The sequence below is a fragment of the Hordeum vulgare genome, chromosome 5H (assembly GCF_904849725.1).
Source record: "Hordeum vulgare subsp. vulgare chromosome 5H, MorexV3_pseudomolecules_assembly, whole genome shotgun sequence".
NCBI lineage: Eukaryota > Viridiplantae > Streptophyta > Magnoliopsida > Poales > Poaceae > Hordeum > Hordeum vulgare.
In genome coordinates this window covers 356,463,111-356,535,199 of record NC_058522.1, presented here as the reverse complement: position 1 = coordinate 356,535,199, position 72,089 = coordinate 356,463,111, and positions in this window count along the sequence as shown.

Here is a 72,089-nt window from a genome sequence, read left to right as displayed (position 1 = left end):
ATGTGGGTTTATTGGATGCGCAATAAGGAATAATGGACTGACAAAGTCATCCAAGGAAATCCCATGAGGAAAAAGTGGAAAATCCAAAAGAGGTGGGAAATTAAGGAAGGAGTCCTAATCCAAGTGGAGTTGGAGGAGGACTCCTCCCTCCTCCACTTCGGCCAACCCAAGGGAGTCTCCCTTGTGGCGCAAGACCCACCCCTTCGCTCCTCCTATATATACTAGAGGTTTAGGGCTGCTTGAGACACAACTTTGCCACATGTTTCCCTCTCCTCTAGATCGTAGTTCTTCCTCTAGATCGGTTTTCTGCGGAGCTCGGGTGGAGCCCTGCATGAATAGATCACCTACACCACCAGAGCACCGTCACGCTGCCGGGGAACTCAGCTACATCCTTGTATCTCTTGCTGGATCAAGAAGGCAGAGATCGTCATCGAGCTGTACGTGTGCGAAACGCGGAGGTGCCGTCCGTTCGGCACTTGATCGGGACGGATCACGAGACGGTTCGTGGGACGGATCATGGGAAGGTTCGTGGGACGATCGTGAAGACGTACCACTACATCAACCGCGTTTATTAATTCTTCCGCTTAGTGATCTACAACGGTATGAGGATCCAATCTCCCTCTCGTAGATGACGTAGCGACCCGACTCAAGACAAGTCAAGCCTCTGGTGTTTCCGTACCATCCCAAGATCATGCTGGTACACACTCAGTACATAATGTATATATTCAAGAGTTCAATCACACAGCTTTATTAATCGAAATCTCATAATGAGTACTTTATTAAAATAAAGGATTACAATAAAGTGGCTGAAGGCTGTCTCATGAGATATCTAACGAAGACTAGCGGAAGCGTCAGGTAGACGAGTCCATCCGACTCCAGGGCATGTCGCTGAGCGTAGATCGTAGCCTCACTCCTGGTCGGAAAAGTACTCTGCAACATGATATGTTGTAGCCGTGTAGGTCAGCATATGGAATATGCCGGCAAGTCATCAAAGAGAGGGGTAAAATAATAATCAACTATCTCTGCATGCATATTTGGCAGGTGGGGCTATAAATTTTCCATAAAGCCAATTTTATCCTACAACAAGAGGGGCTGGAAGCAAAACATTACTACATTGTTTGTTGTTAACGAGATGGTTCCGCCAACCAATTCTCGTACCCGAATAGTTGTTAACACCCTCATCACTATTAAGTTGTGTCGAGAGTTCAGGGGAATTTCAATGCCTTCGGCTCAAGTTGTCCATGACCGTGGACACGGCTAATCGATTAGGTTGGGCACTCTGCAGAGCTTTGCACACATTCCCCACAAGATTTGATCGCCTCCGTGTATGTCCTCGCACTTCAGGGTGTTTGAAGACCGGATGATCAAAACATGGTCTTTCAACGGGTCCCTCTGAATCCCTGTCGGTGCCCATCCATTCCTACCGTTCTTCTACATCTGCTAGCACCGCCTGTCCAGAGTCGCCGCGTTGTCCAACCAAGCGAGAGCCCATAATGACTTGTGGCTGTGCAGGTAAGCCTTGGGTCTTGAAGTCTCCGTTCGTCCCTTCGAGCCTGGGTGAAGCTTTCCGCAGGATGTCATGGCCTCTCCAGCATCCCGGGTCATCCACTTGGTTCTCCAGGGAGCCGATCAACCGTCCTTCACCCACAGTTGCATTACGTCCGAGGTCTTGAAAATCTTGTCTTAACCGGTCTTGATTATTTAATCAACCTCGCATCACTCTGTTATGCACTCAACTGAAACCCGTCTACTCAAGCATACCAATAAGAAATTTGTCGTCCCGGGGCCAAGTATCGGGGTTGTTGTGTGCCTACCACATGATACTACAAACTATACTAAAATTTCCAAGTACCTAGGAAGCATGCAATTGGGCAAAGAAAGGTGAAACTACCATGCATCGAAAACATAGGAAATAGAATGATCAAAATGACTTGCCTTGATGATAGTTGTCTTGATCGAGCGCTTCTAAGTAACACGCTTCGCACTCCGGGTGATCTACCGATACAAACAAATACACACCATAAGCACTACAATCAAGCAACAAATAAAAATAGCATCACAAGAAAAGGGTTGCTATGGCCTAAGTGAAAGAATTCAATACACGACACTAAGTCATAAACTTGTTTCTGTTAAAAACCCAAGTAAAAATAATTTAAAGATTTGGAAACTTCTACTATAGTAAGATATGATCACTAGGAAGCAGTAGCAAAAAGAATCAACTCAAAATCATTTTTTAAACTCCTGGAATAGGCAAATCAAGGTTTAAACTAAATCTGATCTAAATCATATTTTAAAATTTCAAACATAGACAAATTATACGTTTTTATAAACTACAGAAAAATTGGGATCTACTGGAACAAGAATCAACATCATTGGACTTCGGGATCAAAAGTTATGGTCAAAACAAAACTGAAACTTTGCTGTTTTTGGAACTAAACAGAAAAAGAAAAACAATTGCTAACGGACAGGGGGTACACGTGGCGCTCTGTGAATGGCTGCGGGGGTGTGTGTTGCTAGTGTTAGGAGCAAATGGCCGAAGCCTAACAAGAACCCGCTTCGGCTAAGTAAAGTAAATAAAAACCGAGCAGTTTTGTTAGAAAACCGAAGGGGTATCTAGGAACTAATCTAGCGCATCGGTGAAAGATCCAATGGTTACTGAGGAGGGGTGGGGTGCTCACTGGCCGGATGAACTCCGGCAGGAGCTCGACGGCGGCGGCGGCTCGGGCGCAGCGGGGATGGCGCTGCAGAGGTTCTCCGGCGGCGGCGAGAGCTCCGGAGGGTGCGGGCAAGGGCGGCGAGCGGGATGGTGGCATCGGGGAGTGCTCCGGGTGGCCGGAGACGGTGCCTCGCTTGGCCGAAGGTGGCCGGCTTCGGTGCTCCGGCGAGGGCTGCGGCAGGGGGCTTGGGGGCGGTGGGACGGCGCGGCGATGTGGGGAACGGGGTGCGGGCAGCCGGGGCAGTACTTATAGGCGGGAGAGGAGCTCGGGGAAGGAAGGAGCAGGGGAATCGGAGGAGATCCCGGCGTACTGGGGAACTCGGGCTCGGCTCGGTTTTTAGGAAGGGAGGAAGGAGGAAGGTGACCGAGGTGGGGGATTCGGTCGGGCGGTGGGACCCACCTGGCAGGGAGAGGGGGCTGGGGCGCGCGGGGTCGGCCAGTCGATCCTTAAGGGATTCGGGATCCCGGGCTCTGGGGGATTCGGCCCACGGCTAAGATGCGCTCGCTGCGGTTGCCTTTAAAAAAAACTTTCCTAATTCTAATCTTTTTCCGAAACAGAAATTAAAACGGAATAAAAAGGAAACAAATAAGATATTTACTATGGGGTATTATATACCAAAAAAATCAGAAAAATATCCTCTACTCGAATAACATTTTTCCAAAGTAAAAATAAAAACTTTAAAAAATGTTTTTTTCTTCAGAAAATCCCCTAAATGCTTTATTTCTTTTTGCAAATATTTTCGCAAATAAACTTTGGATTTCTTGGCTCCAAATATTTCAGAAATGCCCCGCACTTTGGAGGGTCATTTTCCTCCGCTCTCTCTCTTGCGTGCAAGAGAGTATTTTCCCGGCATTTCTCGTGTGAGGAAAAATGGAAAATGCGAAATCAAAAGTCGAAAGAATTCAAATGCCAACTTTATTTCAATCAATATGCATAGATGCTTAGCTACAATGTAAAACATTCCCAATTAGGAAAATTGGGATGTTACAGATGATCATCACCATGATAGGTCTTCGTGTGCGTAGGAAATTTTTTGTTTCCCATGCAACCTTCCGAAGAGTGGCATCATGAGCTAGGTTCATGCATAGATGAAATCTCGAGTAGAACACAAAAGTTTTTGTGGGTGTTGATGTTCGATTTGTTGCCCTCCTTAGTCTTTTCTCGATTTGGCGGTATAGTTGGATTGAAGCGGCCCAGACCAAACTTACTCGTACGCTTACGAGAGACCGGTTTCATCGACTAACATGCAACTTGTTGCATAAAGATGACTGGCGGGTGTTTGTTTCTTCAACTTTAGTTGAATCGGATTTGACCGAGGCGGTCCTTGGAGAAATGTTAAATAGCAATTTGCATATCACCGTTGTGGCTTTGCGTAAGTAAGATGCGATCATACTAGATACCCATAGCAGCCACGTAAAACATGCAACAACAAATTAGAGGACGTCTAACTTGTTTTTGGAGGGTATGCATGTGATGTCATATGGTCAAAGACATGATGTGATATATTGAATGTATGAGATGATCATGTTGTAATAATTGAATATTGACTTGCACGTCAATGCTACGGCAACCGGCATGAGCCATAGGGTTGTCTTTAAACTAACGTTTGTGCTTGCAGATGCGTTTACTATATTGTTGGGTTGTAGCTTTAGTAGTAATAGCATAGATAGCACGACAACCTCGATGGTGGCACGATGATGGAGATCATGATGATGGAGATCATGGTGGGGCGCCGGCAACGATGAAGATCATGCCAGTGCTTTGGTGATGGAGATCAAGAAGCACAAGATCATGGCCATATCATGTCACTTATGAATTGCATGTGATGTTAATCCTTTTATGCACCTTATCTTGCTTAGAACGACGGTAGCATTATAAGGTGATCCCTCACTAAAATTTCAATATAAAATTGTGTTCTCCCCGACCGTGCACCGTTGCGACAGTTTGTCGTTTCGAGACACCACGTGATGATCGGGTTTGATAGACTCAACGTTCACATACAACGGGTGCAAAACAGTTGCAGACACGGAACACTCGGGTTAAACTTGACGAGCCTAGCATGTACAGACATGGCCTCGGAACACAAGAGACCAAAAGGTCGAGCATGAGTCATATAGTTGATATGATCAACATGGAGATGTTCACCACTGAAACTATACTCAACTCACATGATGATCGGAATTGAGTTAGTGGATTTGGATCATGCGCCACTCAAATGACTAGAGGGATGTCTATTTTGAGTGGGAGTTATTAGTAATATTATTAGCTAAACTCAATTATCATGAACATAGTCAAAAGGTCTTTGCAAATTATGTTGTAGCTTGCATTGTAGCTCTACTGTTTTTTGTATGTTCCTAGAGAAAATTTAGTTGAAAGATGATAGTAGCAATTTTGCGGACTGAGTCCGTAAACTGAGGATTGTCCTCATTGCTGCGCAGAAGGCTTATGTCCTTCATGCACTGCTCGGTGTGCTGAACCTCGAGCATCGTCTGTGGATGTTGCGAACATCTGACATACACGTTATTGATGACTACGTGATAGTTCAATGCGTAATGCTTAACGACTTAGAATTCGGGCGCCGAAGACGTTTTGAAACATCACGGAACATATGAGATGTTCCAAGAGATGAAATTGGTATTTCATGCTCGTGCCCTTGTTAAGAGGTATGAGACCTGCGACAAGATTCTTTGTCTACAAAGTAAGGGAGAAAAGCTCAATCATTGAGCATGTGTTCAGATTGTCTGAGTGCTACGATCGCTTGAATCTAGTGGGAGTTGATCTTCCAGATGAGATAGTGATGGTTATCCATAGTCACTGCCACTAAGCTACTAGAGCTTCGTGATGGAATATAACATATCAAGGATACATATGATGATCCTTAAGCTATTCGCAATGTTTGACACTGCGAAAGTAGAAATCAAGTAGGAGCATCAATTGTTGATGGTTAGTAAAACCACTAGTTTCAAGAAAGGGCAAGGGTAAGAAGGGATACTTTATGAAACGGCAAAACAGTTGCTGCTATAGTGAAGAAACCCAAGGTTGAACCCAAAGCCGAGACTAAGTGCTTCTGTTATGAGGGAAACGGTCACTGAGGCAGAACTGCCCTAGATACTTGGTAGATGAGAAGGCTGGCAAAGTCGACAAAAGTATATTGGATATACCTGATATTGATGTGTACCTTACTAGTATTCCTTGTAGCACCAGGGTATTAGATACTGGTTAAGTTGCTAAGTGTTAGTAACTCGAAGTTATAGCTATGGACTAAAAGGATACTAGCAAGGGTGAGGTGACGATGTGTGTTGGAAGTAATTCTAAGGTTGATGTGATCAAACATCGCACCCTCCCTCTACCATAGGGATTGGTGTTAAACCTAAATAATTGTTATTTGGTGTTTGCGTTGAGCATGAACATGATTGGATCGTGTTTATTGCAATACGACTATTCATTTAAAGAGAATAATGGTTGTTCTATTTGCTTGAATAATTACCTTCAATGGTTTATTGAATATCGATCGTAGTGCTACACATTTTCATAATATTGATGCCAAAAGATACAAAGTAGTAATGATAGTACCTCTTACTTGTGGCACTACCACTTGAGTCATGTTGGTATAAAATGCATGAAGAAGCTCCATGCTGATGGATCTTTGTACTCACTCATTTTTGAAACGTTTGAGACATGCAAACCATACTTATTGGTATAAATGCATGAAGAAACTCCATGTAGATGGATAGTTTGGACTCACTTGATTTTGAATCACTTGAGACATGCAAATCATACCACATGGGCAAGATGACTGAAGGCCTCATTTTCCAGTGAGATGGAACTAGAAAGTAACTTATTGGAAGTAATACATTTGGATGTATGCAGTCCAATGAGTGCTGATGCACGAAGTGGATATCGTTATGTTCTAACTTCACAGATGATTTGAGTAGATACTAGTGTATTTGCTTGATGAAACACACGTCTGAATTATTGAAAGGTTCAAGTAGTTTTAGAGTGAAGTTGAAGATCGTCGTGACAAGATGGTAACATGTCTATGATATGATCATAGAGATGAATATCTGCGTTGCGAGTTTGGTACACAATTAAGACAAATGTGAAAAATTGTTTCACATCTCATGCCACCTAGAACACCATAGTGTGATGCTGTGTCCGAACGTCATAGTCTCGCCCTATTTGATATGGTGCATACTATGATGTCTCTTATCGAATTACCACTATCGTTTATGGGTTATGCATTAGACACAACCGCATTCACTTTAAATAGGGCACCACGTATTTCCGTTGAGATGACACCGCGTGAACTATGGTTTGGAGAAACCTAAGCAGTCGTTTCTTAAAAGTTTGGGGATGCGATGCTTATGTGGAAAAGTTTCAACATGATAAGCTCGAACCCAAAGCGGATAAATGCATCTTCATAGGACACCCAAAACAGTTGGGTATACCTCCTATCTCAGATGCGGAAGCAAAGTGTTTGTTTCTAGAAACGGGTCCTTTATCGAGGAAAAGTTTCTCTCAAAAGAATTGAGTGGGAGGGTGGTGGAACTTGATGAGGTTATTGAACCGTCACTTCAACCACTGTGCAGTAGGGTGTAGGAAGTTGTTCCTCTGGCGCCTACACCAATTGAAGTGGAAACTGATGATAGTGATCATTAAGCTTCGGATCAAGTTACTACAAACCTCGTAGGTCGACAAGGTCGCATACTGCTATAGAGTGTTATGGTAGCCCTGTCTTGGAGGTCATGTTGTTGAACAACAATGAACCTACGAGCAATGGAGAAGTGATGGTGGGCCCGGATCCCGGCAGATCGGTGGGGACCATGAAATCCGAGAGAGGATCCATGTATGAAAACAAAGTGTAGACTTTGGAAGAACTACTTGATGATCGTAAGACTATTAAGTACAGATGGATCTTTTAAAGGAAGACATACGATGATGGTAAAAGGCACGATTAAGAAAAGCTCGACTTGTCGCAAAGATGTTTCTGACAAGTTCAAATAGTTGACTACGATGAGACTTTCTCACTCGTAGCGATGCTAAAAGTTTGTTGTAGTTATGTTAGCAGTTGCTGCTTTATTTATGAAATATTGCACATAGGATGTCAAAACATTGTTTCCTCGACGGTTTCCTTGAGGAAAGGTTGTATGTGATACAACCAGAAGGTTTTGTCGAACCTAAGGATGCTAATAAGTATGCAAGCTCCAGCGATCCTTCTTTGGACTGGTGCAAGCATCTCGGAGTTGGAATATACGCTTTGATGAGATGATAAAAGCTTTTGGGTTTATACAAGGTTTATGAGAAACTTGTATTTCCAAAGAAGTGAGTGGGAGCACTATAGAATTTCTGATGAGTATATGTGGTTGACATATTGTTGATCGGAAGTAATGTAGAATTTTTGGAAAGCATAAAGGGTTGTTTCAAAGGAGTTTTTCAAAGGAAAACTTGGATTATGCTACTTGAATATTGAGCATCAAGATCTATATAGATATATCAAAACGCTTAATAGAACTTTCAATGAAATGTATGCCTTGATAAGTTTTTAAAGGAGTTCAAAATAGATCAGTGAAGAAGGAGTTCTTGGTTGTGTTGTAAGGTGTGAATTTGAGTAAGACTCAAAGCCTGACCACATCATAAGAAAGGGAAAGGACGAAGGTCATCCCCTATGCATTAGCCATAGGCTCTAAAGTATGCTATGCTGTGTACCACACCTGATGTGTGCCTTGCCATGAGTCTGTCAAGGGGTACAAAGAGTGATCCATGATTGAATCACAGAACAATGGTCAAAGTTATCCTTAGTAACTAGTGGACTAAGGAATTTTTCTCAATTATGTAGGTGATTAAAGAATTCATCGTAAAGAGTTACGTCGATGCAAGCTTTGACACTAATCCGAATAACTATGAGTAGTAAACCGAATTCGTATAGTGGAGCAGTCATTTGGGATAGTTCCAAATGGCACGTGGTAACAACATCTATAGGATGAAATACAGATTTGTAAAGCACACACGGATCTGAAAGGTTCAGACCCATTGACTAAAAAGCTCTCTCACAAGCAAGACATGATCGAACCCCAGAACTGTATGGGTGTTAGATTCATTGCAATCACATAGTGATGTGAACTAGATTATTGACTCTAGTGCAAGTGGGAGACTTTTGGAAATATGCCTTAGACGCAATAATAAATTAGTTATTATTTTATTTCCTCGTTCATGATAATCGTTTATTATCCATGCTAGAATTGTGTTGATTGGAAACTCAAATACATATGTGGATACATAACAACACACTGTCCCTAGTGAGCCTCTAGTTGACTAGGTCGTTGATCAAAGATGGTCAAGGTTTCCTGGCCATGGGCAAGTGTTGTCACTTGATAACGGGATCACATCATTAGGAGAATGATGTGATGGACAAGACCAAAACTATAAATGTAGCATGTGATCGTGTCAGTTTATTGCTACTGTTTTTTTGCATGTCAATGTATCAGTTCCTATGACCATGAGATCATGCAACTCGTGGACACCGGAGGAATACCTTGTGTGTATCAAATGTCGCAACGTTACCGGGTGACTATAAAGGTGCTCTACAGGTATCTCCAAAGGTGTCTGTTGGGTTGGCATGGATAAAGACTGGGATTTGTCACTCCGTGTAACGGAGAGGTATCTCGGGGCCCACTTGGTAATACAACAACACAATAAGCCTTGCAAGAAATGTGACTAAGGAGTTAGTGATGGGATATTGTATTACGGAACGAGTAAATAGACTTGCCGGTAACGAGATTGAACTAGGTATAGAGATACTGACAATCGAATCTCAGGCAAGTAACATACCGAAGGACAAAGGGAACAACATACGAGATTAACTGAATCCTTGACATAGAGGTTCAACCGATAGAGATCTTCATAGCATATGTGGGTGGCAATATGGACATCCAGGTCCCGCTATTGTTTATTGACTAGAGAGTGTCTCAGATCATGTATGCATAGTTCTCGAACCCGTGGGGTTTGCACACTTAAGGTTCGGTGACGTTTTGGTATAGTAGAGTTATATGTGTTGGTGACCAAAGTTTTGTTCGGAGTCCTGGATAAGATTCGGATGTCACGAGGAGTTCCGGAATGGTCCGGAAACGAAGATTGATATATAGGAAGTTGGTATTTGGATTCCGAAAGGTTTTCGGGCATTGCCGGCAGTGTACGAGGAGTGACGAATGGGTTCCGTGGGCCCACCACACAGCAAGTGGTCCACATGGGTTTATTGGATGCGCAATAAGGCATAATGGACTGACAAAGTCATCCAAGGAAAGTACATGAGGAAAAAGTGGAAAATCCAAAAGAGGTGGGAAATTAAGGAAGGAGTCCTAATCCAAGTGGAGTTGGAGGAGGACTCCTCCCTCCTCCACTTCGGCTGATCCGAGGGAGTCTCCCTTGTGGCGCAAGCCCCACCCCTTGGCTCCTCCTATATATACTAGAGGTTTAGGACTGTTTGAGACACAACTTTTCCATGTGCTGCCCTCTCCTCTATATCATAGTTCTTCCTCTAGATCGGTTTTCTGCGGAGCTCGGGCGGAGCCCTGCAGGAATAGATCACCACCACCACCGGAGCGCCATCACGCTGCCGGGGAAATCATCTACATCCTCATCTCTCTTGCTAGATCAAGAAGGCGGAGATCGTCATCGAGTTGTACGTGTGCGGAACACGGATGTGCCGTCCGTTTGGCACTTGATCGGGACGGATCACGAGATGGTTCGTGGGACGGATCGTAGGACGGTTCATGGGAAGGATCGTGAAGACGTACCACTAAATCAACCGCGTTTATTAACGCTTCCGCTTAGTGATCTACAAGGGTCTGTGGATCCTATCTCCCTCTCGTAGATGATCATCACCATGATAGGTCTTCGTGTGCGTAGGAATTTTTTTGTCTCCCATCTAACATTCCCAAGAGATCTAGAGCCTGTTTTGGGCTCCGGAGAGGGGGATTCATCGCCGTCTTCATCACCAACCCTTCTCCATCAACAATCCCATGATGATCACCACTAGGTGTTAGTAATTCCTTAGTAGGATCCCTAGAATGCGATGACGTTTGGACCAGATTGATCATGTAATCGAGTTAAGTTTGATAGGGCTTGATCTCTGGTATCCAGTATGTTCTGAGATTGATGTTGCTATGACTTTGCTATGCTTGATGCTTGTCCCTAGGGCCCGAGTGCCATGATTTCAGATCTAAACCTATTATGTTTTCATGAATATAAGAGTGATTTGGATCCTATCTTGCAAGTTTTAGTTACCTATTACATGTCTTGATTCGCATACTCCAAGGTGAAAATAATTGGGATTCCCATGATTTTCGTAGTTTGAGGAGTTCATGTATTCATTACGGGTTAATGCTTTTTTCTAGTTCTCTATTAAAAGGAGGCCTTAATATCCCTAAGTTTCCAGTAGGACCCCGTTGCCATGGGAGGGTAGGGCAAAATATGTCATGCAAGTTCTTGGAAGCGTGTTATATCGACTAGATGGGGGTGAATAGGCGATTTTTATAAATTCATCACTGAGGAATTTCCCTCTGAGGAAATTGCTAAGTCAGGAACAACTTGCAGCGGAATAAATACCAGGTGTAAGTGTAAAATGGTGAAAACATATTCATCATGATGAAATGAAACAAACACTTAGCGCAAGTAGCGATGAGGATAAGAAGGTGAAGAACAAGTGATGTGAAGAATTTGAGATGAGGAAATTGATGAAGTAATCAATCAAATTCTTCAAACAATAGCGATAAATTTTATCAACGCGTAAATGAGGAAATAGTTGGGTTGAGGAAATAGAACCGGGTACTCGGTGAAGATGGTGATTTGATAACCCAGTTCCAACTATTCTAACAGTCATACGTCTGGTTTGGATTGGCTTGGCATTTAAAACAAAGGACACATAGTCCAACAACACTTAGTCCTTACCATATTATCCTTGAGCTAAGGACACATAGTTCTCGCCCAACACTCGTGGTAAGTCTTCACGGAAGACTTCCAAACCCTCAAAAACTCGGTCACCAGACAATCCACAGTTTACTGCTATATGGTCTAGACCAGTGACGCCTAACCATTTGGAAGATGCACAGTCTTCAAAGGTAACAAGCATTGGTTCGACACAGGAACAATATCTTCAGGGATGCTCAATCACTTCAGATTTTGGGTTTTGGTTTGGGTGTTTGGGTTTTTCCTCACTGATGATTTTCTCTCGAAGTCCTCAAAGAGGATGGGATGCTCTCAAATGACAAGTGCCAAGTTCATTCTCGGAGCAGCCAACCAACTAGTGGTTATGGGGGCGGCTATTTATAGTCGGGGAGAAATCTCGACGTGATTTGGAATACATGCCCCGTTGATATGACCATTATGTGGATAAGGTTTCAGGACAGCTTGCGCATGACGCAGCAACAGTCGAAACTTTCGGGGTGTGAATGTCCTCATGCCTCTCATGTTCCTCACTTGTAGGCAATTCACAATACCGAAATTCTAGCATCTCAGTTAAGAGCAATTTCCTTAGAGACCAGAAGATCTTCGCCTATGTCATTTAAGAAATTGACTAAATTGTAAAAAAAATCAAAGGCTTCACTCGAAGGATTGGGTATGTGTAGGCTTTCAGATGAGCATCACTTGAAAACTTTTCCTTAGTTTTACCTCGACCCTCTTTAATAGTATGGTGTTCCTATGACTCAAAAGAAAGAAATGAAACTACGAAAACAAAAGTCTTCACGCTTCAAAGTCCTCGCTTCAATATCCTCAAGGACACACTAATTTCCTCAATTTCAAAATCTTCAGGAAAGTATCAAAGTCTTGAGTTGAAGACATTCATTTTTAGGGGTCGATATTCTTTGAATAACTCAAACTCCTCATTTACTCGTAGATCATGTGTACACTCACAACCACATTAGTCTCTTAACCTATAAGTCTTCAATACACCAAAATCACTAAGGGGCACTAGATGCACTTATAATCTCCCCCTTTTTGGTAATTGATGACAAATAGGTTATGTTTTCAACGGGGATAAATATATGAAGTGTAAGTATAGAGTTTGAGGAATTTGATTGCAAGATATAGAGAAACTCCCGCCGAAGATGTGCATATTTAAAGAATTTGCTTTGGACTGCAAATGCACATTGCGGGTTTATATCATGGAGATCTCCCCCTATATCTTGTAATCCATACACGCATTTAACATATATCATGAGGAAATTGAAATGCATGATGGAAAGTGGCGTATGACGAATTATAGCATGCGTGCATTAATCAACGTGAGGAATAAGCATCCGAATAAAACGGTCCAAAAGTGTGAGACCACCATCGGACATAAGTTTACAACTCATACAACCAAATACTTCAGAAGAACGAGAGTTGCAACTTAACAAAAATATGGCCCATAAGGTAGACCCTCTTGAAGACTAACTCAGATTTTCTCCCCCTTCGTCATCAAGCAACGAAATGGGAAGAAACTCGTTGGTGGAGGAGGAGCGCCAGCATTGTCAAGGTCGTTTGTCGTTGCACGGTCGGCAATAGTGTTGTCAAGATCCTCATCTTCATCCGTTGAGCGCGATGAAGAAAATGAACTAGTCACTAGCAAAGGAACTTGAACCTTCCTGAATTTCTTCTTGGGCGGCCACGACCAATCAAAGTCCTGCTGAAATTCCATCTCCTTGAGTTCTTCAAGAGTTTTGAGGTGAGACAGAATGGCCCATGTGTGATCGAAGATTTAAAGAAGATAGTAGTGATGCTTCCGCACAACATTATGCGCCACAGTCATAACATGCACAATTGCACCAAATTGACGCTTTAACCACTTGTGATTGTGATCGACCTTCTGATGATGACCTAGTAGAAGTTCAGTTTTTCCCTTGACTTCAATTTGTTCGAAGGTTTTCTTGAGGATTTTGAGTGGGGGCAGATAATTGAAGTGATTCTGGAAATCAGCTTTGTAAGGAATTGAGGATCTGGCCCTGATGAATTTCATAATCCTTAGTGCATAGAGAAAGGTGACATAGCAATATTGGCCTAAGTCCTCATGAAGAAATCATGAAGATTTATGGGAGTCCCATGAATGATTTTGAACAACAAATTCTTCATGATTCCCACCACGTCCTCTTCTTCAGAGTTGTGACCCTTGATAGGATTGAGGGATTTGGTCAAAATGTGATAGTGTCCTTCGCACATAAAGCAGATCCTTGACGAGGAATGTGATTCTTGGTGGCTTGCCACAAGCCAATGGCTTCATCAGCACTTGCATCAGGTGACTCGGAGTTCAGGTTCATTATAGATGCATCTCGCTCTGTGACACCCTCGATTTGATCGTACGCTAATCATACATGCAAATGCGCACGACCAAGCTCAAGGACTCACGAGAAGACATCACAACAAAACTCTAGACACAAATGAAACATACAAGCTTCATATTACAAGTTAGGGGCCTTGAGGGCTAGTATACAGAAGCTCGATAAACATACGAGTCAGCGGAAGCAACAAATACCCGATTACATATACTAAACATGGGGTGCCTTAGAGAAGGCTAGCACAAAAGATACAATGATCGAACGAGGTGAGGCCTCCTACCTGGGAGCCTCCTAACTAGTCTTGGTCTTCAGCGGCCTCCACGTAGTAGTAGGCACCGTCAGGGTAGCAGTCATCCTCGGCAGGATACTCCATCTCCTGGGCTCCATCATCTGGTCGCAGCAATGAATCAAGGGGACAAAGGGGGAGCAAAGCAATGGTGAGAAATCATCCGAAGTACTCACAATACTGACATCAGAACTATGCTAAGTATGCATCAGTTTCAAAGGGAGTGGTTTATGTGTGGACTGACTATAGCAATGCGAGAAAGAGAGGAAAAGCCTACTCCTATCGAAGACTAGCATCTTTAGGGGTCTTGCAGCAATAGACGAGAGTAGAACAAGGTAACACAAATAATAGTCATACTGTTGCAGCAATATTAATATGGGGTCACGCCGAGAGATTCTCCCTTGACTCCCTGCAAGGGAGAAATCCCGGAGCAACATTCCAGTTAAGTAATAGTTGTAGTTGTATAAGATCGGGGCACAACTCCAAGTCATCCTGTAACCTTGGACACGGCTATTCGAATAGATAAGTTCTTCCTTGCAGGGGTGCACAACATATTCCCCATCATGCTCGATAAAACTCTGGTCGGACACACTTTTCTGGGTCATGCCCAGCCTCGGAATATCGAGACGTCGCAACCCCACCTAGACTCAACAAAGAGGTCAGCCCGTCGGTCTAAATCCTAAGCGCGCAGGGGTCATGGGCCCATCACCCTTTTCACTCCTGCACGATACGAGGGCGGGCGATGTCAGTCCTAGTACCCCTTATTACAAGCGCGATGCATATCGGGACCACTCGGGCGCGCGTAGCTCCATTGCTGACGTCTAAAGAGGTTCGGCTGATACTACGACACCGAGTACCCATAATTCTTCCCACGTAGATGGTTAGTGCGTAATAAGTCCTTCCGACCAACCCAGATCAAATGCCCAATTCCATTAAAATTTTAATTAACTAAACGACACATTCACGCGGGAATCCACCCGCCTAACATTATTTATCAATGTTCCTAGTATCATCGTCAGGTAACTGTGTGGTTGTAACATCAGGGGGATCCGAGGTATCACCCTCGTTGGATTCCGAATGATGTAACCGTCAAGGTAGACTTAGAGGAATCACCCTCGAGGGTCTCACACTTGAGGGGTTGCACGACAGAGTCATCCTCGGGAGTGGTGAAGGAGGAATCGCCCTTGATAACCACGACCTACTAGCTACACTACAAAGGTATCATCATGTGTACTCGGCGAGGTGCCAACCTCGGTACCCGATAGTAGCTCTGAAGCGTCGTACATCTAAGGGGGTGTAAGTGTTGTGTCAGGTCTTGGCTCGTCGATCAGGGATCAAGACTCGACAATAATGCGGGGCAACTGCACTAAGGGGTCAGAGGGGAGGACTTCTCCACCTATACTAAGCAATTTAAAGAGCGGTACTGAAAGTAGCAGTTCATCAAAATTAGGCTATGCATCAGATATAGGAGCTATCTACAACAGTAGAAAAATTCTAATGCAAGCATGGGGGAGAAAGAAATGGGTGATATAGGAATGATTAAGGGGGGGGGGGTTCTTGCCTTTTTGCTATGCGGCAAAGGGCTGGTCGTCAGGAGGGTAGATGTACCCGACATCAGCGTCAGTCCCGGGGTCTACCGGTAAGAAGAGGGGGAAGAAACAATAAATATAACAGCGATGCAAACACTAAGCATGACATGGCAATATGCACGTCAAGGCATGAGCTAACGCAGTGCTATCCGTCATAGACGTGTCGGGAAATATCGGATGATATTTCCCGGGTGTGTGTGGCTACTATCGGTTAAATGAAAACGGTGAAAAAGTTCCACGTTTGCTATGCTAGGGGCGCGAGACAGACGAACGGATAACGTATCCAGGTTCGTCTCGTTTTGCTGATCAACTTTCATGTTCAAAATATTTTCATCTGAGCTACGGATTATTTTATATTAATTTTTAAATTTCATTCATTATTATGAATTAAATAGATTTAAATAATTCAATAAATACAATTATGACAACAACGAGAGGTCAGCATGACATCATCAGTCAACAACTGTGTTGACCGGTCAAACTGACGAGTCGGTCCAATGTGTCATAGGCACATTTAGTATTAGAGTTAAATAGATACTTAATCAAGTTAATTTGTGGGGTGGGACCCAGGTGTCAATTTATTTAACTTAACACATTATCTAATAATTTACTTAATTAAATATATCTAATCTCTAAACATTATATTAACTAATTAATTAATCCACTAATTAATTAGCTACCTAATTTTAACTATTTATTTATTATTAATAATAATTTATTATTATTTAAACATATATTTATTTATTTATTTATTTAATCCTGTTTTTCTAATTCCTATTTTTTGATAGTAGTTTAGAGGGGGTGTCCTGGGCCCCCTTTGTCAGTCTGAGGGGAGGGCATAATGGCCCGAATTAACAACAACAAAATATCAGGGGGGGGGTTAATCCCCCCGGTTAGCAGGAGGAACCGAGCCTGGTCTGGGGCAAAGCCCAACGCACGAGGGGGGCCAGGGGCAATGCAGCCGGAGGGGCGGCGCCCTGGGGGCCGAGGCCATGGCGTGAGGGGGCAGGGGCGATACAGGTGGGCTCAGGGTCGCAGTGCCAGTTGGTGGCGGCGTTCGGGGCGGCGCCGGCGACGTGGTGGCCACCAGAGGAGGGGAAATGCGGCGGAGGGGAGAGGCCGGAGCCCATGGGCTCACTTGCATTGCAGATGGAGCAGATGCGTGACATAGAGGTGGCCGGCGTGGATGTGGGGGAACAGTCCGATGGGGGGGCGATGGCGGTGAGGAGGGGAGCCAATGGCGGAGGTGGCCGGTCCGGCGGTGGAGGGAGACGACGGGGCGCCGGGCTTGGCGTGGGATGGTCCTGGCGCGGCGAGGCGCTGGCGGTACGGGGCGAGTGGTGGCCAGCGAGGCAGGGAGAGCGGGAGGCTCGGTGGCGACGTGGGGTGAGGGGACGAGCAAGGGAGAGGCAGGGAACGGGGTGGGGGAACGAGGGGCTCAGTCCCATCATGGTGGGTGGCGGCGCTGGTGGGAAGCGGGGGGGGGGGGGGGCTGTGGGTGCTTTAGGGTTAGGAGGGTTTTTTTATACCCCCTAGGTAGATGGACCGATTGGGGATATTGGGCTGGTTGGGCCTGCCCAAGTTGGGGGTTGGGGGATTTCCTTTCCTTTTTCTTTTCTTTTTATTATTAGAGAGCGTTCGTTTTAAAATAAATTAGGGCACTGAAATAATTTTAAAACTGTTGGTTTCAAATTTATAAATCTTAGGGATTATTTGCAACCCATCCAACATTTTAATTTTCAGTTTCATAGAAATTTTAAAATCCACTTTTCACACGAATTAAATTTGCAACGGAATTGAACGGGGTTTGCACCAACGAGAGTTTAACAACAATAATCATGGTGATGTGGCAACATTAGTGTGGGATCACTGTAGCTTAATTACATGCAATACTGTAGCAAAAAATGAGGATGTCACAACTCTCCCCTACTAACAAGAATTCTCGTCCCGAGAAGTAAGAGGTAGAAGGAAAGAGCTTGGGGTATTCATCACGAAGATGATCCTCGCGTTCCCAAGTGGCCTCATCTTCAGAATGATTTGACCACTGCACTTTAAGGAACTTGGTGACTTTGCGATGAGTCTAACGTTCAGTCTGGTCGAGAATGCGGACCGGGAACTCTTTATAAGAGAGGTCTTGTTGTAGCTCAAGCATATCATGATCCACTGGTCGAATAGGATCCTTGATGCAGCGGCGGAGCTGAGATACATGGAAGACATCGTGAACGTGAGAAAGGTTCGCCGACAGTTCCAATTGATAAGGTACTTTTCCATGCCTTTCGAGAACAGTGAAAGGACCAATATAGTGAGGAGCTAACTTGCCATTGATCCCAAAACAGTGTGCGCCTCTCACTGGTGTGACACGAAGATAAGCCTTTTCACTAGGTTGATAGATCATATCTTGATGATGACGGTCATACTGACTCTTCTGACGAGACTGAGCATCCTTCAGTTTCTCATAAATAATGCAGACTCGATCTTCGGCATGTTGGATAATATCCGGACCGAAGAGTGATCGCTCCCCAGTTCTTGACCAATTCAGAGGAGGTCGACACCTTCACCCATACAATACTTTGAAAGGGGCCATCTTCATACTAGCTTGATGGCTATTGTTGTAGGAGAACTCGACATACGGGAGAGATTCCTCCCATTTCTTAGCGAAAGAAATGACACAAGCTTGAAGCATGTCCTTGTGAATTTGGTTGACTCGTTCAACTTGTCTGTGGGATTGAGGATGAAATGCGGTGCTGAAGGAAAGATGAGTCCCCATAGCTTTCTGAAAATTTCCCGATAATTTTGAAGTGAACAAGCTGCCACGGTCCGAGCTGATTACCAACGGAATACCGCGAAGTGAAACAATTATTGACATATATATATCTGCAAGTTGACTAGCATTAATTATTTCTTTGACGGCCAGAAAATGTACAACTTTGGACAGTCGGTCAATGACGACAAGAATAGCATCATTACCCTTTTGAGATTTGGGAAAATCAGTGACAAAGTCCATTTCAACATGGTCCCATTTCCACTCAGGAATAGAGATAGGTTGCAAAGTTCCAACAGGCTTTTGATGTTTCGCTTTGATTCGACGACAAATATCACATTCCGCCACATATCGTGCAATGTCTTGCTTCATGTTGGGCCACCAGAATCTTTGGCGGATGTCTTGGTACATCTTGGTACTACCCGGATGCATAGACAACAGGGTATCATGAGCTTCTTTCATCACCGCTCCGGACATTCGGTGATTTTCCCTTTTTGTTAGTACGAATAAGCGACCCTTGAAGTACAAGGCACCATCATCAGCAAAAGTGAAACAAGAGGGTTTTTCCTTCGCAACATAGCTTTTAGTCCTGTCGACATCATCGTCAAAGCCTTGCATACCTTTGATGCGGAATACGAGATCTGGTTCAACAACTGGGTTACTTAGGGAACCCTGATTAACAATACGGAGGTTCATCTTTTGATACTCTTAAGGAGGGGGAACAAGGTAACCCTGAGGAACAATGTGGAGGTTCAGCTTACGGCATTCCTCTTGCAGACGATCGTGAACCTTATGAACCTGGAGGTGGTTGCAGTATGACTTGCGACTCAAGGCATCAACCATTATGTTAGCCTTTCCGGGGGTATATGATATACCACAATCAAAATCTGCTATACGCTACATCCATCTCTGTTGATGGAGGTTCAGATCTGGTTGAGTGAACAAATACTTTAGACTTTGATGGTCGGTGTAGATTTCACAATGATTACTGATAAGGTATTGTCGCCACTCTTTCAGTGAATGCACAACTGCAGCAAGTTCGAGATCATAACCTGGATAGTTCTCTTCATGGGCACGCAGCTAACGTGAGGCATAAGCAATCACCTTGCGATCCTGCATCAGGATACATACTATTCCTTGACGAGAAGCGGCACAATATATGACGATATCCCTTTTCGTATCCAGAGGAGCAAGTACCGGAGCAGATGTCAGTTTGTCCTCGAGTTCTTGGAAACTTTCCTGACATTTATCAGTCCACTCATACTTAACACCTTTGTGAAGCAGATTGGTTAAGGGCTTCACAATCTTGGAGAAGTTCTCGACGAATCGACGGCAATAGCTGGCGAGTCCGAGAAAACTTCTAACTTGCTTGACATTCTTCAGGGGAGTCCAGTCAAGAATAGCTTGAATTCATTCGGGGTTGACTGCAATACCATCCTTGGAGATCACATGACCAAGGTATGTCACTTCTTGCAGCCAGAATTCACATTTGGAATACTTCACATAGAGTTTACGCTCCCGAAGCTTATCCAGTACAAGACGAAGATGTTCGGCATGTTCTTCTTTATTCTTCGAAAATACCAGAATATCATCCAGATATACAATGACTAATTTGTCGAGGTAGTCCATGAATATATAAGTCATCAATCGAGAGAAGGTTGCCGGGGCATTGGTTAAGCCGAAGGACATGATGGTGTATTTGTATGACCCATAACAAGTAACAAAGGCAGTCTTTGGAATATCCTCTTTGCGAACACGGATCTGGTGGTATCCCAACCTCAAGTTGAGCTTAGAGAAGACTGAGGAACCAGCAAGTTGATCATACAGATCATTTATCCGAGGAAGAGGGTATTTGTTTTGAATAGTGGCCTGATTGATAGGACGGTAGTCTTGAACCAAACGATTTGTCCCATCCTTCTTATTAACAAAGAGAGAAGGTGCTCCCCAAGCACAGGAACTCGGACGAATGAAATCCAGACGAAGTGAGTTGTCAATTTCTTGCTTAAGTTCAAGAAGTTCATGTGGTGGCATTTTATAAGGACACTTGGCGATAGGAGTGGTACCGGGTACCAAGTGAGTGACAAACTCGACAACTTGAGCAAGGGGGATCCCCGGAATTTCTTATGGAAAGACATCTTGGAATTCTCGGACAACTGGAATGTTTTCGATCCCTTCCAGAGGTGACACATTTAATGCATTCAAGGCATATAGATGTGCCTCAGCATCTCGGACGAGATGAGCATGGTAGCTTATTAGTTCATCTGAAGGGTGTAGGGGGTGGACGGTCTTGGTGGCACAAATGGTTGAAGTCGTATGTGCTTTTAGCCAGTCCATTCCCAGTATGAGATCGATGTTAGAAGAACTCAATAACATGGGAGAGGCGAGGAATTCCAATCCTTCAATTTCAACGGGGACATTGGGGTAGACCATGGAGGGTCGGCATTGGCCCACGAGGGTGTTTACCACTATTGGGTTGTTCATCTCTTCGTACTTAATGCCATGCATGACTGCAAAATTTTCTGACATGAAGGAATGCGATGCTCCTGTATCAAACAATACAGAAGCAGGTACGGAGTTAACGAGAAGTGTACCAATCACGGTAGCATGCTGGTCTTGAGCTTGACACATATCAATGTTGTTGGCTTGACCACGAACATAAGCAAGCTTGGCATTGTTGTTGCGGTTCTGGTTCTTGCCACTACCAGTTGAAGGAAGTGCTAGCTGATACAGATTCTGCCTGCAGTCTCTAGCACGGTGACCTGGACAGCCACACTTGATGCACAACCCGTCCATAGGACGGGAAGGAGGAACTCGAGGCGGTGGAGCTCGAAGCCTCGGGTTCCTAGGTGGTGGAGGAGGCAGACGAGGTGCAGCATAGGACGGCCTCGGAGTAGGAGCAGGTGCATGGTACATGTTGTTGGGAATCCAGATCTTACGCTTCTGTGAAAATGAGCCCGAAGATGAGCCCATGTCATGATTGTGCTTGCTGCTATCCTTGTATTCTTGCTCACGAGTCTCAACCAGAATGGCCTTGTTCACGAGGGTAACGAAATCAGCATAGTCCTAAACAAGGAGCGCCATCTTGATGTCAGGGTGAAGGCCCTCATGGAATTTCTCATGTCTATGTGCATCAGTTGCAATGTCTTCTTCAACATAGCGAGATAAGTACAGAAATTCCCGCTGATAAGCATCCATAGTCTTGTTTCCCTGGACAAGGTTGCGGAACTCACGTTTCTTCTAGTCCATGATTCCCTGAGGAATGTAGCGAGCACGAAAGGCAACCTTCAACTCTGTCCAAGTGATGACAGTTCCAACAGGCTGAGAGCGCCGGTGACTGTCCCACCATTGAGCAGCAGGACCCTTCAGGAAGTAGGCGACAAAGTTGACATAGCTCGCCAGGGGCACATTGGCAGACTCCAGCTCATAAGTAATGTCACGGAGCCAGTCATCAGCGTCAAGAGGCTGAGTTGAGTTCGATAGATCACAGGGTTGAGGTGGCAGAAGTCTTGTAGTTTCACGTGCTACCGTAACAAAAGTCCTTCCTTGGCGCTAGGAATTCTTCTTGCTACTTCTCTTGTTCGCGTCGGTTTTTCCCTTGAAGAGGAAAGGGTGATGCAGCACAGGAGCAGTAAGTGTTTCCCTTAGTTTGAGAACCAAGGTATCAGTCCAGAAGGAGGGTCTCGTCAAGTCCAGAGTACCTACGCAAACACAAACAAGCTTGCACCCAACGCTTCAAAGGGGTTGTCAATCCCTCCAAGATTGTTTGCAAAGTGAGACCTGAAGGCGGAAAGTGCAACGAAGTAAAAAGTGTAAGGCTGAAAATATGGTGTGGAGTAGACCCGGGGGCCATACTGTTCACTAGAGGCTTCTCTCAAAATAGCAAATATCACGATGGGTAAACAAATTACTGTTGAGCAATTGATAGAACCGCGCAAAGTCATGACGATATCTATGGCAATGATCATACATATAGGCATCACGTTCGAGACAAGTAGACCGATACTTTCTGCATCTACTACTATTACTCCACACATCGACCGCTATCCAGCATGCATCTAGTGTATTGAGTTCATGACGAACAGAGTAACGCCTTAAGCAAGATGACATGATGTAGAGGGATAATCTCAAACCAATGATGAAAACCCCATCTTTTTACCCTTGATGGCAACAACACGATGCGTGCCTCGCTATCCCTTCTGTCACTGGGTGAGGTCACCGCACGGTATGAACCCAAAACCAAGCACTTCTCCCATTGCAAGAATCATAGATCTAGTTGGCCAGACAAAACCCACAACTCAAAGAGAATTACAAGGATATGAAATCATGCATAAGAGAGATCATAAGAAACTCAAATAAGATTCATAGATAATCTGATCATAAATCCACAGTTCATCGGATCTCGACAAACACACCGCAAAAGAAGATTACATCGGATAGATCTCCATGAAGATCATGGAGAACTTTGTAGTGAAGATCCAAGAGAGAGAAGAAGCCATCTAGTTACTAGCTATGGACCCGTAGGTCTATGGTGAACTACTCATGCATCACCGGAGAGGTCATGGTGTTGATGAAGAAGTCCTCCGTTTCCGAATCCCCCCTCCGGCAGGGCACCAGAACGTGCCCCAGATGGGATCTTGCGGAGACAGAAGCTTGCGGCGGCGGAAAAGTACTTTCGATGATCTCCTGATTTTTTTCAGATTTTTAGGGAATATATAGGCGCAACCCCTAGGGCAGAGGGCGCCCAGGGGGCCCACAAGCCTGTGGGTCACGGCCTCCCCCCTGGCCGCGGGGTGGGGGCTTGTGGGGCCCCTGAGGCTCCCCTGCCTTGGCTCCAAGCTTCCCAATCTTCTTCCATTACAGAAAAAAATCTTTTCGGGGATTTTCTTCCGTTTGGACTCCGTTTCGAAATCTCCTCTGAAAGGGGTCAAAAACATGGAAAAAACAAGAACTGGCACTTGGCACTGAGTTAATAAGTTAGTGCCAAAAAATATATAAAAGGCATGCAAAACATCCAAAGTTTGACAAGATAATAGCATGAAACCATCAAAAATTATAGATACGTTGGAGATGTATCATCACGCCTTGCTGCTGATTCATGTTCGGCCTTTGCAGTTGATCCATGAGCCCTTGCATAAACTGGCGGTTCAGTTCAAAATGTTGGATCATCCCCGCCATATATTCAGGAGGCGGGCGTGGTGCATCGTTTGCGGGTCCACGCGGGCGGCCAGCTGGTATAACCATCCTGCTAAATATTTAATAGAGGTAGTTTAGCTTAATGTAATTGCAAAGGCATTGTACGCACTCATGAAGTAATCAAGCACGACGAAAGGGAAATGCAATAGATACTTCATAGTAGTTGAGTTCAATATACACACCCATACATAAATTCGATTACAGACCATCGATTACAAATTCGAAATTTGGCGATAACCTGGACGCATTAGACGATAACCTGGACTCACTAGGCGGCACACAGGCACGTGGTGGAAGAGTACCACAATGAGACATAGCGATAAGGCTACATCAACGTCGAAGAAAATGATCAAATCCAGGTAGCTGGCGGTGATAGAAGCTAGGGACAGGACCCTGCGTTCCGTGGTGACTCTGGTGAGGGTACCGCATCCAATCAGGGAGCAGAGGTCCAAGTGCAGGGGTACTACCTCCAACATCAGTCCTGTCAAGACCTGGTGGTAGCTCTTTCCTGCTCGGCTCGAGGATGTGCGTAGGGTGGACCCTCGGGTGGGCTGTTGGCTGCAGCTCTGTCAAAGCATCGTAAAGACGGGCACGCGTAGCATACAGCTCCGCAGTCAGAGCTCGAAAGGAACGATCCAGTGCCTTAGTGTACTGCACCAGAACCCGTGCATTGTAGCGACGCGTCATGTAGGGGGCGTAGACAACGATGTAGGACCGGTCATTGCACTCCCGAACGCAAGCAGTGTAGGCAGTGAGATCAGACCGAGTCTCATTCCCAGTAGGAATATACGGGGTGTATCTGAAAGCAGTCCCCTCCAGGTGAGGGTACGCACCACGGAGACGGGTGTTAAAGTGCGTTATATCGACTAGAGGGGGGGTGAATAGGAGATTTTTAGAATTTCATCACTGAGGAAATTCCTTTTGAGGAAATTCCACACTGATTACTAACTTACAGCGGAAACAGTAAAGGATCAGGAGCGCAAAGTTTCACAACAGCAGTTTTCAGTGTGAGGAATGTGAAAACAGATTGCACAGTGAGCAGGCACGCAGGAAACAGATGAGGATTAACTAGCGTGAAGAATTTGGGGTTGAGGAATTTCAGATAAAGTCTTCAGCAAATTCTTCAAACAGTGACAATGAAAGTCATCAACACATAATCTGAGGAATGTAAAGAGATGAGGAATTAGAACCCGTTTCATAGCAAAGACAGTAGTTGATGACCCAGTTCCAACTGTTGTGACAGTTGTACATCTGGTTTGGAGTGGCTTGGTATTGAAACCAAAAGACACATAGTCTCGGGACACACAGTCCCTACCGTATTCTCCTTGGGCTAAGAACACACAGTCCTCGCCCAACACTCGGGGTAAGTCTTCAGGGCAGACTTCCAAACCCTCAGAAACTTGGTCACCCGGTGATCCACAATTGACTGCTGGATTGCTCTAGACCATGACGCCTAACCGTCTGGAGGATGCACAGTCCACAAAGGTAAAAGGCTTCAGTTCCACATAGGAACAACTTCTTCAGTGATGCTCAATCACTTGGTTCTAGGTTTGTGGTTTGTGTTTGGGGTATTTCCTCACTGATGAATTACTCTCGAAGACTCTGAGGAATTGGGTTGCTCTTATGACAAGTGTCAGTTTCTAACGGAGCAGCCAACCAGCTAATGGTTGTGGGGGGTGGCTATTTATAGCCTGGGAGCATCCCGACATGATTTGACACTAATGCCCTTAAATAATATGACCATTGGTGTGGATAAGACCAATGATGTGGCGTGGCAATCGAAACGGCCGGAACTCACAACTGTGATAGTCCTCATGTCAGTCGTATTCCTCACTTGAGGCTTTTGGTAGGTTTAGGCTTGGGTTGAGCATCATGAGGAAATTCATTCCAAAGTGTAACTTCGACCCCCTTTAACAGTACGGTGTTCCTATTACTCAAGTGTGAAGAAAAATAAACAGAAAGAGTAAATCTTCATGCTTCAAAGTCTTCAGAATGATTTTCTTTAGGACACACCGAATTCCTCAAATTCAATATCTTCATGAGGAATATCAATTTCATCGCAGATTCTTGGCAGTTCAATTCTTCAGCTTCAGTCCAATTTCTTCAACCGAAGATATATATTTTTAGGGGTCAATATTCGTCAAATTTTTCAAACTCCTTAGTGACTTATAGATCATGTTTACACTCATGAACACATTAGATACTTAACCTATAAGTCTTCAAACCACCAAAATCACTAAGGGGCACTAGATGCACTTACAATCTCCCCCTTTTTTGATGGTTGATGACAATTAGGTTATGTCTTCAACAGGGATAAAAATATGAAGTGTAAATACTCATTTGAGGAATTTGAAATCAAGATTCAGAGAGACTCCCCCTGAAGATGTGCATATCTTGAGGATTTTGCTTTTCACAGCAAATGCACATTGATGATTTATATCATGGAGATCTCCCCCTGAGTCTTGTAAATCATGCATACATATGACATATACTATGAAGAAATTGAAGATGCATGATGACAAATGGTATCTGACGAATTCCAGCATGCGTGCATTAAAAATTTGAGGAATAAGCATGCGAAGAAAAACGTTCAAAAGCGTCAGAGTACCATCGGGCTTTAAGTTACAACTCATTACATAAAAACTTCAGAAGAGCCAAGAGTTTGTAGCTTAAATGTAGTTCATAAGCCCCAAAATATCCCGCTTGAAGACTAAATCTCAAGTTTCTCCCCCTTTGTCATCAAGTGACAAAAAGGGACAAACTAAGGACTAACGCCCGTGAAGACTTCACTTCTTGGAGGTTGATGAAGATGCGTGAGGTTTCTTGGGAGTAGTCTTCTTCCTTGGACCGGTGTCAGTGTCGAGTTGTTCTTCATCAGACTTAGCAGTGCGGAATGAAGAAAAGGAACTGTCTTCAAGGTCTGGAACTGGAATTGGCCTGAACTTCTTCTTGGGTGGCCACGACTAGTCAAAGTCTCGCTCAAACTACAATTCTTCAAGTTCTGTCTGAGTCTTCAGATGAGCAAGTGTAGCCCAGGTGCGATCAAAAACCTCATGAATATAGTGATGGTTAAGCTTCACAGAATTCTGTGTTTCAGTGAGGGTGTTCACAATGGCGCCGAACTGGCGTTTGACCCACTTGTGATTCCAATCCACCTTCTGGGAAGACTGAGGAGAAGCTCTTTGGTATTCATCACACGAGGAGCAACAGGGCTTGAAGGGTGAGTCTCAGTATCATCCCATGAAGAATATGCTTCCGGCTCTCTGAACTGGCCATCAAGGGGCCTACGACCTTCATCAATAACTGACTTGCCTTTTCCTTCAACGGGCTCGAAAGTCTTCTTGTTGACCCTGATAGGAGGCATATAACCAACATGGTTGTTGAAATCAGCGTGGAAGTTGATGCCTGTCCTTGTCTTGATGAATCTCATGATCCATGGGGCATATATCTTGTGATCAAAGGGACACATGGCATTTTCGGCAAAAGTCCTCAAGAAGAAATCATGTATGTTGATAGGAATACCATGGATGATGTTGAAGAGGATATTCTTCATGATGCCTACAACATCTTCTTCATCATCATGGACTTTGATCGGTGCAAGAACACTGCAGAGGATTCCGTAAACAGACCTTGGTGCATATTTGTGCTCGTGGACAAGGAAGGTTTTTCTTGGTGGTTGCCCTTTAGCCAAAGGTTTCATGAGGACTTCCATCATCCCGTTGGGCAGCTCACGCTCACCATAAAGCTTCACGTCCTCCTCTGAGGGAATTGATACTGGCAATTCACGCAGTAGCTCAGTAGCAGGAGCCTTGTAGTGAGTATTTTGCGTCATCCAGTCAAACACCCAGGTGTTAATATCTTCTGGATCGCCGGATATGTGAAGAGTGGCATAAAGAAGAATGAGCTCACTGTTCCAATCAGAGATTTCTGAGCATATTGGTAGCAGTCCAGCTTCATGAAGGACATTTAGGACTGGAGCCAGGCATGGTATTGCTTCAAGTTCAACATGAGGAATATGCCTATGCTGGAATATCTTATTTCTTCCACACAGCACAGAGGCATAGTAATTCAGCTGTGTCCTCATCCAAAACTTCAGATGTCTGATTTGAGGCTTGTCATAGGGATTTTCTCCAATGAAGTACATGCGTTCTTCAAAGAAGTTCTCCTTTTGAAACTGTGGTCGCTTGGAGAATGGCTGATGCTGCATTGGCTGAAGATTTTGTTGTGGAGCTAGAGGGGAGACAACAATTGCAATCTCTGGGTTGAGCACGACGAAAGCATTGTCTTGGTCTGGTGCATTTTCCTCAACATTGTCCTTAGGGTGAGGAATTTCATCAGCTTGGGCTTCAGGCTGAGGAGCATGCTCATGTTGTGCTTCATGTTGAGGATTGGGATCTGGCTGGGCATCAGGCTGAGGAATTTCATCAACTGGAGCATCCTGTTGAGGGTTCTGCTCCGGAGGAGGAATAGGTTCATCCTGAGCCTCACTGTGAAGATCTTGCTCAGGAGGAGGAGTTGGGTCAGCCTGATCCTCAACTTGAGGATTTTTCTCAGGACTCTGAATTTCATCAGCTTGAGGATTTTCACTTTGCTCTTCCTCAGCTTGCTTGGTGACAGAGGCGGATTCATCAGCTGGTGCACCTGATCCTTGTGCAGTTTCTTCCTGAGGAATGGAGGGCTGAGGATTGTCGTCAATACGAATTTCTTCGTCAGTATGTTCCTCAGATGCAGCATCCTTCATTTCCTCATCTGGCCCTTTCTCCTGGTCTTCAAAGGTGACCATTTCATAAGATGGAGAGATGTTGAGGGGCACAGGGTCGAGTGGAGCATTTTCTTCAAGTGCTTTGAGGCGCTTGGGCTTAGTGTTTTCTTCTGCTGAAGAAGCCTTTCTCTTCTTGGCTTCCTTTTCAGCAGCCCTTGTTTTCTTCACATCTGATGCAGACGGAGTCATCTTCTTCACCTTTGAAGCTTTTGGTGAAGGTGTTTTCTCAGCAGATTCATCAGCTGGCTTTGAGGAACCAGCTGGAATAGAGTTATCAGCTGGCTTTGAAGCAGCAGCTGGATCAGGGGCAGTCTCACCAGCTGTAGAAGATTCATCAGCTGGATTTTTCGTGGTGATTTCTTCAATTGCCGGTACGTCCACACGGCTTTCTTGAGGTATTTCCTCAGCTTGAGGAGTTTCATCAGCTGGTTCTTCAATCAGAGGCTGAGGAGTTGGTACTGGAGGGGCAGCCTTCTTGTTGTAGTTGTCAACAGCTTCAGTGGCAAGTTTGATGAAATTGCTTTTGAGACTTTGACGATCAGATAGCTTGGAGTACTTATCTGTCAAAGTCTTCAACTCAGCCTGTGTTGACACCAGTGCATCAGGCGTCAGGTTGAGGAGATTCTGCCTGAGGAATTTCTCCTTCTTGAGCTTAGCAACCTTGGCGTGTTTGGCTTGCTGCTCCTTCCACTTGGCCTCATTGATGAATGTGGCCACCATGTGGCTGATGCCAGGGGAAGTTTCAAATCATCAAGCGGAGTGTTGGGGTCCTCATACCAGATATTTATGTAGTCTACGAGGACTTTGGGTCCATGGCCAGAGGAATGGCGCTACCAGAAGCTTGAGCTACCCTCTCCTGCTTGTTTCTGATCATAGCTTGCAAGGTTTCATCATCATATTCATCACTACCCTCTGATGCAGAAGGGACTGTGATGATTTTGCTGGGGCTTGGTTTTGTTCCTCTTCCAGCAGGCACCTTAGTCTTCATAGGAGGTGGTGAAGACTTTGTCTCCGAGCTGGTTGCAGCTGGGAGTGAGGAGTTGGAGGTAGCGGGTAGTGGCTTCATGACCGGCTTCAGTTCTGGTTTTGAAACCTGTGGTGGTGCTGAGGATTTTGGCGCTGAGGGTTTTGTAGCTGATGCCAGAGCTGGTTTCTCTTGAGGCTTTGAAGCCTTTGGTTTTGATGGCACAGACTTCTTTTTAGGAATTGCCGAACCAGAGGTCTCAGCAGTTGAGGAAGTAGCTGCAGTTGAAGCAGCAGCAGATGATTCATTGAATTTCCTCACAGCAGCATCTGCCTGCTTCTTAAGCTTAGCCAAGTGCTTGTCCTTTTCATCAGGATAGTCATCAAGGGTCTTGAGGCTTGAGGGATGTGCTACTTGATGATCCTCAAGTGGATCCCGTTTGCCAGGAGGCTTCAGAGCAAATTTCTTCGCATACTTGGGAGTGACAAATATGTATTCCTTCCACTCCTTAGCCCATCGGCGTTCTATCTTCTTAAGCAGAATCTTTCTCTTGGCCATTGTTTCATTTTCATCAGGTGTGCAGTAGTCCAAGTATATATCCTGAGGTATGTCCAAAGCTGTATTCTGCTCAAGTTTCTTGCCTCCCTTCTACTTCCTGTCATCCTGCACATTCTTCAGCTAAGGGTTTTGCTGATGAGATTGAACTCTTGAAGATTCTGATGAGACTTGAAGATTTTCTTCAAGAAACGCTGCAAATGAGTTAATGTGATGAGAACCGAGAGATTCATCAGCTGACATGTGTGTACCTGTGAATAGAGTATAGTTGCGAGGAATTTGGAGAGGTCATATGCGTTCTCAGATTTGAAGAAAATGAAAAAGTTTGCCAGTTGAGGAATTTAACCAGTGGTTGAGGAATTTGCCTAAGCATACTGTTCTTAGGTTCCAGAGTTGTACATATCCGAAAATTCGCACAATTGAGGAATCTCGTGAAAATCTTAGATGCTTAGTGAAGTTCATCAATAGTGTGGTGATAGGCAGTGTTTGAGGAATCATATGCATATGGATTCTTGAGGAAAAACAGATTTCACATCTCAGATGTAAAATAGTAGATCTAATTTTGCTGTAAAAATAGGGTTTTTATTTACCCTAGATGGCGCGCACAAAGAACAGAGAAGAGTTGCAGGGAGAAGCTCTTCGCTGCGTGTCCAATGCGCCCTAACCCGGCAGCAGAGGACGTCTACGGCGGCGGCGGACGAAGATGGTCCGACTCCGGCGTGGTTTCGGCGATGGAAATTTTGAGGCAGTGAAGCTCTTCTTCGCCGGTGACGAGACTTCTAGCAGTGGCACTAGGGTTCGAGGCTTTTGTTGTAGCAGGAGAGCGATGGAGCGAAGAAGTGTTTGCCGAGGGGCATAAGGACATATTTATAGCCAGGCAGTTACTGTTGGCGCGAAGAAATCGGACCAAATAGCCCCTGCCTCTACGTCTCCGCAGGACACGTGTAGCTTGCGGGCAAAGCGGTGGAGATCGTGGTTATCCGAACGAGGAAAGTGGGGTTCAGTTACTGTTCATTTAAAAAATATTTTTGAAGATTTGAGGATTTTGTTACAAAATCATCAGCTGACAAGGACGCAGTGAGGATTCCAAACAAGGTTTCAAGTAGAACGCATATGAAGAATTGAATAGATTGGATGAGAAAGCATAGAGGGAAAGTAGGGTCCGATCACATTCACTTAGATGAAATATCAACTTGAAGAAATAGCTATAAGTGAATGCTATTGAGGACTTGAAATCACAGTCTATCTAGTTAAACGAAAGTCATCAAGTGTTTTTTAAAAGATTTGAGGATTTTATTATAAATCGTCACAATGAAGAACATCAATTTTGAAGAAAATCAAATTTTGAGGAAATGGAACTTTGAAGAAAATCAACTTGAGGAATTTCATGTTGGACAGTGGCGTTACCCACCATATAAGAATGTTGATTACAAACGCCGCGTACAATTGTCGTAGGGCCCTGAGAATCAATTTCTTCGTTGATTTCTTCACATTCAGAGTGATATTCTTCATCAGTTGAAGAAAATCGATTCATCTTGTGTTGCACATCTAAGTCATTAATTTTGCATAAGTGTTAGGATGTGTGCATGTTTTTACAAAACATTTGAAGATTCTAAGATATTTAGCTCACACCGCAACTTGCAAAACCTTTTCTCATCCAAGGGCTTAGTGAAGATATCTGCTAGTTGATCATCAGTCTTCACATGGTCGATGAGGATATTGCCCTTGAGGACATGGTCTCGAAGAAAATGATGACGAATCTGGATGTGCTTAGTCTTCGAGTGCTGTACTGGGTTGTATGCAATCTTTATTGCACTCTCATTGTCGCAGTAGATAGGCACATTCTTCATGTTGATGCGGTAGTCCTTGAGGGTTTGCTTCATCCACATCAATTAAGCACACCATGAACCCGCAGCAATGTACTCAGCTTCGGCAGTGGAGAGTGATACACAGTTCTTTTTCTTTGAGGACCAGCAAACTAGTGATCTTCTGAGGAAATGGCATGTGCCAGATGTTGACTTGCGATCCACACGGTCACCAGCATAGTCAGAATCAGAATACCCTACCAGATGAAGATTTGAGCCCTTGGGATACCATAATCCTAGTGTTGGTGTGTGAGCTAAGTATCGAAGAATATGCTTCACACCCTTATGGCGTGATTCCTGCGGTTTTGCTTGAAAACGTGCACACATGGAAACACTAAGCATTATATCTGGCCTAGATGCACATAGATACAATAAACAGCCAATCATAGAGCGATATACCTGCTAATCGAATTCTTTACCAATTTCGTTAGTGCCGAGGTGGCCGTTGGTAGGCATTGGAGTCTTGGCACAATTGCATTCATGCATGTCAAATTTCCTCAGAACATCCTTGAGGTATTTCTCCTATGATATGAAGATTCCATTGCGTTGTTGACGAATTTGAAGACCTAAGAAGAATTTCAGCTCCCCCATCATAGACATCTGATATTCTTCAGTCATCATGTAAGCAAATTCATCAATGTATCGTTTGTCAGTACAGCCAAATATAATGTCATCGACATATATCTGGCACACAAATAGCTCATTATCATAGGATTTAGTGAAAAGAGTTGGATCGAGTGAACCTTGTTTGAAGCCTTTCTTCATGAGGAATTCCTTCAATGTATCATACCATGCCCGAGGGGCTTGCTTGAGACCATAGAGCGCCTTTTTGAGTCTGAAGACTTTATCTGGATTCTTTGGGTCCTCAAAACCTGGGGGTTGATCAACATATACTTCTTCCTCAAGCTTACCATTGAGGAATGCACTTTTCACATCCATTTGATATAATATGATGTTATGATGATTAGCATAAGCAAGTAGTATTCGAATAGCTTCAATTCTAGCAACAGGTGCAAAAGTTTCATCGAAATCTATTCCTTCAACCTGGGTGTAACCTTGGGCTACAAGTCGTGCCTTATTCCTCACCACTTGACCATCCTCATCTTGCTTGTTTCGGAAAATCCACTTGGTTCCGATGATATTGTACTTGCGAGGATCTGGTCGTTTGACGAGCTCCCATGAGTCATTCAGCTTGAATTGAAGAAGTTCGTCTTGCATAGCTTGGATCCACTCCGGTTCCAGGAAAACCTCAGCAACTTTTGAGGGTTCTGTGATAGATACAAAGGAGAAATGCCCACAAAAGTTAACTAAGTGTGAAGCTTTTGAGCGAGTGAGAGGACCTGGCGCGTTGATGCCATTGAGGATTTTGTCAAGTTCTACTTCATTTGCAATTCTCGGATGAGCTGGTTGAGGATTTTGTCTGGGCAGAGGAAGTGGTTCTGGAGCAATTTCCTCAGGAGCACCTTCTAGATTTTCATCAGTGATGGGGATGGTTTCTTCATCAATTTACTCAGTGGGAACAATGTCTTCAGTAGGCTTTAGCTTTATTGCTTCCTCAGGAGACAACTTATCTGGATCAGAAGGCAATTGCTCTCTTTGCGAGCCATTAGTTTCATCAAACCGCACATCTACAGTCTCAACAACTTTGTTGTGATAGTTGTTCAAGACTCTGTAGGTGTGCGAGTCCTTTCCATAACCGAGCATAAAACCCTCATGTGCCTTAGGTGCAAATTTTGAGCTATGGTGAGGATCTCTAATCCAACATTTTGCACCGAAGACTTTGAAATAACTTACATTGGGTTTCTTATCAGTGAGGAGTTCATATGAGGTTTTCCTGAGGAATTTGTGAAGATATACCCTATTGATGTTATGGCATGCAGTCTTGATTGCTTCAGGCCAAGAGCGACGAGGAGTCTGATATTCTTCAAGCATAGTTCTTGCTATCTCAACCAGAGTCATGTTCTTCCTTTCGACGACACCGTTCTGCTGAGGAATATAAGGAGCAGATAATTCGTGAGTAATACCAAGTTCATCAAGACCAGTGTTTTTGAACTCTGTTCCATTATCACTCTTGATATGTTTGATATTGATGCCAAAGTTCGTCGAGGCCCTTGAAGAAAATCATTTGAAGATTTCCTGCACTTCAGTTTTATATGCGATGATATGCACCCATGTATATCTGGAATAATCATCAACTATGACAAAGCCATATAAAGATGCTGCATTGGTTAGTGTGGCATAGTGAGTAGGTTCAAATAGATCCATATGAAGCAATTCGAAGGGACGAGTAGTGGTCATGATAGTCTTCGAGGGATGCTTGGATCTGGTCATTTTCCCAGATTCACATGTACCATAGAGATGATCCTTGAGGAATTTGACTGATTCAATGCCGATGACATGCTTCTTCTTCGCGAGTGCGTGCAAATTTCTCATGCCTGCATGACCTAGTCTTCGGTGCCACAGCCACCCTTCTAAGGTTTTGGCTAGTAAGCAAGTGGCTGGTTGAGGACCTGTAGAGAAATCAACAATGTACAAATCCCCTCTTCTTACTCCTTCGAAGACTTTGGATCTGTCATATTCCATGATGACTACACATCTATATCCACCAAAGATAACAATCATATCAAGATCACAAAGCATCAAGACTGACATGAGGTTAAAACCAAGGGATTCAACAAGCGTCACTTTGTCCATATGCCTATCCTTGGAAATAGCCACTTTGCCAAGTCCCAATACCTTGCTTTTACCTTTGTCAGCATATGTGATTTGCTTCAGAGGTGATGGAGTTAATGGCATATTCATCAGTAAGCTTTTATCACCAGTCATGTGATGTGTGCAGCCACTATCTAGAACCCACTCAGTATTCTTGGGTTTGTCATCCTGCAGATGAATTAGTACAGCTTACCATCTCATATGCTTCAGATTTGAAGAATATGATATCAATTTCATCAGATAAGAATTTCATGACAACAGAATTATAAGGACGTGTTAAATATTTATATTTCATCAATATTAGCTTGCGTCTTATCAAGCATTTCCTCAGGTCTCCAGCAAATTCTTCAGATGATGATTTTCATCTGGAGACCTGACCTACAAAAGTGATTAGTTCGATTTCTTCACCACCCACATCTGAAGGGGTTGTAAAGCATTCATCATCCCGCGAGCACCATATGAGAAAGGTGGCATTGAAGCTAATGCACTTCTCTTAACACTAGGGGGGTTAAAGTATTCATATGAATATGCAGAGAACTGGTTTGAGGATTTATGAACATAATGATTTGAAGAGTAACACTCATATTCATATTCCTTATAGTTTCCCTGCATGTTAGAAGTATTAGCACGGGAACGAGCATAATTTTGACCAGTTGAGGATTTTGATCCTGTTGAAGACGTTGGTCCTCCTGAGGATTTTGATCTGGGGTTCAGATTCTTCATTGGTGGTGTCATGAGGACATTCACGTGAAGATTTTCAAGACAACTTTTGGGAACCCAGATTTTCCTCAAAGGAGGGCCAATCCTGTAGTTAGTTCCAACATATCGAGCAAATACTTCACTAGATTGATTTTTGAACAATCTATAGTTGGAGTCAAATGACTCATCTGAGAAATAGGATAATTCACATGAAAAGCCAGTTAGATTGGATGGATCAAAAGGAGCCCCAGTAGCAACAACCCATGAGGTTTTGGGATACCGCTCAGGTTTCCAATAAGATCCGTCAGCATTCAATTTCCTCTCAAAGGCAATTCCTTCTTTCCTCGGGTTCCTGTTCAAGATCTGCCTTTTGAGCACACCACAAAGGGTTTGATGTCCTTTGAGGCTTTTGTATATGCCTGTCTCATACAATTCCTTCAACCCTGCATTTTCATCAGTAACATTTGTGTTTTCCTCAAGTGTGGAAATAGACACTACACGTGCAGTTGAAGAATTTGTAGCAATAGAAGCATTTGATGATTCTGGTGAAGAATTAGCAGTTTCGCGTTCAATGCATTTAAGACATGGAGGAATGAATTTAGCTTGAGCAGCACTGATCTGTTGATCTAGCAATGAATCATTTTCCATACGAAGATCATCATGAGAAATCCTCAGCTTCTCTAGATCAAGCTTCCTTTGAAGAAATTCATAGGAAAGTTTCTCATGATCAGCGAGGAGTGTATCATAACGATCTTGAAGACTATCAAATCTAGACTGAAGACTTTTCACATCTTCAGTGAGGATTTGGGTAAGATTCATTTCATCATTCAACAAATCATCTCAAGCTTTTCCAGGGCTGTTTGTTGCTTAGTGGCAATGGTAGCAAGTTTACTGTAACTGGGTTTTTTATAATCATCAGGTTCACAGTCACTTGAATCAGAGGAGGAAGCATTATTCGGTAGCTTTGAGCCTTTTGCCATGAAGCAATAGGTTGGAGCGAAGTCATCAGCATAGTCATCAGTGTGGATGGTTTTATCATCTTCTTCAAGGTTGAAGATTGACTTGCTGACGAAAGTGGTTGCAAGTGCAAGACTGGCCTGTCCAGATTCTGAGTCTTCATCAGAACCCTCCTCTTCGTCACTTTCCTCTGATTCTGCCTCGGAATCCATTTCCTTGCCAATAAGTGCCCGAGCCTTTGTGAAACTAATCTTCTTGTGCGATGAGGGCTTTGAAGATGAGGATTTTTAAGATTTATTCTTCTTCTTCGAGTCATCAGAACTGTCATCCTTCTATTTCTTCTTCTTTGATTCCTTTCCCCAACGGGGACAATCAGCAATGTAGTGACCTGACTTCTTGCATTTATGGCAGGTTCTTTTCTTGTAGTCCTGAGATGAAGATTCTGATTTCCTCATATCTCTTCTTGAAGATTTACCGAACTGGCCACGTCGTGTAAACCTCTGGAATTTCCTCACGAGCATTGCAAGCTCCTGTCCAAATTCTTCGGGGTCACCAATGCTATCATCCGAGTCTTCTTTTTCAGATGAGGAAATTGCTCTAGCCTTCAGTGCACGTGGTCTAGAATAGCTTGGTCCATATAGATCTTTCTTTTCTTCTTGCTGGAATTCATGAGTATTAAGTCTTTCGAGTATATCAGCTGGATCAAGCATCTTGTAGTCTGGTCTTTCTTGAATCATCAGGACTAAAGTATCAAATGAAGAATCCAAAGATCTTACCAGTTTTTTCACAACTTCCTGATCAGTAATGTCTCGAGCTCCCAGTGCTTACAATTCATTTGATATGTCACTGAGGCGGTCAAAGGTATCTTGGCAGCTTTCATTGTCATGCCTCTTGAAACGATTGAAGAGATTGCGAAGAACATCAACACGAGAGTCAAGCTAGTTTGATGCTCCTTCATTTAATTTGCACAGTCTCTCCCAGATAAGTGTTGCAGAGCCCAACGCACTCACTCTTCCAAACTGGCCTGGGCTCAGATGGCCACAGATGATATTCTTCGCTTGAGAATCAAGTTGCTTGAATTTCTTCACATCAGCCGCAGAGACACTAGCAGAGATGATGGGGACGCCATGTTCCACAATATACGAGAGATCATTGTCAATAGCTTGTAGATGCATCTGCATCTTGGTCTTCCATAAGGGAAAGTTCTTTCCTTCGAAAGTAGGACATGCTGCAGTAACCTTAATCATGCCTGCAGTCGACATAACTAAAACTCCAGGTGGTTAAACCAAAATCACAAAGAACAAGGGATTACCTTGCTCTGATACTAATTAAAAGTGCGGTATATCGACTGAGGGGGGTGAATAGGAGATTTTTAGAATTCCATCACTGAGGAAATTCCTTTTGAAGAAATTCCTCACTTATGACTAACTTACAGCGGAAACAATAAAGGATCAGGAGTGCAAAGTTTCACAACATCAGTTTTTCAGTGTGAGGAATGTGAAAACAGATTGCACAGTGAGCAGGCACGCAGGAAACAGATGAGGATTAACTAGCGTGAAGAATTTGGGGTTGAGGAATTTCAGAGAAAGTCTTCAGCAAATTCTTCAAACAGTGACAGTGAAAGTCATCAACACATAATCTGAGGAATGTAAAGAGATGAGGAATTAGAACCCGTTTCACAGCGAAGACAGTAGTTGATGACCCAGTTCCAACTGATGTGACAGTTGTACATCTGGTTTGGAGCGGCTTGGTATTGAAACCAAAAGACACACAGTCCCGAGACACACAGTCCCTACCGTATTCTCCTTGGGCTAAGAACACAGTCCTCGCCCAACACTCGTGGTAAGTCTTCAGGGCAGACTTCCAAACCCTCACAAACTTGGTCACCCGGCGATCCACAATTGACTGCTGGATTGCTCTAGACCATGACGCCTAACCGTCTGGAGGATGCACAACCCTTAAAGGTAAAAGGCTTCAGTTCCACACAGAAACAACTTCTTCAGTGATGCTCAATCACTTGGTTCTAGGTTTGTGGTTTGGTGTTTGGGGTATTTCCCCACTGATGAATTACTCTCGAAGACTCTGAGGAATTGGGTTGCTCTTATGACAAGTGTCAGTTTCTAACGGAGTAACCAACCAGCTAATGGTTGTGGGGTGGCTATTTATAGCCTGGGAGCATCCCGACATGATTTGACACTAATGCCCTTAAATAATATGACCAGTGGTGTGGATAAGACCAATGATGTGGCGTGGCTATCGAAACGGTCGGAACTCTCAACTGTGAGAGTCCTCATGTCACTCGTATTCCTCACTTGAGGCTTTTGGTAGGTTTAGGCTTGGGTTGAGCATCATGAGTAAATTCATTCCAAAGTGTAACTTCGACCGCCTTTAATAGTACGGTGTTCCTATTACTCAAGTGTGAAGAAAACAAAACAGAAAGAGTAAATCTTCATGCTTCAAAGTCTTCAGAATGATTTTCTTCACGACACACCGAATTTCTCAAATTCAATATCTTCATGAGGAATATCAATTTCATCGCAGATTCTTCACGATTCAATTCTTCAGCTTCAAACCAATTTCTTCAACCGAAGATATATATTTTTTGGGGTCGATATTCGTCAAATATTTCAAACACCTCGGTGACTTATAGATCGTGTGTACACTCATGAACACATTAGATACTTAACCTATAAGTCTTCAAACCACCAAAATCACTAAGGGGCACTAAATGCTCTTACAGGGTGATAGTGATATAGGCCGCATCAAGGACGACCATCTCGATCGACAATCCAATACCGTAGAAGGTGTGGCGCTCGCGTGTAGTGTTGCCCATCTGATCGAAGATGCGAACCTCATCCTGGTACTGGTACTGGTTGAACTTGCGGAAGTCGTCATACACAGTGTACTCAGGGTACCAGAGATATCCTAGTATGGTCAAGAAGTCGACCAAAATGGTCGGGAACCCAGTCGTCTCAGTGGCTAGTGTCAGGCACACGTGCTGCCTTGCGGGACACATCTGAAAATGAAGATTTAAGGATATCAAATGACAGTGTGTGTAATATATTATCAGAAGAACAACAGTTGATAGCCCAGCGCTCAGGGTCGATGTGATTACGAGAAACTAATGTTAGAGTTAGTAAATTATTTAACCCAAAAGAGAAGAGAGAGTAGAACCCAGAGTATTGAAAAGGAGTAAAAGATACTAATACCATCCAATTGAGATATGGGCCCAAAAGCCATAGAATCAAAGTTAGTAAGTTTTTCAAACACTAGACTCAACATCGGCCAAGGAGTTGGAAAGGGGGCTACCTATGGGCAGTCGGCTCTGATACCAACTTGTGACGCCCTTGATTTGATCGTACGCTAATCATACACGCAAATGCATACGACCAAGCTCAAGGTCTCACGGGAAGATATCACAACACAAATCTAGACATAAATAAAACATACAAGCTTCATATTACAAGCTAGGGGCCTCGAGGGCTTGAATACAGAAGCTCTATAAACACACGAGTTAGCAGAAGCAACAAATATCGGAGTACAAACATTAAACATGGGGTGCCTTAGAGAAGGCTAGCACAAAACATACAACGATCGAACGAGGCGAGGCCTCCTGCCTAGGAGCCTCCTAACTACTCCTGGTCTTTAGCGGCGTCCACGTAGTAGTAGTTACCATCAGGGTAGCAGTCATCGTCGGTAGGATACTCCATCTCCTGCTTCATCATCTGGTCGCAGCAACGGATCAATGGGACAAAAGGGGAGCAAAGCAACGGTGAGTACTCATCCAAATTACTCGCAAGACTGACATCAGAACTATGCTAAGTATGCATCAGTTTCAAAGGGAGGGGTTTATGTGTGGACTGACTGCGGCAATGCGAGAAAGAGAAGGAAAGCCTAGTCATATCGAAGACCAGCATCTTCAGGGGTCTTGCAGCAATAGACGAGAGTAGAACAAGGTAACACAAATAATAGTCATATTGTTGCAGCAATATTAATATGGGGTCACCCCCAGAGATTCTCCCTCGACTCCCTGCGAGGAAGAAATCCTGGAGCAACATTCCAGTTAAGTAATAGTTGTAGTTGTATAAAGATCGGGGCACAACTCCAAGTCGTCCTATAACCGTGGACACGGCTATTCGAATAGATAAGTTGTTCCCTGCAGGGGTGCACAACATATTCCCCATCATGCTCGATAAAACTCTGGACGGGCACACTTTTCTGGGTCATGCCCTGCCTCGGAATATCGACACGTCGCAGCCCCACCTAGACTCAATAGAGAGGCCAACCCGCTGGTCTAAATCCTAAGCATGCAGGGGTCATGGGCCCATCACCCTTTGCACTCCTGCATGATGCGAGGGCGGCCGATGTCAGTCCTAGCACCCCTTATTACAAGCGCGATGCATGTCCGGACCACACGGGCGCGCGCCGCTCCATTGCTGATGTCTGAAGAGGTTCGACTGATACTACGACGCGAGTACCCATAATTCTTCCCACGTAGACGGTTAGTGTGTAATAAGGCCTTCCGACCAACCCAGATCAAATACCCAAATCCATTAACATTTTAATTAACTAAACGACACATTCACACGGGAATCCACCTGCCTAACATTATTCATCAATGTTCCCAGTATCATGGTCAAGTAACTGTGTGGTTGTAACATAAGGGGGATCCGAGGTATAACCCTCATTAGATTCCGAACGATGTAGCCGTCAAGGTGGACTTAGAGGAATCACCCTCGAGGGTCTCACACTTGAGGGGTTGCACGATAGAGTCATCGTCGGGAGTGGTGAAGGAGGAATCACCCTTGATAACCATGACCGACTAGCTACACTACAGAGGTATCATCATGAGTACTTGGTGAGGTGTCACCCTCGGTACCCGATAGTAGCTCTGCAGGGTGGTACAACTAAGGGGGTGTAAGTGCTGTGTCAGGTCTTGGCTCGTCGATCAGGGATCGAGACTCGACAATAATGCGGGGCAACTGCTCTAAGGGGTCAGAGGGGATGACTGCTCCACCTATACTAAGGAGTTTAAAATGCGGTATTGAAAGTACCAGTTCATCAAAATTAGGCTATGCATCAGATATAAGAGCTAACTACAATAGTAGCAAAATTATAATGCAATCACGGGGTACAAAGAAATGGGCGATATAGGAATGATCAAGGGGGGTTTGCTTGCCTTGTTGCTCTATGCAAAGGGCTGGTCGTGAGGAGGGTAGATGTACCCGACAGCAGCGTCAGTCTCATGGTCTATCGGTAAGAAGAGGGGGAAGAAACAATAAGTACAACACCGATGGAAACACAGCATGACATGGCAATATGCAGGTCTAGGCATGAGCTAACGCGGTGCTATCCGTCATAGACGGGTCGGGAAAATATCAGATGATATCTCCCGGGTCTCTGGCTGTTGGGGAACGTTGCAGGGGAAACAAAAAATTTCCTACGCACACGAAGACCTATCATGGTGATGTCCATCTACGAGAGGAGATTTGGATCTACGTACCCTTGTAGATCGCATAGCAGGAAGCGTTAAGAAACGTGGTTGATGTAGTGGAACGTCTTCACGTCCCTTGATCAGCCCCACGAACCGTCCCACGAACCGTCCCGCGATTCGTTGCACGATCTTTTCCGATCTAGTGCCGAACGGACGACACCTCCGCGTTCAACACACGTACAGCTCGACGATGATCTCGGCCTTCTTGATCCAGCAAGCAAGAAAGAGAAGTAGATGAGTTCTCCGATAGCGTGACGACACTCCGATGGTGGTGAGGATCTACTCTTGCAGGGCTCCGCCCGAGCTGCGCAGAAATACAATCTAGAGGTAAAACTATGGTGTCTAGATCTCAGTTGCACGTGGCAAAAGTTGTCTCAAATCAGTCCTAAATCACCACTATATATATGAGGGAGGGGGAGGAGGCTTGCCTTGAGGGCCAAGCCCTCAAGGGTGCACCGGCCAATGGAGAGGAGGAGTCCTACTCGAATCCTACTTCAATTAGGATTGGAAACTGGAGTCCTTCTCTTCCTTCCCACCTCTTTTTTTTCTTTTTCTTCGATTTTCTTTCCTTGGCGCCAAGGCCCTCTTGAGCTGTCCCACCAGACCACTAAGGGCTGGTGTGCCACTTCTAGGGCCATTGGGCTTCCCCCAGGTGGGTTGCCCCCCTCCAGGTGAACTTCCGGAACCCATTCGTCACTCCCGGTACATTCCCGGTAATGCCCAAAAACCTTCCGATAACCAAATGAAGCCATCCTATATATTAATCTTCGTTTCTGAACCATTCCGGAAACTCTCGTGACGTCCATGATCTCATCCAGGACTCCGAACAACATTCGTTAACCACACATATAACTCAACTATACTAAAACATCATCGAACCATAAGTGTGCAGACCCTGCGGGTTCGAGAACTATGTAGACATGCCCCGAGGCGCTCCTCGGTCAATATCCAATAGCGGGACCTGGATGGCCATATTGGATCCTACATATTCTCCAAAGATCTTATCTGTTGAACCTCAGTGTCAAGGATTCATATAATCCCATATGTCATTCCCTTTTTCCTTCGGTATGTTACTTGCCCGAGATTTGATCATCAGTATCCGCATACCTATTTCAACCTCATTATTGGCAAGTCTCTTTACTCGTTTCGTAATACAAGATCCCGTGACTTACACTTAGTCACATTGCTTGCAAGGCTTGTGTGTGATGTTGTATTACCGAGTGAACCCCGAGATACCTCTTCATCACACGGAGTGACAAATCCTAGGCTTGATCCATACTAACTAAACGGACACCTTCGGAGATACCTGTAGAGCACCTTTATAGTCACCCAGTTACATTGTGAAGTTTGATGCACACAAGGTATTCCTCCGGTGCCAGTGAGTTATATGATCTCATGGTCATAGGAATAAATACTTGACACGTAGAAAACAATAGCAATAAAACGACACGATCAATATGCTACGTTCATAGTTTGCGTCTAGTCCATCACATGATTCTCCTAATGATGTGATCGAGTTATCGAGTGACAACACTTGCACATAGTCGGAAAACCTTGACTATCGTTGATCAATTGGCTAGCCAACTAGAGGCTTGCTAGGGACATTGTTTTGTTTATGTATCCACACATGTATCTATGTTTTCATTCCATACAATTATAGCATGGATAACAAACGATTATCTTCAAACAGGAAATCTAATAATTATTATTTATCATTGCCTCTAGGGCATATTTCCAACACTGGCTTCTACCGGTCAGATGAAAACGGTGGAAAAGTTCCACGTTTGCTATGCTAGGGGCGCAAGACGGACGAATGGATAATGTATCTAGGTTCGTCTCGTTTTGTTGATCAACTTTCATGTTTAAAATATTTTCATGTGAGCTACAAATTGTTTTATATTAATTTTTAAAGTTTCATTCAATATTAGGAATTAAACAGATTTAAATAATTCAATAAATACAATTATGACAACAACGAGAGGTCAGCATGACACCATCAGTCAACAGATGTGTTGACCGGTCAAACTGACTAGTGGGTCCCATGTGTAATACGCACATTTAGTATTAGAGTTAAATAGATATTTAATCAAGTTAATTGGTGGGGTGGGACCCAGCTGTAATACACTGCTTAATTTATTTGACTTAACAGATTGCCTAATAATTTACTTAATTAAATATATCTAATCTTTAACATTATATTAACTAATTAATTAATCCACTAATTAATTATCTAACTAATTTTAAATATTTTATTATTATTACTATTATTATTATTATTAAAAAAATAAACATATATATATAATCCTGTTTTCTAATTCCTATTTTTGTACAGTAGTTTAGAGGGGGTGTCTTGGGCCCCCTGTGGCAATCTCAGAGGAGGGCATAATGCCCCAAATTAACAACAACAAAATATCATAGGGGGGCTAATCCCCCAGTTAGCAGGAGGAACCGAGCCTGGTCTCGGGCAAAGCCCAACACACGAGGGGGGGGCCAGGGGCGATGCAGGCGGAGGGGCGGTGCCCTGGGGGCTGATGCCATGGCGTGAGAGGGCAGGGCGACGCAGGTGGGCTCGGGGCCGCAACGGCAGTTGGTGGCGGCGTTCGGGGCGGCACCAGCGACGTGGTGGCCACCGGAGGAGGGGAAATGGGGAGGAGGGGAGAGGCCGGAGCCCAGGGGATCACTTGCGTTGTAGATGGAAAAGAGGCACGACGTAGAGGTGGTCGGTGTGGACGTGGGGGAACGGCTCCAGTGGGGGAGGGGGCGACGACGGTGAGGAGGGGAGCCGATGGCGGTGGTGGCCGGTCCGACAGTGGAGGGCGACGACGGGGCGCCGGGTTAGGCGTGGGGTGGTCCTGGCGCGGCGGGGCGCTCGGTACGGGGCTAGTGGTGGCCGACGAGGCAGGGAGAGTGGGAGGCTCGGTGGCAATGTGGGGTGGGGGGGGACGAGCGAGGGAGAGGCAGGGAACAGGGTGGGGGAACAAGGGGCTCAGTCCCCTTGTGGTGGGTGGCGACGCTAGTGGGAAGTGAGGGGGGGGGGCTGTGGGTCTTTTAGGGTTAGGAGGGGGGTTTTATACCCCCCAGGTAGATGGGTCGATTGGGGATATGGGGCTGGCTGGGCCGGCCCAGGTTGGGGGTTGGGGGATTTCCTTTCCTTTTTATTTTCTTTTTATAATTAAACAACGTCTGTTTCAAAATAAATTGGGCACTAAAATAATTTCAAAACTTTCGGTTTCAAAATCTTAGGTAATATTTGCAACCCATCCAACATTTTTATTTTTAGTTTCGCAGAACTTCTAAAATCCACTTTTCAGACGAATTAAATTTGCAACGGAATTGAACGGGGTTTGCACCAACGAGAGTTTAACAACAGTAATCATGGTGACGTGGCAACATTAGCGCGGGATCACTGTAGCTTAATTACATACATTAATGTAGCAAAAGTTGAGGATGTCACAAGCTTCTTCTGAGGGGTTCCCACTATGATCACATGAAGCAATTCCGTTGCAGGAGCAGTGTAGTGTGTGTCTTCGGTCATCGAGTCAAGAACCATGTGTTTATGTCTTATGCTTCACTAGAAATATGCAAAGTTGAATAGCATTAAAGAATTAGCTCTTCATTCCAATCACACATATCCATGCAGAATGGCAATATGCCAGCATCATGAAGAACACTGAGGATTGACGTGAAGCAAGGAATGAATTCTACGTCTACATGAGAAATTTGACGGTGCAAGAAAAGATTGTTCTTCCCAAAGAGCACAACATCGTAGAAGTCCATTTGCGTGGTAGTCCAGAACCTCTTGCGCCTTATCCTCAGAGAGTCATACGGATTTGCACCTATCAAGAAATGATGTTCATCATAAAAGTTCTCCTTTGGTAATTTGGGACTATTTGTACCTCTAAATGGCTGAAATGTCTTGGGTTGAAGATTTGGCTTGTATCTCCCAATAGGTCCTCTGAGCTCTTCTTCAGTCTGAGGAGCTTGAGCCATAACAACTGCTAACTGAGGATTTTGGACAACTGGCTCATCAGCAGTAACCCGAGGAGCAATTTCTTCAGCCACAGTTTCTTCAGTGTGAGGAATATGCTTTGCAGATTCATCAATGACAGGTGCAACAATATCCTCAATGGTAGTTTGATCTACACTTTTTTCAACTGATATAGCTGGTACTTCCTCCAGAATTGAATTCATTGGAGTGTGTCAGTCATTAGACCAAGTATGAATTTCCTCAATGACACCAGGAGACTGAGGATTTTGAGGAAGTGGAGTGGCGTGTGGTGAATTGGGATGAGCTACTTCCTAATATTCATCATTGATGACACGTGTGTGGCAGCCAATATCCACATCTTCTTCCATTTCTTCAATGCCCGCCTCTTGAGGAGACAACACAGGCGGGGGTGATGATGCTTGAGGGATTGAAGTGTTTGGTTCCACTTCAATTTCTTCATCAATCGGCTCTATGGAAGAAGCAGATCAATTTTCTTCAATTTCTTCATCCACTTCTAGGATCACACATTCTTCACCAAATGGCACGATCTCGTAAGAGGGTACCGAGATGATAGGAGTAGCATCAATTGGAGTACTTGAGGAACTTGTCAAAGTCCTAAAGCGCTTGGACTCTGAGGAATCTATGCTCGTTGAATCTTTCCACTTCTTAGCGGCTTCCTTTTCAGCAGCTTTAGTTTTCTTTGCTTCTAATGCACAAGGAAGAGTCAATTTCTTCAATCTTGAAGATGTTGTGGTTGGAGCAAATTCTTCAGGCACGGGCGATGCAATCGTCCTCACAGGAGCATTTTGTTCAGGCACAACAGTTTCTTCAGCTGGCCTTGCAGGTTCTTCAGGCCTGAATTTCTTAAGCAGGCCTGACTGTTTCTTCAGCATGCTGAGCGGAGGAGCGAGCATGAGGAATTTGTGGTTGCGTTGGAGCTGCAACCTTGGCGTGTGATCCGAGATGGCCTTGGTCGCCATGTTGACAAATCTAACCTTTGCACCTTTCCAGTTTGCATGATAGCAAGTGTATTCTTGACCGAGGCTTTTGATCTCAGTTTGTGTGAAAACAATTGTTGATGGGTCAAAGAGAGGAGGTTGTTCTTCAGAAACCTCTCCTTCTGAGTTTGTTCCTTTCTAGCCCTTTTGGCCTTCTCAACTTTACATTTCTCTTGAGAAATAAATGCAGTTAGCATATGGCTTGGCCCAGGTGGAAGATGCAAATCATCAATAGGAGTTAGAGGATTTTGATACTAGATGTCGATGAAGTCTAGCACCATTCTGGGATCTAGCATCAGAGGAATATTTGTGCCTTTATCCTGAGCAACCCTCTCTTGTTTGTTTCTCATGATTTGAGCTAATTCTTCATCATCAGCCTCATCTCCCTCAGATCCCGAGGGAATATTGAAGGCCACCTTGTTAGGGCTTGGTAACTTTCCTTGCCCAACAGTCATCTTTTTCTTCATGGTTGCACTTGAAGAAGTGTGTGCGGAGCTAGATGTAGAGGGTCCTGAGGGAATTGCAGTTCCCATTGTTCGATGACTTCCTTCTAGTTGCACTGGTGTTGATGACTTTGCGGTAGTCGTTGAGGAAGTTGCAGCCACAGTTGGAGGTGGTTGAGGATTTTGCTGTGAGGATTGTGAACTTGAAGATTTTGTCTTCACAACCTATTTCTTCACCAGAGCTCGCTTTGGAGCTGCTTTAGTGCGAGAAGCTTCAGTGGCAGAGAAGGTGGCAGCAGCTGCTCCAGCAACAGTCTCTAGGTTGAATTTCCTCATGGCATCTTTTGCAATTTTCTACAACTTTGCCTGATGTTTAGCCCATTCTATAGGAAATTCATCACCACTGATGATGCTTGTGGGATCAGCGACTTGGCCTTTAACAAGTGGAGGTCTTGGGCATGGAGGATTCAGTGCGATTTCTTCATGTATTTGGAGTCACGTATCTATTCCATTCTCTAGCCCATCTCCTCTCAATTTTCTATGTGCATGTTTTGCCCTTTTCCTTGGTTTACTTGCCTATTCTTCTCCATATGGTGTGCAATATTCATCATATATGTCCTCACGGATTTCAAAGGTAGTGTTTGTCTCTGTCTTTTTGCCTCCTTTTTAAGGTCTTTTCCCTCCAGCCATTTTCTCCACTTGAGGAATTTGAGCTTTTGATGACTCTGAGGAGGTGTGCAAATGAGTTAAGTTGATAGGAACCTAGAGATTCGTCAGCAGACATTTTGTACCTGTGAACAAAGTATAGGTGCAAAGAATTTGAAGAGGTCATATGCATTCTCAGAAGATTTTTACAACTAAATCAATTTGAGGGATTTGACCTAAGTGTTCTTGACTTAGGTTCCAGAGTTGTTCAGATCCGGAAATTCACACAATTGAGGAATCTTTTGAAGAATAATACAACTTACTGAAATAGATCAAGTGAACTAAGCTTAGGAAGTGTTCATATGATGAATCTGTTAAGGAATAAACACTGTGTGAAGATTTTATGGAAACACGAAGATCAACAAGGGTAGTAAAATCATATTTTAATTACCCTTTCTAATGAACATGACGAACAAGGAGATGTGCAAGAGAAGTTCGCCGGTTTAGATCTTCTTCACCCTAAATCGGTGGCAGAAGACAGCTACATCGGTGACAAAGTGAAGATGTCTACGGCCGGTGCGAGTACGACAACTAGGAGGTCGAGGTAGTGAAGCTCTTCTTCTCCGGTGGTGCTGATTTTCAGTGGGGTGATAACCCACAAGTATAGGGGATCACAATAATTTTCGAGGGTAGAGTATTCAACCCAATTTTGTTGATTCGACTCAAGGGGAAGTGAAAGAATATTCTCAAGTATTAGCAGTTGAGTTGTCAATTCAACCACACCTGAAAGGTTTAGTGTCTGCAGCAAAGTATCAGTAGCAAGGTAGTATGATAGCAGCAGTAGCAACAGTAACCAGTAGCAGCAAAGTAACAACAGTAGCAACAGAGTAACGGTAGCAGCAGTGACAATAGTAGCGGCAAAGTAACGTAGCAAGGACCAGTAGGAAAAACTCGTAGGAATTGGATCGGTGATGGATGATTATGCCGGATGTGATTCATCATGTAACGGTTATAACACAGAGAGATAAGTAACTAGCTCTCGTTCATCAATCTAATGTAGGCATGACATCTATTGTCCATCCCTCCCGTGGTAGCGGGGTCCTAATGGAAACTACGGGATATTAAGGTTCTCCTTTTAATAAAGAACCGGACCAACGCATTAACACTTGGTGAATACATGAACTCCTCATACTATGGTCATCTCCGGGAGTGGTTCTGGCTATTGTCACTCCGGGGTTGCGGGGTCATAACACATAGTAGGTGACTATAACTTGCAAGATAGGATCTAAAACACACATATATTGGCGACAACATAATAGGTTTAGATCTGAAATCATGGCACTCAGGCCGTAGTGACAAGCATTAAGCATGGCAAAGTAGTAGCAACATCAATCTTAGAACATAGTGGATACTAGGGATCAATCCCCGTCAAATCTAACTCGATTACATGATAGATCTCATCCAACCCATCACTGTGCAGCAAGCCTACAATGAGATAACTCACGAACGGTGAAGAGCATCATGGAATTGCCGATGAAGGAAGGTTGATGATGACGATGGCGACGATCTCCCCTCTCCGGAGCCCAAAACGGACTCGAGATCGGCCCTCTAGAGGAAGAACAGGAGGTGGCGGCGCCTCCGTATCGTAAAACGCGATGAACTCTTCTCCTTGATTTTTTTCCGGACGAAAGAGGTTAGATAGAGCTGGAATTGGGGGCGGCGGAGCTCCGAGGGGATCACAAGCCTGCCAGCCCCGGCCAGGGGGGCCTAGTGTGCTTGTGAGCTCCTCGCTCCGTCCCTCCAGTTGATTCTTGCGCCAGTATTTTTTTATATATTCCACAAAAATTCCTCGTAGATTTCCAGGTCATTCCGAGAACTTTTATTTCTGCGTAAAAACAACACCATGGCAATTCTGCTAAAAACAGCGTCAGTCCGGGTTAGTTCCATTCAAATCATGAAAATTAGAGTCCAAAACAAGGGCAAAAGAGTTCAGAAAAGTAGATACGACGGAGACGTATCAACTCCCCCAAGCTTAGAGCATTGCTTGTCCTCAAGCAATTCAGTTGACAAACTGAAAGAGACAAAAGAAATACTTTGACGAACTCTGTTTGATCTTGTTGTTGCAACAATGTCTAACTCATATCCAGAATTTCAGCAAGATCACAAGCTAACCACATAAGCAAATGACATCTAGGTCTCATGGTAAACTCATATCAATGGCATAATCAACTAGCGAGCAAATAATAATAAGTCTCAAATGTCAAAATCAAAACAATCATGAAGCAGCACGAATAGATGGTATCTCGCTAGCTCTTTCTGAGACCGCAAAACATAAATGCAGAGCACCTTCAAAGACCAAGGGCTGACTAAACATTGTAATTCATGGCAAAGAAGATCCAGTCACAATCATACTCAACACAGTTAAAACCAAAGCATAAAAATGACAGAGGTGCTCTCTAATTTGTGCTTTGATAAGAGGAGGATGACTCAACAGGAACATAAATAGACTGGCCCTTCGCAGAGGGAAGCATTGATTTGCAGAGGTGCCAGAGCACAAGCTTTTAAAATAGAGACAAATAATTTTGGGTGGCATGCTTTCATTGTCAATCCAATAACTAAGAGTTCTCACCATCTTCCATGCTACACATGCTATAGGCGGTTCCCGAACAAGAAGGTAAAGTTTTGACTCCCCCACCACCAATCAATCACACTCCACGACTAGCCGAATACTCGGGTGCCGTCCATACCAACATCAATCCAGGGGGAGTTTTGTTTGCAATTATCTTTTTGATTTGAGGATGGAACTGGGCATTCCAATTACCGGCCCCTTTCTCATGAATGATAGTGAATAAACACATATCGAGGATAACACGCCTAGCATGGAAGATACTGATAGACCCCTGTCACCACATGAGCGGTTCGGGCATGCAAAACAAATTATTTCTTGAAGGTTTAGAGAGTGGCACATGCAAATTTACTTGGAACGGTAGGTAGATACCGCATATAGGTAGGTATGATGGACTCATATGGAACAACTTTGGGTTTAGGGAAGTGGATGCACAAGCTGTATTCCCGCTTAGTACAAGTGAAGGCTAGCAAAAGTCTGGGAAGCGACCAACTAGAGAGCGACAACAGTCATCAAAATGCATTGAGATTAACCAACATTTAGTGGAAGCATGAGTAGGACATAAATTACCATGAACATGAATATCATAGAGGCTATGTTGATTTTGTTTCAACAACATGCATGAACATGCGCCAAGTCAAGCCACTTGAATCATTCAAAGGAGGATACCATCCTATCATACTACATCACAGTCATCTCAAAATTCATGTGGGCATCCAAGACAAACCATTATAATCACCTAGCTAAGTAAGAATGGCATAAGCAACTATGATCTCTAAGTTGTCATTGCAAACATGTTTCTCTCACAACAAAGCTGAATCAGGAACGATGAGCTAGTCATATTTACAAAAACAAAATAGATCGAGTTCATACAAGCTTTTCCAGGCTCAGTCACTTCATCATATATCGTCATTATTGCCTTTCACTTGCATGACCAAACGATGTGAACAATAATAAGAGTGCTCGTGCATTGGACTAAAGCTGGAATTTGCAGGCAAACAAAAAGGAGAAGATAAAATAATAGGCTCTTTAACAGATAAACAGATATGCATGGGAGAGCCACTAAACATTGTAACCATGATCTTCTACCTTGACCCAAATAAAAAGAAAACTATTTGCACAGGAAAGCTCCCAACAAGCAAAAGAAGAACAAAAAAATATTTTTGGGTTTTATCAAACTAGATAGACACACGAAACGAAAACGAGAAAAAGAAATAAACTAGAAGGGATGATATAGTGGCAAAGTGTGAACACCGACGAACAAAGTGAAAGCATAAGCAAGAATGTAAAGTCGGTGAGAAACACGTACTCCCCAAAGCTTAGGCTTTTGGCCTAAGTTGGTCTACTCCCATGGAGGGAAATAACCAGCTCCGGGGTACTCCGGAGTGGACTGAGGATGCCACTGTTGTGTGAGCTCCTCTAGCTCCCACTAATAAACCGGCGTCTGGTACTCGACTGGTGGCTCGGGCACGGGCACCTATGTTTGGGCTAGGCCCCAATATGCATAGATGTCCGAGGGCATAATAATGTAACTGTCTGCATGAAGATTGAACAAAGAAGGAGCAGGCAAAGTTGTAGCGACCCGACCCAAGACGAGTCAAGTCTCTGGTGTTTCCGTACCATCCCAAGATCATGCTGGTACACACTCAGTACATCAATGTATATATCAAGAGTTCAATCACACAGCTTTATTAATAGAAATCTGAAATCGAGTACTTTATTACAATAATGGATTACAATAAAGTGGCTGAAGGCCATCTCATGAGATATCTAACGAAGACTAGCGGAAGCATCAGGTAGACGAGTCCATCCGACTCCAGGGCATGTCGCTGAGCGTAGATCGTAGCCTCACTCCTGGTCGGAAAATACTCTGCAACATGATACGTTGCAGCCATGTAGGTCAGCATATGGAATATGCCGGCAAGTCATCAAAGAGAGGGGTAAAAATAATAATCAACTATCTCTACATGCATATTTGGTAGGTGGGGCTAATAGTTTTGCATAAAGCCAATTTTCTCCGACAACAAGAGGGCTGAAAGCAAAATGTTACTACAATGTTTGTTGTTAACGAGATGGTTCCGCCAACCAATTCTCGTACCCGAGTTGTCGTTAATACCGACATCATTATTAAGTTGTGTCAAGAGTTCAGGGGAATTTCAATGCCTTCGGCTCAAGTTGTCCATGACCGTGGACACGGCTAATCGATTAGGTTGGGCACTCTGCAGAGTTTTGCACACATTCCCCACAAGATTTGATCGCCTCCGAGTATGTCCTCGCACTTCAGGGTGTTTGAAGACCGGATGATCAAAACATGGTCTTTCAACGGGTCCCTCTAAATCCCTGTCGGTGCCCATCCATTCCTACCGTTCTTCTACATCTGCTAGCACCGCCTGTCCAGAGTCACCATGTTGTCCAACCAAGCCAGAGCCCATAATGACTTGTGGCTGTGCAGGTAAGCCTCGGGTCTTCAAGCCTCCGTCCGTCTCTTCGAGCCTGGGTGAAGCTTTCCGCAAGATGTCATGGCCGTCTCCAGCATCCCGGGTCATCCACTGGTTTCTCCAGGGAGCCGATCAACCGTCCTTCAGCCAGAGTTGCATTGCATCACGAGGTCTTGAAAATCTTGTCTTAACCGGTCTTGATTATTTTATCAACCTAGCATCACTCGTGTTATGCACTCAACCGAAATCCCGTCTACTCAAGCATAGCAATATGAAATTTGTCGTCCCGGGGCCAAGTATCGGGGTTGTTGTGTGCCTACCACATGATACTACAACCTATACTAAAATTTCCAAGTACCTAAGCAGCATGCAATTGGGCAAAGAAAGGTGAAACTACCATGCATAAAAAAACATAGGAGATAGTATGATCAAAATGACTTGCCTTGATGATAGTTGTCTTGATCGAGCGCTTCTAAGTAACAAGCTTCGCACTCCGGGTGATCTACCGATACAAACAAATACACACCATAAGCACTACAATCAAACAACAAGTAAAAATAACATCACAAGTAAATAGTTGCTATGGCCTAAGTGAAAGAATTCACTATACATCACTAAGGCAGAAACTTGTTTCTGTTAAAACCCCAAGTAACAATATTTACAAAAATTTGAAACTTATACCACAGTCAGATATAATCACTAGGAAGCAGTAGCAAAAAGAATAAAATCAAAATCATTTTTTAAACTCCTGGAATAAGAAAAACAAGGTTTAAACTAAATCTGATCTAATTCAAGTTTGAAAATTTCAAACATAGACCAATTATATGTTTCTAAAAACTACAGAAACATTGTGATCTACTGGAACAAGTTTCAACTCCATTGGAATTCGTGATCAAAATCTATGATCCAAACAAATTTGAAACTTTCTCTGTTTTGGAATTAAACAGAAAAAGAGAAAACAGATTATAACAGACAGTGGTACACGTGGCAGTTTCTGATTGGCTGATGGGTGTTTGCTGCGAGGGAAAACTAACACACGGCCGCAATCTAAAGAAAACTACCCGGCTCAGTTTAAGTGACATAAAAACCGCTCCGGTTTTTTTGTAAGACCCGAAGGGGTATGCACATCTAATCTAACCCATTGATCTAAGATCCTACGGTGGAAAAAAACAACAAAAAGAAAATTAGAGGAGGGAGAGGTTCACCGTGGCTGGGAGCAGCTGGGCAGCTCCGGTGGCTGCTCCGGCAATGGGGGGGCTGGTCACCGGCGGGGGTGGGGTGGCGGAGGAGGGGGCAGTCAGCTCCGGGGCGTCGGGGAGGGAGCAGGGGAGGCGTCCGGGGCGACGGGGACGTAGCAGCAGTTTTTCTGCTGCTAGCTGGAAGGGGAGCTCTGGCGGCTGTGCGGGCGCGGCGTGGTGGCTAGGCAGGGCGGCGTGGGGGTGGAACGGGGCGAGGGCAGCGTGGGGGTTTGGTTTTTATAGGGGGAGGGGGTGGCCGAGGAGGAAACAAATCAAGGGCTGCCATGGAAGGTCCGAGCTGCTGGGAGAAAAGGAAGGTCACGGGAGAATAGAGAAGGAAGGAAGAAGAAGAGGGAAGGAAAGAGAGAGAGAAAGAAAAAAAAGGGGAAAGAAAAAAAAGAAAGAAGAGGTGGCGTTGTGGTGGTCTGGCGGTGCGGATTGCCAGGGAATTTCCTGGCTTCCTGGAGATGGGGAGGCAGCAGAAATATCTCCCGCTTCCTTTCTTTTAAGAGAAACGAAATAAAAGGAAACAAATAAAATAATTAATATTGGGTATTATATACCAAAATGATCAGAAAAATATCCTCTACCCGATTAACATTTTTCCAAGGCAAAAAATAAAAACTTAAAAAAAATGTTTTTTCAGAAAAAATCCCTTATGCTATATTTTCTTTTTGCAATTATTTTCACGATAAAACTTTGGCTTTCTTGGCTCAAAATATTTCAAAAATGCCTCACACTTTGGAGGGTCAATTTCCTCCGCTCTCTCTTGCGTGCAAGAGATTATTTCCCGGCACTTCTCGTGTGAAGAAAAAAATAGAAATGCAAAAGCAAAAGTCGAAAGAATTCAAATGCAAACTTTATTTAAATCAATATGCATAGATGCTTAGCTACAATGTAAAACATTCCCAATTAGGAAAATTGGGATGTTACAAACCTACCCACCTTAAGATGAATCTCGCCCTCGAGATTCGGGTTGGCTAGAAAATAGGTGCGGGTGGTCTCGACGAAGATTCTCTTCTCGTTCCCAGGTGGCTTCTTCCTCGGTGTGGTGGCTCCACAACACCTTGCAGAGCTTGATGATCTTGCTGCGGGTAACTCTGTTGGCAGTCTCGAGAATCCTGACGGGTTTCTCCTCATATGTCAGATCACTGTCAAGCTGTATGGCCTCTAGGGGCACTGTATCTCTCAACAGAACATCAACCATCTCAACGTGGCATTTCTTCAACTGGGAAACATGGAAGACATCATGAACTCCGGACAATCCTTCCGGCAGTTCCAGTTTATATGCAACTTCGCCTCTACGTTCAAGAATTTTGTAGGGGCCAATGAATCGGGGTGCTAACTTTCCTTTCACACCAAATCTCTTGATTCCTCGGAGTGGAGACACCCGAAGATATGCTCGGTTTCCCAATTCGTATGTTACTTCCTTGCGTTTGCTGTCAGCATAACTTTTCTGCCTGGACTGAGCTATCTTGAGTCGGTCACGAATTAGCTTGACCTTCTCTTCAGAATCTCGGATAAGGTCGGGACCAAAAAGTTGTCGGTCTCCAACTCCATCCCAAATCAACGGTGTTCTGCACCTCCTTCTGTATAGAGCTTCGAAAGGGGCCATCTTCAGACTGGTCTGGTAGCTGTTGTTGTATGAGAACTCGGCATAAGGCAAATTGTCATCCCAACTAGACCCATAGTCTAGTGCGCAAGCTCTCAACATGTCCTCCAGAATCTGATTGACTCTCTCGGTCTGTCCATCTGTCTGTGGGTGAAAAGCTATACTGAACTTCAATCTCGTTCCCAAGGTTTCATGCAGTTGGTGCCAAAATTTTGATGTGAACTGAGTCCCTCTATCTGACACAATGCTCTTCGGTACTCCGTGCAGACATACGATCTTGGCCATATATACCTTGGCCAGCTTGGCACTCGTGTAAGTAGTCTTCACAGAAATGAAGTGAGCTACCTTGGTCAAACGATCGACCACAACCCAAATAGAATCATAGCCAGAACGGGTCCTGGGTAATCCTGTGATGAAGTCCATACCAAGCTTTTCCCATTTCCACTCGGGTATCGGCAGAGGTTGGAGCAAACCTGCTGGCTTCTGATGCTCGGCTTTTACTCGCTGGCAAACATCGCATATTGCTACGAACTCGGCAATGTCTTTCCTCATTCCTGTCCACCAGAAACTTTCTTTCAGATCCAGATACATCTTGGTGTTGCCGGGCTGTATCGAGTACGGGGAATCATGGGCCTCCTGAAGTATCAACTTCCTGAGTTCGGGATCATTGGGCTGCGATCCTCAAACCATAAAGTTCCATGTTCATCCTCACGAAAACCTTTAGCCTTCCCGTCTTTCATTTTCTGCTTAATCTCAGCTATCTCCTTGTCTGATTTCTGTGCCTCGCGGATATTTTCTGTCAAAGTGAACTGAATTTCTAGTGTGGCAACAAATCCTCTTGGAACTATTTCCAATTTGAGCTCTCGGAGGTCATCGGCTAACTCCTGAGGTAACGCTCCTGCTATGAGTGTGTTCACATAACTCTTGCGGCTCAACGCATCGGCTACAACATTTGCCTTGCCTGGGTGATAATGCAGTCTCATGTCATAGTCCTTGATCAACTCTAGCCATCGCCTCTGTCTGAGGTTCAACTCCTTCTGTGTGAAGATATATTTCAGGCTCTTGTGATCAGTGTAAACATCACAACTATTTCCGATTAGGAAATGTCTCCAGGTCTTAAGAGCGTGCACTACGGCTGCTAGTTCCAAGTCATGCGTGTCATAATTCAACTCATGGGGTCTGAGCTGTCTGGATGCATAGGCTACAACTTTACCTTCTTGCATGAGCACTCCTCCGAGTCCTTGACGAGAAGCGTCACAGTAAACCTGGAAATCCTTCCGAATGTTCGGTAATATCAGAACTGGGGCTGTAACCAGACGTTTCTTCAACTCTTGAAAACTGGTTTCAGATTCCTCAGTCCAAACATACTTGGATTCCTTCTTCAACAACTCTGTCATGGGCTTGGTGATCTTTGAGAAATTCTCAATGAACCTCCGGTAATATCCGGCAAGTCCGAGGAAACTGCGGATCTCCTTGACTGAAGTGGGTGCTACCCATTCAGTGACTGCTGCAACCTTGGCAGGGTCCACTGCTATTCCTTCTCCTGAGATGACGTGTCCGAGGAATCCGACTTCCTTCAACCAAAACACACATTTGCTAAACTTTGCATACAGCTTATGCTCTCGAAGTTTCTCCAAAACTAGATGCAGATGTTCCTTGTGTTCCTCCTCATTCTTGGAGAATATCAGTATGTCATCGATGAACACCACGACAAACTTGTCCAAGTATTCCATAAATACCTTGTTCATCAGATTCATAAAATATGCCGGAGCATTAGTCAGTCCAAATGACATGACCGTGTACTCATACAAGCCATACCGAGTGGTGAAGGCTTTCTTGGGTATATCCTGTTCATGAATCTTCAGCTGATGGTACCCGGATCAAAGATCGATCTTGGAGAATATGCGGGCTCCAACTAACTGGTCAAACAGATCATTGATCATCGGCAAGGGGTACTTGTTCTTGATGGTCACCTCGTTCAATGCACGATAATCGACAACCATTCTCAAGGACTTATCCTTCTTTTCAACCAAGAGCACTGGGGCTCCCCAAGGTGAAGAACTTGCGCGAATATACCCTTTGTCCAACAACTCCTTAATTTGCTTCTTGATTTCTACCAAGTCATTTGCGGGCATCCGATAGGGTCTCTTGGATATCGGGGCTGTTCCGGGTAATAGCTCGATCAGGAACTCAATCTTTCTATCAGGTGGCATGCCCGGCAATTCCTCCGGAAATACATCTGGGTATTCCTGCACAATCGGTACTTCCTCCTGGACTACTCCCGTGAGAGAGTTTACTCGTTTACTCCGTGTCGGGCGCTGAGACACGTACTTAATCCGCCTTTGCTCGGGGGTGGTGAGAAAAATGGACTTAAGGGCACAATCAATATTCCCTTCATACTTGGCCAACCAATCCATGCCTAGGATTACATCCAATCCCTGGGATTCTAATACGATGAGGTCGGTGGGAAAATTATGGTTCCCGATGTTGAGACTCAAAGCATGGCATCCTATCCCGGCTGTCATCATGCCTCCTGGGGAACTGACCTTAATAGGCTGGCTGAGGGTTCTAGTTGGCAAACTATACTTTTCCACAACTACCCTTGATATGAATGAATGCGTTGCACCAGAATCAAAAAGTACCAATACTGGACGTGAATTTAGCAAAAACTTACCAACCACAGTATCGGGGTGATCTTAGACCTCTTCAACATCAATGTGATTCACCTGAGCTCGGGGAAAAGGATTGGGCTTCTTTGCTGCAGAGTTGTCGTTGTCGTTTCCATTTCCCTGCTTGTTCTGGGGACATTCAGTGGCATAGTGTCCCACTTCTGACACTTGAAGCAGGTGATGTGATTCAGATCCTTCTGAGCTGGAGCTGAATGATGTTGAGTGCCAGTACCGCCATTCTTGAAGTTGCTGTTGTTGCGGTGGTTCCCATTTCCTCCATGGTTGTGGCCTCCATGGTTGTGCACTAGGTGGTTATGCTGGACGTGTCCTCCAAACTTACCGGATCCAGTCCCGGTATTCCCTGAATAGGGGGTGTAGCGAGGCTTCTGCTGAGTGCCGGAGTTGAACTTTCCATTCCCATACTTCCGCTTGCGGTTCTCCATCTGCTGGTGTTTCCCCTCCAAGATGAGGGCCTTATCTACCAGCTCCTGGTAGTTGTTGAAGGTGGCTATAGTCAGCTGAATGCTCAGCTCATCATTGAGTCCCTCCAAGAATTTTTCCTGCTTGGCCGCGTCATCAGCCACATCTCCAGTTGCATAACGGGCGAGCATGTTGAATTCATCGACATACTGAGCCACAGAGCGATTTCCCTGGCGTAAGTTGCGAAACTCACACTTCTTCAGACTCATTGCACCAGCTGAGACATGTGCGGTACGAAAGGCTTGCTTGAACTGCTCCCAAGTGACTCCAGCAATGGGGTATGTGGTGGTGTAGTTCTCCCACCATGCAGCTGCAGGGCCTTCAAGTTGATGCACGGCAAAGCGCACCTTCTCAGCTTCAGTACAACCAGCAGTGATAAGTTCCCGCTCCATCTTGCGGAGCCAATCATCTGCCACAATGGGCTCAATGCTGCTGGAGAAAGTCGGAGGGTTCAACCTCAGGAAACGGGTGAGATTGTCGGCCTGGGGTGGATGATGGTTGTTGTTATTGTTCTGGTTCTGGATGATCAGCTGCATCAGGGTATTCTGTTGCTGAATCAACTGGGTGAGTTCCGGGGGAAAGTTGGAAGTAGGGGCACGTCTCGGAGGCATCTGATGTTTGTAGAGGGGTGAGATTAGCATAGAACAATGGTCTAAGAGTAATTACACTACCCATATGAAATGCAACAAACAAGTATCACACCACACATTTTATTCAATACCATCACAAAGGTTCACACGGGGATACAAAATTCGATAACCTAAACATCGACCTAAGTGTTTAACGAAAAAATAAATTTGGTGGTCTAGTCTAAGTGTCCTCCTCAGAAAAGCATGGTGGTGGGTCCTTCGGTGGAGCTTTCTTCATAGTCCTCGTCATTGCTGATCAAGGGGGCTACGTCTCCTTCGGGATGAAGGTTCTCGCCCATGTCCAGTTCCTCCTCCAGGTATGCAACTCGAGTCTTCAGCTTCTCCATCCTCTCCAGAAAGTCCTTCACCTCCAGTTCATGCTCATAGTGGGCTTCCCGGGCTGCTTCTTCGAGTTCGAGTTCGCGGAGCGACAGTTGCTTGATCTTCCTGGCGTCCTTGATCACACGATGCTCCAGAGTCCCGCTGTGCTTCTCCAAGGTCTGGGCATAGGACAGGAGAGCGTCCTTGGTCTTGCTTGAGATGATTTCTCCATCTTCTCTTCTCCGGGATACCGTGAATAGGTCCGGTGAAATAGGGCAGCCTCTGTACACTTCCTTGATACGTCCGAGTGCACAATGGACCGCCATGTCTCTTCCGAGAATCCAGTTGGGTGCGATGAACTTGAAGTCCACAGGCTCAGTGCGCGGCTCGAAGGTCCTTCCGGGAACGTGCACCTCGATCCTGTAGCGTGAATCCTCCGGGTAAGACGAAGTCGGCTTCCCTGTGATAGTTGGCAGAGCAATCCTCAAGTCCTTGGTGATCTGTATCAGCTCCTTTTCGAAAGGCATAGTGGCGTCGGGCTGGCAAAACTCCGTGAACTTAACGGGGATGAAGGTGGCCATCTAAAACATTGGAAAATCGGAGAGAAGTCAGAAATGATCAGAAGAGGAAATAGAGGATTTATATACATAAGAAAATAGTTTTCTTCCTAAGGCTTTTCCATTCCTAGAGGTTACGTCCTACGGTCAGCGTGTGCTCTGAATACCATTTCTGTAGCGACCCGACCCAAGACGAGTCAAGTCTCTGGTGTTTCCGTACCATCCCAAGATCATGCTGGTACACACTCAGTACATCAATGTATATATCAAGAGTTCAATCACACAGCTTTATTAATCGAAACCTCAAATCGAGTACTTTATTACAATAATGGATTACAATAAAGTGGTTGAAGGCCATCTCATGAGATATCTAACGAAGACTAGCAGAAGCATCAGGTAGACGAGTCCATCCGACTCCAGGGCATGTCGCTGAGCGTAGATCGTAGCCTCACTCCTGGTCGGAAAAATACGCTGCAACATGATACGTTGCAGCCGTGTAGGTCAGCATATGGAATATGCCGGCAAGTCATCAAAGAGAGGGGTAAAACTAATAATCAACTATCTCTACATGCATATTTGGCAGGTGGGGCTAATAGTTTTGCATAAAGCCAATTTTCTCCTACAACTAGAGGGGCTGAAAGAAAAATGTTACTACAATGTTTGTTGTTAACGAGATGGTTCCGCCAACCAATTCTCGTACCCGAGTTGTCGTTAATACCCACATCATTATTAACTTGTGTCGAGAGTTCAGGGGAATTTCAATGCCTTCGGCTCAAGTTGTCCATGACCGTGGACACGACTAATCGATTAGGTTGGGCACTCTGTAGAGTTTTGCACATGTTCCCCACAAGATTTGATCACCTCCGAGTATGTCCTCGCACTTCAGGGTGTTTGAAGACCGGATGATCAAAACATGGTCTTTCAACGGGTCCCTCTGAATCCCTGTCGGTGCCCATCCATTCCTACCATTCTTCTACATCTGCTAGCACCGCCTGTCCAGAGTCGCCACGTTGTCCAACCAAGCCAGAGCCCATAATGACTTGTGGCTGTGCAGGTAAGCCTTGGGTCTTGAAGCCTCCGTTCGTCTCTTCGAGCCTGGGTGAAGCTTTCCGCAAGATGTCATGGCCGTCTCCAGCATCCCGGGTCATCCACTGGTTTCTCCAGGGAGCCGATCAACCGTCCTTCACCCAGAGTTGCATTGCATCACAAGGTCTTGAAAATCTTGTCTTAATCGGTCTTGATTATTTTATCAACCTCGCATCACTCGTGTTATGCACTCAACCGAAATCCCGTCTACTCAAGCATAGCAATATGAAATTTGTCGTCCCGGGGCCAAGTATCGGGGTTGTTGTGTGCCTACCACATGATACTACAACCTATACTAAAATTTCTAAGTACCTAATCAGCATGCAATTGGGCAAAGAAAGGTGAAACTACCATGCATAAAAAAACATAGGAGATAGTATGATCAAAATGACTTGCCTTGATGATAGTTGTCTTGATCGAGCGCTTCTAAGTAACAAGCTTCGCACTCCGGGTGATCTACCGATACAAACAAATACACACCATAAGCACTACAATCAAACAACAAGTAAAAATAACATCACAAGTAAATAGTTGCTATGGCCTAAGTGAAAGAATTCACTATACGTCACTAAGGCAGAAACTTGTTTCTGTTAAAACCCCAAGTAACAATATTTACAAAAAATTTAAACTTATACCATAGTAAGATATAATCACTAGGAAGCAGTAGCAAAAAGAATCAAATCAAAATCATTTTTTGAACTCCTGGAATAAGCAAAACAAGGTTTAAAATAAATCTGATCTAATTCAAGTTTGAAAATTTCAAACATAGACAAATTATATGTTTTTAAAAACTACAGAAACATTGTGATCTACTGGAACAAGTTTCAACTCCATTGGAATTCGGGATCAAAAGCTATGATCCAAACAAATTTGAAACTTTCTCTGTTTTGGAATTAAACAGAAAAAGAGAAAACAGATTATAACAGACAGTGGTACACGTGGCAGTTTCTGATTGGCTGATGGGTGTTTGCTGCGAGGGAAAACTAACACACGGCCGCAATCTAAAGAAAAGTACCCGGCTCAGTTCAAGTGACAGAAAAACCGCTCCGGTGTTTTTTGTAAGACCCGAAGGGGTATGCACATCTAATCTAACCCATTGATCTAAGATCCTACGATGGAAAAAAAACAACAAAAAGAAAATTAGAGGAGGGAGAGGTTCACCGTGGCTGGGAGGAGCTGTGCAGCTCCGGTGGCTGCTCCGGCGAGGGGGGGGGGCTGGTCGCCGGCGGGGGTGGGGTGGCGGAGGAGGGGGCAGTCGGCTCCGGGGCGTCGGGGAGGCAGCAGGGGAGGCGTCCGGGGTGATGGGGAGGCAGCATCAGTTTTTCTGCTGCTAGCTCGAAGGGGAGCTCCGGCGGCTGTGCGGGCACCGTGTGGTGGCTGGGCAGGGCGGCGTGGGGGTTCGGTTTTTATAGGGGGAGGGGGTGGCCGAGGAGGAAAGAAATCAAGGGCTGCCATGGAAGGTGCGAGCTGCTGGGAGAAAAGGAAGGTCACGGGAGAATAGAGAAGGAAGGAAGAAGAAGAGGGAAGGAAAGAGAGAGAGAAAGAAAAAAGGGGAAAGAAAAAAAAGAAAGAAGAGGTGGCGTTGTGGGGGTCTCGCGCTGCGGATTGCCAGGGAATTTCCTGGCTTCCTGGCGATGGGGAGGCAGCAGAAATATCTCCCGCTTTCTTTTTTTTAACAGAAATGAAATAGAAGGAAACAAATAAAATAATTAATATAGGAGATTATATACCAAAATGGTCAGAAAAATATCCTCTACCCGATTAACATTTTTCCAAGGCAAAAATAAAAACTTTTGAAAAAAATGTTTTTCCAGAAAAAATCCCTTATGCTATATTTTCTTTTTGCAATTATTTTCACGATAAAACTTTGGCTTTCTTGGCTCAAAATATTTCAAAAATGCCTCACACTTTGGAGGGTCATTTTCCTCCGCTCTCTCTTGCGTGCAAGAGGTTATTTCCCGGCACTTCTCGTGTGAAGAAAAAAATAGAAATGCAAAAGAAAAAGTCAAAAGAATTCAAATGCAAACTTTATTTAAATCAATATGCATAGATGCTTTGCTACAATGTAAAACATTCCCAATTAGGAAAATTGGGATGTTACAAAAGTAATAGTCTCACGAGTACCCTGACTAAATACCAGGTTATAAATCATCCTTCTATTTGTATCTCTATCAAGAAAGTCATGGCGAACCATGCTATCGTAATCTAGATATCTCTTGGGAAGAAGAATCTCTTCTTCCTCTTCCAGTATAGCAAGATGAGTAGCATAGATACCTCCATAGACAATGCCTTTAGAACGGTTCATGTTCAACTGTTGAGCTACTATGGCGCCCAAGCTATAAGTTTTATCATTATAAAGGGCTTCGTGCAAGACCGCAAGATCTGGGGAACTAAGTGACCCAGCTTTCCCACGACCAATCAAACATTTTCCTACAAATAGTGATAAGTACCGAAGCACGGGAAAATGTAAGCTAGCAGCTCTAGCGCAAGACACTCCTCTCTCCTCTCCTAAATCAATAGTGTCAATGAAAGCTTCCAAGTCCCGTGGATGAGGTTCATGAATATCCCCAACGTAAGGTAATTTGCAAACATTGCAAAAATCCTAGAGTGACATGCACTAGGGGATATCATAATGTTTGAACTCAACCATAGGAGGATTCTTCCTCGGATAGAAGTTAAAGCTTCGTACAAAGATATTAGTGAGGAGGAGGTATTGCGGACACTTATCTTCAACGAAGGCAGTAAGGCCTGCGTTCTCCACCAAGTAGTAAAAGTCCTCATAAAGTTGAGCGGCGCGTAAGAACACATTGCTTGGCCATTCGCACGCTCGAACTTCTGCGACTCGAGGGACCGGATACTTGGGCTTCTTCTCACTTCCATCATCCTTGGGGTCACGGCTTGAAGAGCCTCTTAAGAACCTCCTCATATTTTCCCTTTTCTATCTCTGAAAATTTCTGAATTTTTTAGTGATTCTATGGAAAAGTGAACAGGGCTCAACAAAACTCGTAGCAACTACTCCCACAAGTGCCTAGAGGCCATATTACGCATCAAAACTACTTGGGACCAGCTAAAATTAGCATGCAAAGCTCAAGAACATGGTCACCAATGCAACAAAAATACGCGGAGTATAAGGCACTAGAGCAAAAACTAATTGGACTAATGGAGGAGTCACTTACCAAGGAGTAATTTCCCCAAAACAGTTCGGAGAATGGTGCTTTGAGCAAGGAGATCGAAAATCCCAGCAAGAGGAGCAAGAACACGGGTTTGAGCTGTGAAATGAATTTTTCTGGTGGTAGGAGAAGTGGATGAGAGCTAGAATGACTGGAAAGGGTGCATGTGGGACCCACAAGCCTGCCGGGCCCCGCCAGGGGGGTGGTCGGGCCTCCTCGGCTTGGGACCTACTGGCGCATCTCCCAGACTAGCTATTCGTCTTAGTATTTTTCAAAAATTCCAGAAAAAATCATACTTGATTTTCAGGACGTTCAGAGAACTTTTATTTTCGGGGTACTTTTCTACAGTACGCTAAAACAGAAAATAGGGAAAACTAAACTAAATCTATCATTTTTCTTCTAAGCAACCGAAGGTGAAAGCTTGGGATAGAGGTTTGTGACTCCTTGATTCATCCATCTCATGGTCATCGAAAGAAATCCGTCGATGAGGTTGATCAAGTCTCCTTGACAAGCTTTTTTCGAATCGCAAAAGAAGACGGAGAATTTTCGAATAGTCACTAGGTCACCTCAATGGGGATGTGTATCTCCCCAACAAGCAAATCATACTTCATCTTAACAGGAGGTATAGGGCATTCAAAACTCTCAATAAGAATCGATGAAGTTTTTTCGATAGCATTGATGCAATGTACTCGATATTGTTTCTTCGCAAAGTGCACCATATGCTCATTACCGTTGACATGGAAAGTAACATTGCCTTTGTTGCAATCTATAACAGCCCCTGTAGTGTTTAAAAAGGGTCTTCCGAGGATGACCGCCATGGCATCGTCCTCGGGAATATCCAAGATAACAAAGTCTGTCAAGATAGTGACATTGGCAACCACGACAGGCACATCCTCGCAAATGCCGATAGGGAAAGCAGTTGATTTGTCGACCATTTGCAGAGAGATTTCAGCGGGTGTCAACTTATCCAATTCAAGTCTACGATAAAGAGACAGAGGCATAACACTAACACCGGCTCTAAGGTCGCATAAAGCAGTTCTAACGTAGTTGCCTTTAGTGGAGCAAGGTATAGTGGGCACACCGAGATCACCTAGTTTCTTAGGAGTTCCACCCTTGAAGGTATAGTTAGCAAGCATGGTGGAAATCTCAACCTCATGTATCCTCCTCTTATTAGTCACAATATCTTTCATGTACTTAGCATACGGAGACATTTTGAGCATATCCGTCAAACACATTTGCAGGAAGACATGTCTAATCGTTTCAACAAAGCGCTCAAAATCCTCATCATCCTTTTTCTTGGATGGTTTGGGAGGAAAGGGCATAGGTTTCTGAACCCATGGTTCCCTTTCTTTACCGTGCTTCCTAGCAGTGAAGTCATTCTTATCGTATCTTCTATTCTTAGGTTGTGGGTTATCAAGATCAACAGGTTCAATCTCCACATCCTTATCATTGCTAGGTTGAGCATCAACATGAACATCACTATTGATATCATCATTAGGCTCATGTTCATCACCAGATTGTGTCTCAGCATCAGAAACAAAGGCATCGTTTGGATTCTAACGTGTATCAGCATCTTGGTTGCTAGCATGCAAGTTCCTATCATCTTTCTTCTTCTTTCTAGGATGACTAGGTGCATCAGTGCTAACTCCTTGAGAATCTTGTTCAATTCTCGTTGGATGACCCTCAGGATACAAAGGTTCCTGGGTCATTCTACCGCCTCTAGTGACGACTCTGACGGAATTGTCATTCAACTCATTGAGCAAGTCATTCCGAGCTTTAAGTACTTGTTCTACTTGAGTAGTAACCATAGAGGGATGTTTACTAAGAAGCTTAAGATCATTGACGTTTCTGTCCACACAAGCACTTAAATGATTAAGCATACGAGCGTTCTGTTCCAATTGTCTGCTAACATAATCATTGAAACTCTGTTGTTTGGCAACAAAGTTATCAAATTCATCCAGGCATAAGCTAGCAGGTTTATCAAAAGGAATATCACTCTCATCAAACCTACGCAGAGAATTTACTTCTACTACCTGTATCGGGTTATCGAGACCATGGATCTCTGCGATAGGTGGTAGATTTTTGCATTCTTCCGATTTAATGCCTTTCTCTCGCATAGATTTCTTAGCTTCTTCCATATCTTCAGGACTGAGGAATAGAATACCTCTTTTCTTCGGAGTTGGCTTAGGAGGTGGTTCGGGAATAATCCAATCATTCTCATTGCACAAGATGTTATTCAATAGGATCTCAGCTTGTTCTACGGTTCGTTCCCTAAAAACACAACCGACGCAACTATCTAAGTGGTCTTTAGAAGCATTGGTAAGTCCATTATAGAAGATATCAAGTATTTCATTCTTCTCAAGAGGGTGATCAGGCAAAGCATTCAGTAGCTGGACGAGCCTCCCCCAAGCTTGTGGGATACTCTCTTCTCTAGCTTGAGTAAAGTTGTATATTTCCTGCAAGGCAGCCTGCTTCTTATGGGCAGGGAAATATTTTTGAGAGAAGTAGTAGACCATATCCTGGGGGCTACGCACACAACCAGGAGGAAGAGAAGTGAACCAAGTCTTAGCATCATACTTTAGCAAGATAGGAAACAGCTTGAGGATATAGTAGTGGCGGATCTTTTCCTCACTAGTGAATAGGGTGGCTATATAGTGTAGTTTGGTAAGATGGGCTACAACCGTTTCAAACTCATAACCGTGAGAAGGATCAGATTTGACCAGAGTGATTAACTCAGGGTCGACAGAGAATTCATAATCCTTATCGGTCACAAAGATATGCGAAGTAGCAAACTTCGGGTCGTATTTGACCCTAGCGTTGAGAGATTTTTCTTTCCACTTGAGCAGTAGTTTCTCAACATCATAGCTATCCTTACACGCAAGAAAGTCCTGAGCTATCTCTCCCGCCATAACATAACGTTTAGGCATATCAGGCAATTCGGGCATAGGAGAGCTAGTTCTAGCAGGCAAAATAGCAGGTTCTACTTCAATACTATCAGCAGTTTCAGAAGTATCATCACATCTAGTGTCAACTCTATTAATTTGTGCATCAAGGAATGCACCTAGTGGCAAAGTAGTATCAAGCATAGCATCATCAGGCAAAGCAGTATCAAGCATAGCATCATCAGGAAAAGCAGTATCAAGCATAGCATCATCAGGAAAAGTAGTATCAAGCATAGCATCATCATAAGCATCATGGGCAGCAGAAGTAGCATCATCAGGCACAGGCGACATATCAGGATTTCTAGCAGGAGGTGGTGTCTCAAACTTACTCATAACTGGACGTGAATCAAGTGCAGAGCTAGATGACAGTTCCTTACCAGTCCTCGTAGTTAAGGGCAAGACTTTAGTTCTTGGATCTATCGGATTCCTCATAGTGACCAGCAGACGTAAATCCCAAGTGACTCAGAGAATATTGATGTGCTTCCCCGGCAACGGCGCCTGAAAAAGGTCTTGATAACCCACAAGTATAGGGGATCGCAACAGTTTTCGAGGGTAGAGTATTCAACCCAAATTTATTGATTCGACTCAAGGGGAAGCGAAAGAATATTCTCAAGTATTAGCAGCTGAGTTGTCAATTCAACCACACCTGAAAGATTTAGTGTCTGCAGCAAAGTATCAGTAGCAAGGTAGTATGATAGCAACAGTAGCAACAGTAACCAGTAGCAGCAAAGTAACAACAGTAGCAACAGAGTAACAGTAGCAGCAGTGACAGCAGCAGCGGCAAAGTAACGTAGCAAGGACCAGTAGGAAAAACTCGTAGGCATTGGATCGGTGATGGATGATTATGCCGGATGTGATTCATCATGTAACAATTATAACACAGAGAGATAAGTAACTAGCTCTCGTTCGTCAATCTAATGTTGGCATGTATTCTGTATGTAGTCATACGTGCTTAGGGACAAGAACTTGCATGACATCTATTGTACATCCCTCCCGTGGCAGCAGGGTCCTAACGGAAACTACAAGATATTAAGGTTCTCCTTTTAATAAAGAACCGGACCAACACATTAACACTTGGTGAATACATGAACTCCTCATACTATGGTCATCTCCGGGAGTTGTTCCGGCTATTGTCACTCCGGGGTTGCCGGGTCATAACACATATTAGGTGACCACAACTTGCAATATAGGATCTAAAACACACATATATTAGCGACAACATAACAGGTTCAGATCTGAAATCATAGCACTCGGGCCCTAGTGACAACCATTAAGAATGGCAAAGTAGTAGCAACATCAATCTCAGAACATAGTGGATACTAGGGACCAATCCCCGTCAAAACTAACTCAATTACATGATAGATCTCATCCAACCCATCACCATCCAGCAAGCCTACGATGAGATTACTCACGAATGGTGAAGAGCATCATGGAATTGCCGATGAAGGAAGGTTGATGATGACGATGGCGACGATCTCCCCTCTCCGGAGCCCAAAACGAACTCCAGATCTGCCCTCCAGAGGAAGAAAAGGAGGTGGCGGCGCCTCCGTATCGTAAAACGCGATATACTCTTCTCCTTGATTTTTTTCCGGATGAAAGAGGTTATATAGAGCTGGAATTGGGGGCGGCGGAGCTCCGAGGGGCTCACAAGCCTGCCAGCCCCCGGCCAGGGGGGGGGGGCTAGTGGGCTTGTGAGCTCGTGGCACCGTCCCTCCAGTTGATTCTTGCGCCAGTATTTTTTATATATTCCACAAAAAATCCTCGTAAATTTCTAGGTCATTCCGAGAACTTTTATTTCTGCGCAAAAACAACAACATGGCAAGTCTGCTGAAAGCAACGTCAGTCTAGGTTAGTTCCATTCAAATCATGCAAATTAGAGTCCAAAACAAGGGCAAAAGAGTTCGGAAAAGTAGATACGACGGAGACGTATCATGGGGGCGCTACGTCAGAGCTTCTAGTGATGAAGAGTGAGATCGAGAGGAAGAGAATTACTGAAGGGGGTGAATGGGTATTTATAGCCGAGGTGAAAATGGTCCAGCCCGAAGACTTCAGACCAAACTGCCCCTGACTCTTCCTCTTGGCTCGAGATGTGCCACCCACGTATAAAGAGGTGGAGTTAGTGGGGGGGGGGGGTCATGGGTTATCCAGACTCAAGTAGTGGGATCGGTTTGAGCGGCAATGGCCGAATATTTTGATAAGATATTTTTGAAGATTGTGTTCGCAAATTCTTCAGCTGATAAGGACTTAGTGAATACTTTGAACGGGTTTCAATTAGAACACGTATGAGGAATTTGAGAACAGACTGGGTTGAGCTTAGCATAGAGGGGAATGGGTCCAATCACATTCACTTAGAAGAAAAACCAACTTGAAGACTTTGTAATAAGTGAATGCGGTTGAGGACTTTGAAAGCTCACATAAAAACATATATAAGGATATAGTCAATGAAGAATACATGTTGAAAAAGTGCAAAGAATTTGAACTTTGGAGGAATTTGCAATTTTTTGAGGAATTTGAAGATTTGAAGAATTTGCAAAAATCTCAACTTTGAAGAATTTCAACTTTGGTTGGTTGCGTAACCCACCATATAAGAATGTTGATTTCACACTCCGCTTGCAATTGTCGTAGGGTTTTGAGAATCAAATTGTTCGTTCATATCTTCATACTTAAAGGGTTATTCTTCCTTGATTTAATAAAAACGTTACTTTGTGTGTTGCACATCTAAGTCATCAATTTTGCATAAGTGTTAGGATGTGTGTCCTTTCATAGAACATTCGAACATTCTAAGATATTTAGCTCACACCATGATACATCTCCAATGTATCGATAATTTATGAAGTATTCATCCATGTTTGCCTATGTTTACAATATTTTATACGGTTTTACTGCACTTTATATGATTTATTTAGAACTAACCCAGACCGACGCTCTTTTCAGCACAACTATCGTGGTTTTGTTTGTTGTGCAGAAATAAAAATTATAGGAATTGGATGAAACTTTTTGATGATTTTTTGGAAGAAAAGAGAAATACTAGAGAAAACAACCACCAGAGGGGGGGCCTGGTGCCCACTAGACACCAGGCCGCGCTAGCCCCCTTGGCGTGGGCTGCTGTCTAGTGGGCACCTCGTGGCCCATCTTGGCGTGATTCCAACACCCAAAAGTCCTATAAATATAGAAACCTCCAGAAGTAACCCTAGAAGAGAAGTTCCGCCGCCGCAGGCCTGTGTAGCCACGAAAAAGCAATCTGGAGACGTTCCAGTACCCTACCGGAAAGGGGAAATCATCTCTGATGGCCATCTTCATCATCCCGGCGGCCACGATGATCGTGAGGGAGTAGTCCACCCTCGGGGCTACAGGATTGTACGAGTAGCTATGTGTTTAATCTCTCTCTCTCTCTCTCTCGTGTTATTGAGATGTCATGATCTTTATATGTCACGGGCCTTGTTAATATAGTTGGATCATATGGTGTTTGTCCCATGCTATTATTGTGATGAATTGAGTCTTTCACTTTAAGATCTTGTTATTTTTTATTGAACATTCAGGTTTGAGAGAACATGATGTATGTCTTGCATGTGGATACCCATAGTGACATTGGGGTATTCAAGTGATTCACTTGATTTATGTTGTGACATCAACTCACGGATTCCCGAGGTGACATTGGGGTAACCTAGGCATAGGTGTTGATTGCACGTTTTCATACTATGTTCTCCATTAGAAATATTGGTGTGCTCCATGAAGTTCTTTGTGTTGGATTGAGTATTATGAATGTGAATTTGTTATGGTGTTATTTTTGTATGAACTCTTGATCGATCGATCGGATAGGATAACTTGTTATCTTAGTATGAATTCTTGGAAAGGTTGATCAGAAAGAATAACTTTGAGGTGGTTTCGTACCCTACAAACAATTTCTTCTTATGTTCTCCGCTAGATAGGAACTTTGGAGTGATTCGTTATCACATGTTGAGGGATTGTTATGTGATCCAATTATATTAGCATTGTTGAGAGATTGCACTAGCGAAAGTACGGACCCCAGGCCTCATTTTCAAGCATTCCAATACCGTTTATGCTCACTTTCGTTACTTGCTACTTGCTGTTTTTATATTTTGAGATTAGAAAAATCAATGTCTACTATCATTACTACACTTGTATGACCATATCTTCACCGAACTAGTGCACATGTACAATTCACCATTGTATTTGGTGTGTTGGGGACATAAGGCACTTTTTATTATTTGGTTGCAAGGTTGTTTGAGAGAGACTATCTTCATCCTACACCTCCCACGGATTGATAAAACTTTGGTCATCCACTTGAGGGAAATTTTCTACTATCCTACAAAACTCTGCGCTTGGAGGCGCAACACGAGTCTACAAGAACAAGTTGCGTAGT